General features: G+C 39.8%; 2 protein-coding genes and 1 non-coding gene across 3 annotated transcripts; 1 reads left to right on the top strand and 2 right to left on the bottom strand.

Moving 5' to 3' along the window:
- Positions 1–18,448: 18,448 nt before the first annotated feature.
- LOC141628302 (uncharacterized) lies at positions 18,449–21,151 on the bottom strand. Its single transcript, XM_074441461.1, has 3 exons — positions 20,348–21,151; positions 19,016–20,191; positions 18,449–18,892 (listed from the first exon to the last, which is right to left on the bottom strand). Exons 1-3 carry the CDS (start codon positions 21,149–21,151, stop codon positions 18,449–18,451), a joined length of 2,424 nt encoding a protein of 807 aa, XP_074297562.1.
- Positions 21,152–31,373: 10,222 nt separating this feature from the next.
- Positions 31,374–31,480, bottom strand: LOC141635119 (small nucleolar RNA R71). The gene has a single exon (XR_012539824.1). It is a non-coding gene; the product is annotated as a small nucleolar RNA R71 (small nucleolar RNA).
- Positions 31,481–67,818: 36,338 nt separating this feature from the next.
- On the top strand, positions 67,819–69,056 carry LOC141628301 (uncharacterized). The gene is made up of 3 exons (XM_074441460.1): positions 67,819–67,918; positions 68,401–68,589; positions 68,677–69,056. Exons 1-3 carry the CDS (start codon positions 67,819–67,821, stop codon positions 69,054–69,056), a joined length of 669 nt encoding a protein of 222 aa, XP_074297561.1.
- Positions 69,057–72,089: the final 3,033 nt, after the last annotated feature.

Raw genomic sequence — 72,089 nt, 5'->3', positions numbered from 1 at the left:
AGCAACTTTTTTAGGTTTTCCATGATAATCTTATTGCTGGATTCGGCTTGTCCGTTGGACTGGGGGTTCCTGGGAGTAGACTTCTGCAGTGAGATATTCCACCTAGCACAAAAAGCTTCTGTCTTATTTCCAATTAATTGGGATCCATTATGACATATAATCTCAGATGGAATGCCAAACCTGCATATAGTATCTCGTTTAATGAAAGATATAACCTGGGTTTCTGTAACCTGGGAGGATGATTCTGCTTCTATCCATTTGGAGAAGTAGTCCGTCATGGCGAGCATATAGACTTTATTTCCTGGTGCCTTGGGCAATGGCCCCACCATGTCCATTCCCTACTTCATGAAGGGCCAGGGCGAAATGATCGGATGTAGAGGCTCTGCTGGCTGGTGGCTGACGTGAGCGTGCCTCTTACAAGCATCACATTTTTTTTGCGAACTCCACGGTATCTTTGTGCATTGTGGGCCAGAAGTATCCTTGCCTCAGTGCCTTATTGGATAGGCTCCTGCTCCTGCATGATTTCCACATCCTCCACTGTGGGGAGCATGCAAAACAGCCTGAGATTCTTCCCGATCCAGGCATCTGAGGTAGGGTCCAGCGAGGGATTTCCTGAACAAGACACCATCAATTAGTATGAATCTGTATGCTTTCATTCTGAAGCTCCTTACCTCCTTCTTATCTGTTGGCAGGATGTCATTCTGCTGCCAGTCCTGGTATGGTTTCCTCCAGTCTGGAGTATCTTCTTCACTGTTGGTGCTGCACAACACTTCTGCTTCCTATTCAGATTTCAGTATTGCTGTCTCCAGCACGTGGACAATTGGTATTGTGGAGATGGCTCCTACTTTGAATGTTGCCCTCAGGGTGGCTAGCGCGTCTGCTTCTGCGTTCTGGTCCCTGGGGATTTGTTTGATGTTGAACGTGGCTAATCGGAGGGTCAACTCCTTTGCTACGTCTAGGTATGCCATCATCCTGGAGTCCCTGGCTTCATAAGAATCATTTACATGGTTAACTATAAGCTTAGAATCACCGCAAACCTTGAGGTGTCTAATTTTCAGCTCTAGAGCCAACTTCAGACCCAAGATTAAGGCCTCGTATTCTGCTTTGTTGTTTCAAGCCTTGAATTCACATCGTACCGCCTGAACTATGAGGTCTCCCTGGGGTGATTTGAGGACAAATCCTACTCCTGCGCCTCTTGCGTTGGAGGCTCCCTCCACATGTAGCTCCCACACTTGTTCTCCTTTATCTTCCTCCAGGTTCAGGATGTCTTGTTCTGCCTGGGTCTGGAGAGCCGGGCAAAAGTCAGACACAAAGTCTGCCAGAGCCTGAGACTTTATTGCTCTACGAGGCTAGAACTTCAAGTCATAACCGCTCAGGTGCACGGATCATTTAGCCATCCTTCCTGACAATTCTGGTTTTCTCATGATAGTCTTAAGAGGGTAATTAATTATCACGGAAATGGTATGAGACTCAAAATAAGGACGCAATTTATAGAAGGTTGTAACGAGTGCAAGGACGAGTTTTTCAAGTGATGTGTACCTGGTCTCTGCAGGAAGTAGACACTTACTGACGTAGTATACTGGATGGTGTGATCCCTCCTGCTCTCGTATGAGTACTGCACTTACCACTGTTTCTGTGATTGATAGATACATGAATAATGGTTCTCCTTGCTCTGGCTTTGATAGGAGTGGTGGGGTGCTAAGATAGTGCTTTAACTCCTGAAATGCTTTCTCATGCTCCTCGGTCCACTCAAACCTTTGACTTTTTCTGTGTCGTAAAACAACCTGCATCTGTCGGAGGATCTGGATATGAACCTGTTTAGGACTGCCACTCTTCCAGTCAGGCGCTGGACGTCTTTTGGTTTCTACGGTGACTCCAGCTACAGAATTGCTTTAATTTTTTCAGTGCTGGCCTCTATCCCCCTCTGGGTCACCATGTATCCCAGAAATTTTCCACTGGAGACCCCGAAGGTACACTTTGTCGGATTCAGCTTCATCTGGTCTTTTTTGAGGGTATTGAATGTATCTGCTTGGTGCTGGTGGTATTGTGAAGCCTGCTTTGATTTGACGACCATATCGTCTATGTAAACTTCCATAGTTTGACCTATTTTCTCTTTAAACATCATGTTTACCAGCCTCTTGTAGGTGGATCCTGCATTTTTAAGTCCAAAAGGCATGACGTTATAGCAATAGATACCTTGCTCGGATCTGAATGCCGTCTTTTCCTGGTCGCTAGGGTGCATCTTTATCTGGTTTTAGCCACATCAGGCATTCAAGAATGTTAGCATTTCGTGACCTGCAGTAGCATCCACCATGGCATCTATGTGTGGTAGCGGAAATTGATCTTTTGGGCAAGCTTTATTTAAATATGTAAAATCGACGCAGACCCTCCACTTGCTATTTTTCTTCGGAACCACCACCACATTGGGCAACCATTCTGGATATTTTACTTCTCGAATCTTTCCTGCAGCAAGCAGGTTATCTACTTCCTGGTTTATGACCTTGTTCCTTTCAGAAGCAAACTTCCTTCTTTTCTGTTACACAGGTTTATAGCTTGGATCCACACTTAGCTTGTGGGTTATCACACTTGGGTTTATCCCTATCATATCATTATGTGACCAAGAAAAACATTCCATGTTAGTTCTTAACAACCGAACGAGTTCTTCGCGAATGTTACCTGTACATTCTGATCCAATTAACATGGTTCGTTCTGGATGCAGCTTGTCCAGGATGACTTCGTCTAGTTCTGCCTGCTGGGGCTCAATATATTCGTCCTGGATGCGCTGGCTCTGTAATTGCTATGCAGGTGGGATGGTTGTTGACTTTAGAGCCACTTTATAGAAATCCTTAGCTTCTTCCTGGTCCCCAGTATCTCTTGCACACCCCAAGACGTCGGAAATTTCAGACACTGGTGGTATGTCGAGGTTATTGCCTTCATCTCGTGGATCCAGGGCCTTCCAAGGATCACATTGTAAGTAGAGGGTCTATCAATAGCCAGATACCTTACCTGCTTGTTAACTCCTTCGGCATAAGTTGGGATGACGATCTCTCCGAGGGAATGCTTTGTTTCACCATTGAAACCAACCAAGGGAACCGCCTTCTTTGCTAGATCCTTTTCACTGAATCCCATGACTTTGAGTGTCTCTAGTGTGATTAGGTTGACGGAGCTTCCAGTATCTATTAAGATCTTCTTCACCTCGCAATTCCCTATGGGGAGTGTGATGATTAATGCGTCGTGGCGCTGTTCTAGAGCAGACTGTGCATCTGTTTCGTCAAAGGTGACTGATGGCAGGTTATGGCGATTGATTCTGCATGAATATTCTGGTTTATCCCCCTTTGCTTCAGCGGCACGCCTCTTTGCTGCTGAGTACATCAATCCGCATAGCTCCGAGCCACCTGTGATAACATTAACAATTCTAGTACACCGAGGAGGGGGAGATGGCAGAACCTGATCTGTAGAGTTCACTCTGGTTGTGCCTCTGGGTAAGAGGTGATTCAGATTTCCTCGATCATAATGATACTTGACTTCCTTCCTGAGAGAATGGCATTCGTCTGTGTCGTGGGTGTTGCTGCCATGGAACTCACACTTTTTGCCAGTACCCTTTCAACTGCTGGAGTATCCTTCTGCCGGAGGCTTGGGCCATCTAACTCTGCGACCCAGCTCCTGCAGGGCTTTGAAAAATCCTGCAAAATTAGTGGTGAAACCATACTCACTTACCTTTTGAAGCAGGTCTGCCTCGCCCTTTCCTTCAGAGCTTCCAGAAACTTTGTTCACGCTCCTGCTGTAGGGTTTGGATCTTTCTCTCCTCTTTTCCACCGAGGCTTTTCTTGACATTGGGTCTGAATCATAAGCGCATCTTATAGGTGCAGAGTCCTCCTCCAGCCTCATGACAACAATCACCTTTGATTTACTTCCTCAAAGGTAGTACACGGATGCATGGTCAGGTTCTTGTATAGATCTGAATCCTGGTGCAATCCCCGGCGGAAGGCTTGTATAGCGGTTGCTATATCGCACCTTATAATTGCCACCTTCTCCTTGTTGAACCTGTTAAAGTAATCACGAGTAGATTCCTCAAACCCTTGCACTATTCGATAGAGGTCGCTGGTCTGCTTCTCTGGCTTTCTACTGCTGGTGAACTGCTCGTTGAACGCATTAACTAGGTCGGCAAAGTTGGTTATACTCTTATTGGGCAGGCCGACGGACCACCATCATTTTTTGCTTGTAGTGGTTGACGTGATCAAGTGGATCTGTTGTTCCGTCGTAGAGCGTCATGGCTGGTGGTACACACCCTTTAGGAACGCCGACGAGGGCTATGTCGTCCACGAAAGGTAAGTCTGCATAGGTATCTCATGCCGCTTTCTCTAATGGATGTGCGACACCTGGTATTATATACATTAGGTCCCTCAACTCCTGGTACTGCTGCTCTAGCGAACTACCTGCTCGTGCAAGGGGGTTAGAAACAGGCGGGAAGGAACCAACATGTGTACCTCCTAACCAGGGCCCTCCAGAAAATTGGCCAGACGCTGGATGACTTGTCATTGGTGTTGCACTGATTATAGATCCAGGCCGCCATCCTAGTGTTTGCTGAAAGCCTCCGACCGAGGCTCCACTGGTGAATTGGCTGAGTGATGGAACTGTTGTGTTGATGACAGCTCCAGATTGCCATCCGGATGTCTAATGCACGGGCGTCCCTGCAAAATGTGGATAGTCAGACCCTGGCAGAGTGTTAAGCAGTGCATTACCTGGTGTCTGCTGCAGGCTGGGTGAGTTGTCAAATGACAAACATCCCAATCCTCTAGGCTCAACTGGTTCACTGGGTGCTACTCCTGAAAGGTCTAGTCTGGTGACTAGTTCTGACGGAATTGATCGACTTGATCCTCCACCGCTGGTCAGGTTCAGGGCCTCAGGTGCCGACGCTGGTTTAGGCTGGACCGCTGTTACGATCTGAGAGATCAGGTTCTGGTTGTCCTTTCTCAGATCCTCAAAGGTCTGGCGCAGAGTATCCATCCCCTGGATCATCACCTGCATCGGGTCAAGTACTGGAGGTCCTCTGCTTCTGAGAACTTCTGCACCTGATCCCTCCTGGGTCGGGGCTCTGGACGTAGCTTCACCTCTGTTGGGGCTGCTCTCCTGGCTGGATCTGGATTGGCTGGGCGTGCCTGCTGTCTTGGGTATCTGCGGCGGTTTAAGAGGCAGAGGCAGAGGCATGGTACTGGGTGACATGCTGACGGGGATCATCTGACTGGATGCTGGGGGTGCACTCACTGATCCTGTAGATGCAGGAGAAGGTCCTGCTCTATAGGACAGGTCTGACATGCTCTAGATGCTGTACGAATTCTGGCTGGTTCCGGACATGGTGACGGCTGGTTCGGTCTTGCGAGATTTGGCTATAGAAAATGATCACTATGCCCCATGGTGGGCGCCAAACTGTTTTGGTAAAAAATTTACCGACTATTGATTAAATTTAGTGAGTGATAGTGAGTAATTTATGGCCACCGACGACTTGGATATAACGAATTTATTGTACGTATGAGCGACGAAATAAAAGATTGACACGCAACGTTTTGGTGACGCGGATCGAAAACCCGATATGGGAACAACCACGGGAGGAGTTGGTATCCCACCAATTTAGCACTATAATCGAAAGGATATTATGTAAGTAAGGAAATACAACGAGTAATTTGCTAGCGAAATATTGATATGTGGAGACGAGATATTGAGTGTGAGTGTACTGGGGTGTGGAATTTGATGCCCCCCCTTCTATCTTCCTTCTGCCTTTTTATACCCGCTGCTTCTTAGGGTTAGAGTTTTCAATGCCTCCTGCATCTGATCCTGTTATATTACGGCTGTTACCATAAGAATAGGGGTAGTTGTTGAAATAGTCAAAGGTCCCATTTCTCCTTTGCACATGGGTTTATCAAGTACAAATTGTGTTTGTTTAGCTTTTTATCCTACGTTCCCCACAATGTCCACCTCATCAATCTTTTTTCCTTTTTCTTCTGCCAATAATCAAGCGCCACGTCATCATGGAAAAAGGGTGATATTTTATCCCCAACAAAAAGTACAAAATTAGATATCTACAGTATAAAAGTAATTAGGTATGAAAAAATTTACATATGCATACTAAGCAAAAATACTCAGGTTCATTCAAAGGTTAATGGGTATAACATTCATCGTAGCGGCAAAATCTAGCGTCAAAATCCTGCAAATAAATCAAAAGAAACTAATTGAGAATGAACTTGATGCATGCTTTATTCTTGCTTAGTATTATCTCTACATTAACTCCCTCCGTCTCAGTCAATAGTTTACATTACTTGTATAAAAGTATCCGTGCTTATGCGTGCTTTATTCATCTTTGGGTGCAAATAAACGTACCAATTATGCCTACTACAAAAATGGATGAAACCAAAGTCATTAATTTAACACAAACTCACAAAGTTAGATCGTTATAACTTCCATCGATAATTCTTGTAGTATACTGTCTAACACACAAACAAAAAGTAAGCAGCATGTTTCGTTGACAATACCGTGCCCCATAATATTTTTGATTGGCGATTACACCTTGGTAACATCTTCATCCTATCAATGAACAAAAGATATCAGTTAGTAAAAACACCATACAACATCTGCTATATATCATAGTGTAAAACTAAAGATTGAGAAACAAATTAACAATTAACAATAATAAGTCGATATCAGGAAAGGGGAATCTATTGTGGCTTAGAACGTAATAAGCTTTTATATATACAAATAGAATTTGTATCCTACCCAAATGGACATGGTTTAGCTGTATCTTATTAAAAATACATGCTTTGCTGTTGATCAAACTCATGCATTAGGCCATTAGTCAATTGCATATATATATATATATATATATATATATATATAAGAGAGAGAGAGAGAGAGAGAGAGAGAGAGAGAGAGAGAGAGAGAGAGAGAGAGAGAGAGAGAGAGAGAGAGAGAAGGTTCTTATAAGGCCATTATATCATATAAGGCCCTAAGTTTTTATAAGAACCCTTGGATGAAGGGATTAAATGGATGAGATAAGGAGAGTGGGCGCCTTTTTTAGAGCAAAAAAAAAAAGGAAATGCTTGTTGTATGAGAGAGGGTCCACATATCACTGTTTCTGTACTTCTTCCAGTACAATCCCGCGGACAAAAGGAATAAACAAACACTACTAATTCATTTTGCATGCTTTTCCTCTTCATTCACCATTCAAAACCTCTCAACAAGCAAAACCCATAAAAATCACCATACAAACGATCCTAAATCCTGTAAAATGCATTATAAATCATCAAAAAAATAAGAGAAATTTCATTCCAACTGTAAAAATACTTCATGTTGCCGTTAAATTTCATTCGTTTTGTTGAAGATAAATAAATTGTCATTGTTCATCAGAGAAAGACGCTCAAAATGACAGTCAGTGTTTGTGAAATGGATCATATGCAGATTGAAGTTGCCGTCGATGGTGAGTTATTTGCTTTCTTATTTGTGTATTGGTTATTGTTGTAGCTTGATGTTCAAGAATAAAGTGCTATATGTAATTTTTGATTGATGTTCATTATTTTAGCTTGTTGTAGCTTGTTGTTATTTCATTTGTGTTCATTATTCTTAATGGTGTTGTACTTTCATGGTGTTCATCAGATTTGTTCTTTCATTTTGGTAGCTTGTTGTTCATGGCAAAAAATGATGGAAATTTAAAAGCTTGATAAAGAACGAATTATAACTTCAGTGGGTTTAAGTAAAACTCTTACCCGTATATGTATAACTTCAATAATACAGTTTGTGTACTCATGCAGTTCTTATATTCATCGTGTTATAACTCCACTGGTTTTTTGTATAACACTTTGACAATTTCCTGCAGCTTCAGGTAACAGAGTAAATCTAACCCTAAATTTTGCATAAAAAATATTACTAAACAACCAATTTTGATATAGTTATTCATGTTATAGCTTAAGTTATACATTCATTAAGTGAAGTTATAGGATGTGGAGGGTTATACATTCTCTACTTAGAGTTGTACATTATATGATTAGAGTTATACAGTATGTGTCTAGAGTTGTACATTATATGTTGTAGAGTTTTCATTATATGCTAAGAGTTATACATTGTATGACTGGAATTATACATTATATGCTTAGAGTTATACCGTCTGTATCTAGAGTTATACAGACCGTGTCTAGAGTTATACATTATATGCCTAGAGTTATACAGTCTGTGCCTAGAGTTATACATTGTATGACTAGAGTTATACAGACTGTGTCTAGAGTTATACATTATATGCTAAGAGTTATACATTATATGCCTAGAGTTATACAGTCTGTGCCTAGAGTTATACATTGTATGACTAGAGTTATACATTCTGAAAACTAAAGTAATACAGTCTACAATGTATAACTCTAGGCATATAATGTATAACTCTTATCATATAATGAAAATATATAAACAAATGTATAACTCTAGACACAGAGTTATACATTATATGCCTAGAGTTATACAGTCTATGTCTAGAGTTATACAGTATATGCCTAGAGTTATACGATCTGCAAATCTAGAGTTATACAAAGATATGTCTAGAGTTATAAAGTCTGTGCCTAGAGTTATACATTCTATGCTTGGAGTTACAGGGTAAATGGTAAGTAGCTTGGAGTTATATATTTCTTAATCATTTCATGGATGTTTGATTCTACTCAGATGGTCGTAAGGAAGCGGAAATTGAGTATTGTAAGCATTTGGCAGCGGAGTTTACACCTTGTGTAGGACAACAATTTTTTGAAATCGACGAGGCAGTGACATTCTATAAAATTTATGCATTGACGTCCGAGTTTGATGTTCGGAAGTATTCGACGAAAAAATGGCGCGACGGTGAAATCAAGTGAAAGTTATACATTCTACTTGAAGAATGTATAACTCTTGTTGCCATGTGTATAACTCTTCTTTCAGAATAACTTTAGAAGTTATTCAATTGTTCACTGAACTGCAGTTATTTGTAGTATAAATCTGATCACATTTTGAATAACATTAGCTTTCAGAATGTATAACTCTTGTTATTATATGTATATCTCTACTTGCAGAATGTATAACTCTTGTTGCCATATGTATAACTCTACCTTGATAATGTTTAACTCTTATTATTATATGTATAAGAGTACTATATGGATGGAGACGTTATTTAGATGACAGTAACTTCATAATTTAATTTGATTACGGGGACACCTGCTACACGGTGCAAATTGTATGTATGATGTTTGAAAGGATGGGAATTCTGTGCCGACATATAGTATGGATTTTGTCGGCTAACGGCAAGAAGACAATTCCAGATGATTACGTTTCTACAAGATGGAGAAAAGATGCATTGCAATTCAAATTATCAGAATGTGATGGTGAACAAACGGATTCAAATAGTAGCGCTGATGGAAAAGAAGTTGAGATGGGAAGTTGTGGTCAGAAGTTCATGCGACCATTGGTTTACTTCGTGGCATGAGTGTGACTGAAGTTGTGAACTTAAGCTCCTTAATTAGAGAGTTCAAAGAGAAACTTTTACTGTACAAGAAAGATTTAACTAAGCAGCAGGAATTCGAGCAAATTCTTGGTTGCCCCGCCAGTGACGAGGTAACAATACTTCCACCAAAACAATCCAAAAACAAAGGCAGCGGTAAAAGAATGGTGTCAGCTAAGGCTAAAGCCATTGCCTTGGCTTGTAAGCTAAAGCGCATGTGTAATAACTGTAAACAAATGGCACACCACGATAAACGGAACTGCCCTAACCCATTTTCTGAGCATCCACCGTCTTCACCAGCATCTGAAGGAGTAGAAGAAGAAGAAGAAGAAGAAGAAGAAGAAGAAGAAGAAGAAGAAGAAGAAGAAGACGACGAAGAAGAATAGAGAAACTTAACATGCTGTAGTAGTAGGCAGTAGAAAAATACCACCGTCTCAACAAATTATTTACAATCTTTTTTTCTTTAAAAGGTAAAAAATCTGGTGAGACGGAAGGGGTATTCAGTAGCTAGCTTTTGTCTATTTTGAATGAGGTTTGCACTTAAATGATGTAATTTGGTAACTTCACCTTCCAGATTGTATAACTTCAGTAATATGAGTGTGAAATTTCAAGCTAATGTTGTATAACTCTTTTACACAATTTGGATGACTTTTGTTCATGGCAAAAAATCCAATATTTAAAAGTTTGATAAAGAACGAATTATAACTTCAGTGGGTTTAAGTAAAACTCTTACACATATATGGATAACTGTACTTCACAGAGTGTATAACTCTTATAGTTATCTGTATAACACTTCTAATTATGTGTATCTTTTGCCCTTATTTCTATAATTGTCGATATATTTGACTAAAGTCATATGTTGTATGACTCTTGTACACAATTTGTATAACTCTTGTTATTTTTTGTATAACTCATAACTGTTTAATAAATTTTGCCTTTTTCATAACTGGAGTCATGTGTTGTATAACTCTTGTACACAATTTGTATAACTCTTGTTATTTTTTGTATAACTCATAACTGTCTAATAAATTTTGCCTTTTTCATAACTGCAGTCATGTGTTGTATAACTCCTGTACACAATTTGTATAACTTTACTTCACAGAGTGTATAACTCTAATTCTTATCTGTATAACTTGGATTTTAATTATAACAGACCAAGAAGATATAATAATAATCTATTCTAAAAAAGTTGTCTAAGTTGTTAAGGAGTTTCTTGACAACATGCTAGAGTTTCAAAAACAGAGACTACAAAAAGAATGGAAATACATTCTATTTTTTCCCAGGTTTTTTATCTGCTTTCCGCGCCATTTTTCGTCTGGGTTCTAGTTGCTTCAGGATCTGGTCTTTCTCTCCAATGAAACCGTTGACCTTGGTCAGAACTCCTTGCCCGATGATGTTCATGTCAGCTAGGACAAGCGTCACTGCCAGCTGGATTACCAAATATCGACGGTTCACCTTCCTCTCAAGATCAACATGACCAAAACTATCACCCTCGTACATTAACATGTGCATCATGGTGAACACGCCAGACTCGGTGTCGTTAATCGTTTGCTTATGCCAAGCAAACAGGATCTGACGAAACTGGAACTCCGTTAGGAATTTCCCTCTGTCCTCGTCCCTAGACTCCAGATAGTCGCTCATGAGGCTCGCCTGGCACAAACAAGAAACGTCAAAAAGTGAAATTGTAAAGCGGTGACAACACTTTTGAGTTGAACGTAATTACAATTTAATTCCACTTACAATTACGTGACACGCTTTACATATCTCCGACTGGCCCGGACTTGAGTAGTACTTATTATCAAGAAGATCAATCATACGTGAATTAAAGTTGATACACGCACATGCATAATGGGCTTCAATCTTAATGGATACGAAGATTAAATCAGCCTTCAAGCTGAAATATTTTCCACTGTCGATTCTGAAGACGTCCCACACATTATACAACCTTTCGGTGTTCTGTGTTTGTTGGACAGGGTTTCGTACAAAGTTCAAGATTATTTCCTGCTCAAATAGAAGTATATGTATGAGAATACCAGAGGAGTTATAGAGGTTGTGCAATGGAGTTGCACAGTAACTCTTATAACATATTGAAGTATGCCTAAGTTCATACTGGCTGTTAATAACTTTTCAAAACAAAATGTGTAACTCCATAGAGGGTATGTATAACTTTAGTCTTATTTTCCACTGTGAAAGTTTTAAATATCATACCCTCAAAGTATAACTCTAAAGAGGGTATATGAAACTCTTATAGAATATTAAAGGATTGATTACAACCATACCATATGACGGATACCGAAGACAGATGAACGAAAAAACGCGCACTCCTCTGCCTCCAAACGATTAAGCAACAAGGACCAACACTCAATCACTGAATTATACATTGGCGTCTCAGGGAGCATGGACAGCATTTGCAACCTATTAATTGTTGCGTGCCGGGAATAGTTCACAAGTAGTTCACTGTGGTTCGACATGACAGTGTTAGTCGGGCTATAACGTCTACTAAATGGGAAGGTAACTGCTATTAAAATGACTGCATAACTTCAGTGATGAAACATATAACTGCAGATTAGGAATGTGTAACTCCATTAACGATATGTATAACTTTTGTTGGTAAAGTTATACATTTCATAGTTGAAGTTATACAAAGCATAAAACAGTACTCAAGTGGTTCTGTTGATTTTAGCCAGCTTACCCATTTGGAAATTTGTAGTCATCAAGGAAAACGTAATCAGCCACTTGTTTGCGATACACCGGGATATCCCTAATTAATGTCTTTTTTAACTTCAGCATCTTGGCGACCACTGTAAGGTCGGCGTCTGGTTCCCCGCAATATGTGGTGCAACCAAGGCCATCGCCCTTACCCCGGGAGTGGCTATTGACCGCTGAGAGGGCCCGACTAGACGGCGTCTGGCCCAGGGCTACTTGGGAAGGTGAAGTCCGATAGGTTGAACTGACTTTGGAGCAAGGGTGTTTAGTAGAACTGTTCTCTCCAGCAACTCCGGCACCTCTTTTCCTTCCACTTGTGTTGCCGGCTAACCTCTGTGCCTCACGCAGCTCCTTCATTTCATGGTCTTTAACCTCCTTAAAAGTTGTTACCCTAGATAACACAGCTTCCTTATCCACGTTAATGTCACTGAGGACAAGGGTGGCAGCAACTTCCACTCGCATGAGGTCATTGTTGTCCTTTGTCCCTATGGTACACTCGAATGGCTCTCCATGGTACAACAACATATGAACCATGACGTAAAGACCACAGTCATTGTCAGTATACCCTGCTCCCTGCCAGTTGAATTTAATGTTTACAAAAGGAAATCCTTCAACTTTCTTCCCTTTGTCGAGCTCTTTGGAGACCATATACTTTCTCATCGCATCAGCCTGGTAGAAGTTAGGCAAGGCGTTTAAAAGGGGAAGACCAATTAACAAAACAATGGAGCTGAAAATTAATCTAGTCACCAGTTTTATAAGTCTTACAGTAATACGCGCAATCCTTCCATATGGTAATTTCAGAAGATCGTCCTCGTAAGAACGATTATCAAGGTACTCGATCTGCTCAGAGAGGAAATTTATGCAAATGCAAGAGTAGTGATCTTGATCGCCAGTGCTTACCGGGACGAAAACCTACAAACATGCACCAAAAGTCTAAGAGCTATAAAACATAATTAGAATCTTAGAGGTATACATATTGTGCATAATTGGAATTATACATTCTATAGTTAGAGTTATAAATTATATGTCTAGAGTTGTACATTCTATTTCTAGAGTTAATACATTATATGCCTAGAGTTGTACAGTATATGCTCAAGGTTTTGATGAGTGGCTAACTTCACTCCATAACTCTAGGCATAGAATGTATAACTCTAACCATAGAATGTATAACTCACTGCACATAATGTACAACTGTAAGCATATACTGTATAACTCTAGGCATATGCTTACAGTTGCACATTATGTGCAGTGAGTTATACATTCTATGCCTAGAGTTATGGAGTGAAGTTAGTCACTCATCAAAACTCTAAGCATATACTGTATAACTCTAGGCAAATAATGTATAACTCTAGCCATAGAATGTATAACTCTAGCCATTCTGAAAACTAAAGTTATATAATGTATAACTCTAGCCATAGAATGTATAACTCTAGCCATAAAATGTATAACTGTAAGCATATACAGTATAATGTATAACTCCAGGTATAACTCTAGGTATAACTCCAGGCATCTAATGTATAACTCCAAAGTATATATTGTATAACTCTAAGCATATACTGTATAACTCTAGGAAAATAATGTATAAATCCAGTATGGAAGTGTCTCTATATTGATATCTGCGCTCACCATATCAGAGTCCAGTTGGAATGGACTAGAGCACGACTCTTGCCACATGTCCCACGAGGCACAAAAGCCTTCAGAATGATCAACAACCAAGTTTTTTTTCCTGCCTTGCCAAATTGCAATTGCTAGGTCCTATAAAAATGATAGACGGGGGTTGTCAGCTTATATCACAAGTTACATACATTTTGTCACAAAATAACTTGCGGAGTTCGAGCACACTTACAGCGTGACCTAGGCCAAAGAAACATCGCGAACTTGCAACAACTACGGTGTTCGCATGCGTAAGCTGATTGAGTAGTACAAACCAGCAGTCGATGACATTGGCCATAACCTGAGACCCGGGCATCAACATCTGGAGATCAATACGCGTTATGCAATTTGGGGTGTTATATGTGACCAATTGTTCCCTACAAAGGATTAGCAAAATGAGACACGCAGCAAGTGTTGTTCATGACCTGTTTCACTGTCGTATTGAAATATAGGTAAAACTTATCTTTTACTTACTCTTTATTATGGTCGTGGAATTGATCAAAGATATAATCCATTACATCCTTCCTCACCCTGAACACCGTCCTGAAACGTATCTTGTTAAATCGCAGCAACTGTGAGCATACGTGCTGGTCAGGTTCGGGTGCCCCAAAATCCTTAGAACAACCTAGGTTCTCAGGTACAATGTCCATACACGGAAGGGCGACAATTGAATGCAGTAAGAAAGGATGGTGGATCATGTCACATCGCAGCACATAAATAGGGGGGGGGGGGAGGGGTGGTGCAGCCGGCTCAACCCTAGCACCAACGATTTCAACTACCACACCTTCTTTGGCCGAACTAATCGTTCGCTCATCAACCCCGGCAAATGCCTCATTCACATCTGCCGTGCTCATGAAAGTCAGAGGGATTTTATTTCCACTCCATTCCGTTGAAGGATCCCCCGGGGTGACCTCCGCACCATCGACAACAACTACGTTTTCACCCCCGTTGTTAGAATGTTGTTCAACATTCTCAATTACATCCTTTAGTACAGTGGCCTGAATGAAAAATAATAAAATTAAACACCATGCTTTTGTATCAAAAAAGTTACAGGTATAACTCTAAAAGTGATACAAAGAGGTCACACGATTCTGAAAACAATGAATTACAGTTATACATAGAAGGGCAAGAGTTATACACATGTGTGAAGTATTACAAATATGCTATAAGAGTTATACATATTTGAGTTAGAGTTATACACATATGGTTAAGAGTTATACCAAACGGCCATTGCAGTTGTACAGATTGAAAAATAAAGTTATACAAAGAGGCACTACAGTTACAAGGCCTCATCATAAGTTTCAACAAAGTTATACTTTATCTACTTAGAGTTATACACGACCAATTAAAAAAAAATGAATGTATAACAAGTATTTAGCGCAAATTAACAAACTTACCTCGCCACCAGGACCACTCCCGTCCGCTGGAAATCCACATAAAGCTTCCTTGATTTCAGCAGTAGAAAACATACACTCCATCAATTCTTGTGTATCCATTGGCAATGATGGGACCGTAGATTTTTCCATCTCCTTATCTGACGGTTGATTGTTTGACAATCTTTCAACATTTTCATTCAATCCCTGATACGAACTGAGCAGCGGAATTAAGGACGAATTGGACAGTACTAAGGACTGTTCGTACTAGGTACGCGCAGACCTGAAACTGTTTGATCAAGACGACAAGAACTATTAAAATAGCGGACTGTTTTTGGCGAACCGAATGTACCAGGTACGACCCGTTCTGGTTTTTGTGAATAAAAGGGATAGTGTATGAACAAGCAAGACCTATTACTTGATCAAAGTGAGTGGGACCAAGACCTATTGATCAACAACTCGAGAGTTTAATCGAAATCGCATTTCAACCAAACCAGTTTTGTTTCTAAGCAAGAAACGATTTTAACATAAGTGTTTTGATTATATTTTCTGGATGCTTTATTCATAAACTTGAAGGCATTATATAGCCTCAAGTGAGCCGTCCAAATAGCTAGGCAAGGTGAAGAGTTGAGCAATCACTCTTCACTTAATTACAACACTAAAAGCTATTAGTTCAATAAACTTAGACAACTACTAATTAAGCTTAAGATATTATTGTAATAACATAATCTGAAAAATGCTAATAAAATGTAATATTGGTCCGTCCCTTCCTTGGTAAACGTGCCACCATCAGCTCCCATACACCATACTTAGCAAAGTAACATAAGAAGGACAATTGGAGTTCATAGGCTGAAAATTACGAACCACCATCAGACCATTACCGTGAGTGTTCACAACCAACCCGTCCAGCTCATCAACTATCCCCGAGTCACTAGCTTGGTTCGCATCATCCCCTCCCCCTTGAAAAGGAATTGACCTCAATTCAGCTAGGCCATCGTCATCCAAGTAAGGAGAGAGATCACCAACATTAAAAGTGGCGTGAACACCATAATCACCGGGAAGTTCAACCTTATAAGCATTGTTGTTGACTCGACCCACAATCTTGTAAGGACCTTCCGCTCTAGGCATGAGTTTATTCTTACGCTTGCTTGGAAATCGCTCCTTCCTCAAATGCACCCAAACCAAGTCTCCAACCTCGAACACCCTTGGCTTCTTATTTTTGCTTGACTTGCGTTTATAGGCTGCATTCACGGCCTCAATTCTGGCCCGGACTTGTTCATGGAGCTTCAACATCGCTTTCAACTTGGACTCGGCATCTTTATGCACCAACTCATCTTTAGGCAACGGAATTAAATCCAAAGGAAGGTAAGGATTAATTCCGTACACAATTTCAAACGGTGAATGACCCGTAGCATAAGTAGGCGACCTGTTATAAGCAAATTCGGCATGAGTAAGCTTGAGATCCCAATCCTTTTGTGTCTTACTCACAAGCCCACACAACAAAGTACCCAAAGTCCGATTTGTGACTTCGGTTTGTCCATCCGTTTGAGGATGGTGAGATGATGCGAATTGGGCAGCGGAGTTTATATGATGTGAATGCGGAAGCAAAATTTATTGAATCGAACAGTGCTGATGACTGTCTGATTGTCAAAATTGATAAAAAGTAATGTTTATGTGTTTTTTTTATATGTAAATGAAACAAGAAATAAAGGATATTTGTTTCGAATTATGTGAATAAATCAAACCAATGGGATATTTGCTATTGTTAGACCTATAACAATAACAATGGGGACCAAACTCAAGACCTATTGAGAATGATCGTGAATTTACTCAAACGCGTTGAATAAAAACAAAGGATTGGACGCAACCATTTTCAACTGAAAACAAGTTTTTCTAAATTTCTGGTCTGATTTTATTCATAAACTTCAAGGCTTTATATAGCCTCCAAAGAACCGAAATGAGCAGCCAAAATGTGAAGAGTTGAGCAATCACTCTTCACTTGATTACAACCATTAATGCTACAAGTTCAATGTATCAAGACAAATACTAAATAAGCTTAGATTTTATTTTAACGACAATAGTCTGAAAATGCTAATAAAAACGTGAAGCTTGGACCGTCCTTCCCTTGGAATGCGTGCCACAATAAGCTCTCATGCACCATACTTAGCAAATTCACATAGGAAGGATAATAAAAGCCCATAGTCTGAAAACCACGAGCCACAATCAGACAATCACCGTGAGTGTTCACAACCAGCTCATCGACCAACTCCGAGGTACTAACTTGGATCGCATCATGAGAGGTACTAAACATCAACTTTGTACCCACTTTCCTCCACAACATATTCCAAAAGTAGCTCAAGAATTTAGAATCCCGATCCGACATAATAGTCTTCGAAATGCCATGTAACCTCACAATTTCCCGATAGTACAAATCGGCCACATTAGGAGCATCATCGGTTTTATGGCAAGCAACAAAATGAGCCATCTTAGAAAAACGATCAACCACCACCATGATAGCATCCTTACCACGTTGAGTGCATGGCAAAGCAACAATGAAGTCCATAGAAACATCGTCCCAAGGTCTGACCGGAATTGGCAAGGGAGTATATTCACCCGGTTTGAACTTGCTTTTCGAAACTTGACAAGTAACACACTTACCCACGATGTTGTGAACATCTTTTTTGCAATCGTGGCCATAAGAAATGCTCTTTCAAGATCTCCACGGTCTTATCCACCCCGAAGTGACCAGCTAGCCCTCAACCGTGTGCCTCCCTTACAAGTAGTTCCCGAATAGGATGCTTAGGAACACAAAGTCGATTTCCTTTAAAAAGAAAACCGTCTTGAATCAAATACTCTCCCTTAGCTCCTGATTTGCACTCAAGATATATTGCACCAAAGTCTCAATCTTCAACACATCTTTCAAAGTTTCAAAGCCCAAAAGACGAACATCAAGTGTGGACAGCAAGGTATACCGACGAGATAAAGCATCGGCTACAACATTACTCTTCCCATTTTTATATTTGGATGAAAAGTGAAATGATTGTAAAAATTTCACCCATTTTGCGTGCCTTTGATTCAACTTCTGCGGCCCATTAATATATTTCAAAGATTCGTGGTCGGAATGCAATATAAAATGGTTAGGACGAAGATAGTGACTCCAATGATCAAGAGCCCGAACAATGTCAGAAAATTCCTTATCATAAGTGCAATAATTCAATCAAGCCCCACCCAATTTCTCCGAGAAGTAGGCAATATGCCGTTTCCCTTGAATCAAAACAGCCCCTATTCCCACGCCACTAGCATCACACTCGACCTCGAAAGGTTGAGTAAATTCGGGTAAAGCCAAGATAGGAGCGGTACACAACCGATCCTTAATCGTTTCAAAAGCTTGCTTAGTAGCCCCGCCCCGATTAAAACCTCCTTTCTTCAAACACTCCATTATAGGACTGGTTATGGTACTGAAATCTCGAATAAATCGACGATAAAATGAAGTAAGCTCATGAAAAGATCGTACCTCACTAACAGTTTTAGGTTCTGACCATGATCGAATTGCTTCAATTTTTGATTGATCAACCGAGACACAATCCTTGGACACCACGTATCCCAAGAAAACCACGCTCTCCACAAGAAAAGAGCACTTCTCACGCTTCCCATAAAGTTTCTAATTTCGCAATGTTTCGAACACTTGCCTCAAATGTTCAAAATGATCATCTATGCTCCTGCTATACACCAATATATCATCAAGATAAACCACAACAAATCTGCCCAAGAAAGATTTAAGTACCTCGTTCATCAATCTCATGAAGGTACTTGGAGCATTGGTAAGACCGAATGGCATGACGGTCCATTCATTCAACCCATGCTTCTTTTTGAAAGCCGTCTTCCATTCATCACCTTCACGCATCCGAATCTGATGGTAACCACTTCTAAGGTCGATTTTTGAAAAAATAACCGAACCATGAAGCTCGTCAAGCATATCATCGAGCCTTAGAATTGGAAAGCGGTATTTGATTGTTATATTATTCACGGCACGACTATCAACACACATTCTCCACGACCGATCTTTCTTTGGCACAAGTAGCACTGGTACAACACAAGGACTTATACTTTCACGAACATAGCCCCTAGCCATCAATTCATCGATTTGCTTCTGGAGTTCCTTCGTTTCTTTGGGATTACAACGATAAGCAGCCTTATTCGGGAGAGATGAGCCCGGAATAAGGTCAATTTGATGTTCAATGCCCCGAACAGGAGGCAAACCAGCCGGTAATTCATCGGGAAATACATCACTAAACTCCGTAAGGAGTTTTTCAACTCGGCCATTTTCCTGCAAAACAACATTAGAACTCGAATTTTCTTTAGCAACCAGTAAAAAAACACGTTCACCACCATCAATAGCACGCTCCACATCCCGTTCTCCAATCAACAACGACATACCAGCCTTGGGGACCGTGTTTGTGGCAAAGAACACTACTTTTTGAGGTGATAAAGGCTTGAGCACAATTCGTTTTCCCTTATCCTTCAATTCATATTCATTACACCTTCCCCGATGCAACACATCCCGATCAAATTGCCAAGGTCGACCCAACAAGATATGACAAGCATCCATGGGTATAACGTCACATAAAATCTCATCAACATACGAACCCATCGTTAAATTCACACGGGCCTGTTTAGTGACATTAACACTACTACCCTTATCGAGCCAATGCAAAGCATAAGGATGAGGATGTTTTGTGGTCTTAAGACTCAATTTAGACACCATTTCAGTAGAGGCAACGTTAGTACAACTCCCTCCATCGATAATTAGACTCACCCATCTATCATTCACCTTACAATTAGTATGAAACAGTTGGTTTCGCTGTCCCAATTCAATTGGTTTAGAATCAACTTTCAAAGTTCGTAAAACCAAACTAGTATCGACATGAGGTGCCTCATAACCCTCTACTTCTTCTTCCCCCTCCTCATTATCATTAGAAATCAGAAACTCATCCAGTTGTTCCTCCTCGGCCAACAACTCATCCCGACACTCTAAGGGTTCTCTTAAGGTCACAAATCGTTGATTAGGACACACACTTTGATAATGACCGAATCTTTGAAACTTAAAGCATCAAACCTTAGCCAAACTAGTCTCTTTTCCCGGGGTTTTAGAGGACTGACCAGCGGTGTTTTTAGGGCTGCCAGTCAAGGTGTTAGACACGGCCTGGTTATTTGGAGTACCGACAAATTTAGACTCGGGTTTAGACCATGATTTAGGCTTACTCGATTCTGAATTCGACCCACTCCCATACTTAGATTTAACTTGGGATTCAACTTTCAAACAAAGACTACACAAAGTATCAAAATCAGAAAATTGGTATAACTCAACCGTGCTAGCAATATTATAATTTAAACCACGCAAAAATCGAGCAATTTTTTGTTCCTCCATTTCCTCCAATTCACCCATAATAGCAAGATTCTGAAATTCATCTAAATACTCGCTAACACTCAATTTGCCTTGTCTAAAATCAGCGATTTTGCGATAAGTAGACAGCCTATGGGTCGATGGTACATACCTTTTCCGTAGTTTGCGTTTTAGGGACACCCAAGAATCAATTTTCTCCTTGCCTTCTCGGACCCTCTTAGCCTTCCTCGCCTCATACCACAGCGATGCTCCTTTGCCCAATTTCATAATTGCAAACCTACACCTCTTATCATCATCCAAGTCTTTGAAATCGAATAAACGATCGATTTTCCGTTCCCACTCGAAATAGGCCTCGGGATCAGCCCCTCCAACGAATTCAAGAAGATCACTCGCCTTGAATGCATCAACAATTCGTTCTCCTCTCATAGGTTGCCAACGATCTTCAGTTTCACGAGCATGCTTTAAGGCTTCCCGTAATTGATGAATGAATTCCGGACTGTTGAAGTCTACCGACATGGTTAAACAAGGATCAAGAGCGGAAGCTCTGATACCACAAATGATACGAACTGAGCAGCGGAATTAAGGACGAATTGGACATTGCTAAGCACTGTTCGTACTAGGTACGCACAGACCTGAAACTGTTTGATCAAGACGACAAGAACTATTAAAATAGCGGACTGTTTTTGGCGAACCGAACGTACTAGGTACGACCCGTTCTAGTTTTTGTGAATAAAAGGGATAGTGTACGAACAAGCAAGACCTATTACTTGATCAAAATGAGTGAGACCAAGACCTATTGATCAACAACTCGAGAGTTTAATCGAAATCGCGTTTCAACCAAACCAGTTTTGTTTCTAAGCAAGAAACGATTTTAACACAAGTGTTTTGGTTATAATTTCTGGATGCTTTATTCATAAACTTGAAGGCATTATATAGCCTCAAGTGAGCCGTCCAAACAGCTAGGCAAGGTGAAGAGTTGAGCAATCACTCTTCACTTAATTACAACACTAAAAGCTATTAGTTCAATGAACTTAGACAACTACTAATTAAGCTTAAGATATTATTGTAATAACATAATCTGAAAACTGCTAATAAAATGTAATATTGGTCCGTCCCTTCCTTGGTAAACGTGCCACCATCAGCTCCCATACACCATACTTAGCAAAGTAACATATGAAGGACAATTGGAGTTCATAGGCTGAAAAGTACGAACCACCATCAGACCATTACCGTGAGTGTTCACAACCAACCCGTCCAGCTCATCAACTATCCCCGAGTCACTAGCTTGGTTAGCATCAATCCCTCCCCATGAACTTGCTCATGCACCTCATCACCTACCCCGGGCCGAGTTTCAGCATCCTCTGACCGTCCGTAAGCTTGGTCAATTTCCTCCACGGTGTACTTCGCCTCCAACAACAGCTCTCTGACAGTTTGGACGGGGGTGCACACAACTTGATCTTCTAACCCTGGGCTACCATCTGACAACGGATTAGAAACTACTGTATCACCTCCCACTTCCTCCATAATCTTTGACCATGAAACTGCAACTGATTTCGTTGGCGCGTCAGCTTTGTCCGACTCTCCACGCGGCTCAACACAAGGGTTACCACCCCTGCCACCCCCATCATTGGCGAGACTAGACAGAACTTCACTTATTTGACGCGTAGATGCATCGATTTCGTCATTTATTTTGGGGGACTCACTAAATACCTCTCCAAATGCAGGAGCGTTACCAACAGAAACCTTCAGCCTTTCTGCAATCTGTTCTGCTTCAGCGACGTACTTTTGAATCTTTTCACCCTCAAAGAATTCTTGAGTGGCCTGACTAGGATTTAGGCCCGTCGGATCACTAGTTACAGCTTTGATCCTTGCGGTTACATCTGCGTACCATGAATATAACACAATAGCGTTCCTTTGCATCTGTAGATAAAGCTCGTGAGTACGCTGCATTGAAGAAGTACAGTAAGTTAGTTATATTATAATAGATGGGTACGTTCAAAATTTGAAACAAATCAATCAAAATATATAATAGTTTGAACTTACATCAACAGCCCTAACTTTCAATTCCTGGTCATCCTCGACACCTGCTGGTAGTTCGATCTGAATGAACTTCTTCTCAGAAGTTGAGCAGGAGAGAGGGGGTGGGGGGCTGATAGCAACAGTAGTTTGGGTTCACGAGGGTCGGTGAGGCTGATAATGTCCAAACTCTTAATATAAGAGGGATCTTGAAGGTACCTCGGATACCTACTGGTCTTAGACAAAGTTAAAGTACCCAATCCCCCTTGAGCCACCTCAAATTTTACCTTATCTACATGCGAAGTTTCATCCCAATGCTTAATCAAAGGTAGATCGTGGAGGCATGGCCTACCCTTGTAATCATATCGTTGAAAGTAGCTTATCATGAGGAAGGGGATACAGCCACTCAACATCGTTAACCCCTTTTGACAGTCTGTCCCCGCTTTCACCATAATTTCCAAAATATAAGAGCACCAGTCAAAATGCGGAATGGCTTTAGGGTCTTCTACAGCCCTTAAAAGCTTCAAATCTATCCCGTTGTTTGAGGTACGTGCGAGGAATGAAGATATAGAGAACAAAACAAATAGCCGGCAAAAATGATCGTCCGCCTCCTCGTACTCCATAAGTTCCTTGTGAACTTTCCCTAAACTTATTGAACTATTTGCTTTCTCCACCCCGTAAGCTTGCCGCCATTTGTCCTTCAGCTCCTTATTTTCGGGATCGTTGGACCCCTTCTGCGAACCAGTAGGTACCAACGGGAGACGGTTGGGTCCAAAAGGTATCAAAAAACAGTCATGCACGTCATGCTTACTGATCATAAACTCCTTTTTCCAAGAAGCCCTGAACACATATGACCCATCAGAGAAGGACTCCAAGAATAGGCGAATGTGTACAAGTGGGAAGCTACTAATCTTAAGCTCCAAAAGGCCACCAAACCCAATTTTCTTAACAGCGGACACCTGATCCTCATTAAGCTTTTCAATGAGAGAGACAAGCCTTTGAGGTCGACACGAAACCATGATTTCATGCACCCTCTTTACCCTTAGCTTGGCCTCAACCATCTGGGGAAAAACAAGGACAACACACAAAATTAGACATACTGTAGTTGCAATTAGAGATATTTGCAACAAAGAAATAGACATACTGTGAATTAAAGTTATACAATAAATAGTCAGAGTTATACAAAATATAAGTAAAGTTATACATTCGATAGTAGAGTTAGTCGAAAAATATCAAGAGTTATACATTCGACAATGCAGGTTATTCAAAATGTAATCGATTTATACAACAAATGACTGCAGTTATAAAAAGTCAAACTTTGAACCTTGGAATCGTGGCCCCTTCTCGCACTTGGTACATCATCCATCTGTAGGTGACAAACAATAGGGATTCATTATGTATAACCAAAATTCTCAAAATCAAATTTCTCGTAAAATCCAAAATTCTTTTCACCATTCAAAAGAAGAGATAATCGGAGAGTTATATAGAATAACAAAGAGAGTTATACATATAATAACAAAAGTTAGACAATCTGAAACTAAAGTTATATAATGTGTAACTCTAGCCATAGAATGTATAACTCTATTAATAAAATGTATAACTCCAAGTATATACTGTATAACTCTAGGCATATACTGTATAACTCTGGGCATATATTGTATAACTCCAGGTATAAAATGTACAACTCTAGGCATATATTGTATAACTCCAGTTATACATTATGAGAGTAGAAGTTATTCAACATGTAATCAGAGTTATACAACAAATGACTGCAGTTGTAACAAAAGTCAAACTTTTAACCTTGGAATCAGCTCCCTTGTCAGTACTTAGTACATCATCCATCTTTAGGTGACAAACAATAGGGATTCAGATTATGCATATATTTAGTTGAAGTTATACATAATTCTATAAGAGTTATATAAAAAAGAATTTTGAATGGTTTGTCATCTCTTCTTTTCAACCAAAATTCTGTAAAATGCAAAATTCTTTTTACCATTCAAAAGAAGAGATAATCAGGAAAATTAGCTATACAGAATACCAGTAGAGTTATACATATAATAACAAAAGTTAGACATTCTGAAAACTAAAGTTATATAATGTATAACTCTAGCCATAGAATGTATAACTCTAGCCATAAAATGTATAACTGTAAGCATATACAGTATAATGTATAACTCCAGGAAAAACTCCAGGTATAACTAGCTCCAGGCATCTAATGTATAACTCCAAAGTATATATTGTAGAACTCTAGGCATATACTGTATAACTCTAGATATATATTGTATAACTCTAGGTATAAAATGTATAACTCTAGGCATATATTGTATAACTCTAGGCATAGAAACTAAATAGAAGTAGAGTTATACACATAACAATTAGAGTTTTACATTATGAAAGAAGAGTTGGTCACAGAATCAGAAGAGCTATACATCTAGTAACCAGAGTTATACATCTAGTAACCAGAGTTATACATATTGAGTACTAAAGTTATTCAAAACGTAGAAAGAGTTATACAACGACTGACTGCAGATAAATAAAAGTCAAAACTTTTAGCCTGGATATCAAGTCCCTTGTCAATACTTTCTAAAACATCCATCTATAGATGACAAACAATTGGGATTAAAATTATGCATATATTTAATTGAAGTTATACATCATTCTATAAGAGTTATACCAACAAGACGAGATTTTTTACCTTTGATTCAGATTTCTTGGCATTTTTCTTGGCAAAAACTATTGTTAATTATCAAATGAACTCGTATTTGATTTGCACAACCATAATTATAAATTGAACAAGTCAACATCAACAAACCCATAATTGAAAATTGAAAAATCAAATGAACTCTTTTTATGATAGTTTAACAAAGGAAATAATTAACAAAAAAACAAAGTACAAATCACTAAATAAGGAATGGAAAAAATACCTTATAAAAAAATGGAGACAGGCGAGTTTGCAAGCGAGTTGGAATTAATTGGTAGTGATGAAAATGGCGTCTGTTGAGTTGGAATTAATTGGTAGTGATGTAAATGGAGTTATCAACAATGTGAAGAAAGAAAAAGCAAGACGAAATGACAGAAAATAGATGGAAAAAAAACCGCAAGTTGTTTTGAATTATGTGGAAAATGAGGAGGGAAATGATGACAGACTGATGGACATAACAGTAGCATGCATGAGTTAGTGAGTAAAAGGAGAGAGGTAAATCTAAAATATAAGTTGAGTGGGGTTTTACTGCGCGTTTTCTGTGCAATCTTGGCCATTGGTTTGCTTGATCCAACAGCCCACATTAAGACTTATGAACTTAATATGATATAATGGCCTTAGTTGATCTCTTCTCTTTCTCTCTCTCTCTCTCTCTCTCTCTCTCTCTCTCTCTCTATATATATATATATATATATATATATATATATATATATATATATATATATATATATATATATATATATATAGAATTAGGATCACATGAGTCCACCCTATTTTTTTGAGTCCGTGAGTCCATGAAACAATATCACACGTTTTATTAAACAATATCACAGCTTATATTAAAAAAAAAAAAAATTCTTGATTTTGTTTTGTAATATAATATCACCCGTTATGCTACACAATATCACAGATTACAGTTTCACATGTTATACTAAACAATATCACAACTGAAAAAAAAAGTTTTTGAAAAAAAATCGAAAAAAAAATCGTGATATTGTTTCGTAATACAATATCACATGTTATACTAAACAATATCACAGCTTAAAAAAAAAAAAAATCTTTTTCGAAAAAAAAATTTGAAAAAAAAACGTGATATTGTTTTGTAATACAATATCACACGTTATACTAAACAATATCACAGCTTAAAAAAAAAAAAAACTTTTTCGGAAAAAAAAATTCGAAAAAAAAAATTTGAAAAAAAAAAATTCCGGAAAAAAAAAATCGAAAAAAAAAAATTGAAAAAAAAAAATCGTGATATTGTTTTGTATAGTGCGTGATATTGTGTTATGGACTCATGGACTCAAATATATAGGTAGACTCACCGGATCTTGCCTCTCTCTCTCTCTCTCTCTCTATATATATATATATATATATATATATATATACTAGATTTCATGCCTGGGCATTACGCGGATAATATCTTAACAAGTTCTGGAATAATTATTATGAGAATAACCTTAAAAATGGTCTGATCTTGGAACAACTATCTACTGATCTACAATTCTATGTGTTCAAGCCAATTTGTCGGGGATAACAAATTAAAGTTGATGCAAACTGACCCAATTTTGGTTGAGTTCTAAACTAACCCGTCATGAAACAACACATTTCAAAATTTATCTGATTCAAAATGAACCGTAACAACTTACTACATTAATTTTTAATTCTTTTTTTACGACAAATGAGCAATTGACTTTAACAATTAAACTTATAATAATCACACAAATACTATTATACAACCAGTTGTATAATAAGCATTGTATAATCTTATACATTAATCCGAGCTTATGTTTAATTTTTCTGAGTTTTGTAAGAGTTTATTTTTTTATGTTTAAATGTGTGAGTTCAAAAACTTTACAGCATAGCTCAGATTCTTTTAAACAAAACTCAAAAATTTTAGTATACAGCTCGGATTCTACATCATACAACTGCATACAAAAGGTTGTATAATCTACTCATTGTAATAATCATTCGCTCATATTATTGCCTTAGATTAATTAATCAGAGGATTTTAAATTGACCAAAGTGTGCACGTGAGCTCCAAGTTGGGTCAAAAGAGATTCTATATAGGTACTCTTCCATAACTAAGGCTCCGTTTGGCAATGTATTTCAGGTATCTGATTTGGTCAAAGTAGCTTATTTGACCAAAATTTCAGGTACCTTATTTTTTTGTAAGCGTTTGGTAAGTAACTTATTTTACCAAATAAGCTACCTGAAATGAAATGCTACCTAGAGTAGCATTTGAGATTTCAGGTACCTGATTTGATTTGATTTTCCATTTTTACCCCTTAAATTTATACTATTAAATAATTATCATATCCTTTTACGTCATTTCATCAAAATCAGTTACATTTTCACTTAGTATGCCAAACACTTTTTTATATAACCTGCTACCTTACCAGCTCCTAATTTTCAGTTTCCTTATCAGTTACCTTTTTCGATTTCAGTTAGCTTTTCAGTTTTCAGTTACCTTTTCAGGTTTCAACTACCTTTTCAGTTAGTTTTATCAACAGAACCTAATATTATATTAGAAGTGAGATACCTTACAACTAACGTTGGGGGATAAATCTTGATTCTATCAGAACTCTTTAGCCGTGGCAGTTTGGTTAAGCTTGAAATTACCCAAAGTTTTTAACTTTTAGACTTTCTAAGATATAAAATAACTATTAATAATTATACTAATAAAATTAAATTTAAAAGTAATCAATTTTTATTAAAATTATCATTATAAAAGTAGATCTAAAATGTATCAAATTAGAAATTTAAAATTTACGAAGAACCAAACTCTATCATCTTATTGTATAGTATGTTATAAACATTTAAAAATATTAAATAAGTCTCATAATCTATTTTGCCAAATTAGCTAAAAAATTAAATACAAATTAACATAGCGAACAATTAAGATTCAACGCAGAACAATTAATATTCAACGCAGACCATAGTCAAAGGATAAGCTAACAATGAGATTTTGATAAAAAAAGATGTTCAAATAAATAAGGTGTTCTTTTACATGTTCAGTTGCTCACACCACATACCCACTTTGGTAAATTTGACCAAACATGCTCCTACCTATCCTTCTTCATCTCCCCATAATATAACCCAAATATACTAATAACGTTTTAGCTAAAGTCGATGCTGCCATTGTAAGAAAAATATTAAGAGAAAGTACATCATATATGGGGCCATCATATATGTAGAACACAAAATTTTAATTTGTACCATAAATCTAATAGTTACTACTTACCTGAAAATTTCTCTTTTTAGAATCAAATGCACATATATGATTAGTGTAGACACCTCGTTTCTGCACCTCCCGCCAACTACCAAGTGATGATTGGGCCGCATGTTTAATCACGCGGAGCGATTTATGACATTTCGTAAGTTCGTCGACACGTGATAGCTCAAACAGTCGAGTCAACCTCATCGTCGTCATTTACGCGCCGATACGGTCGTTTTGACAGTAATTAGAGTTCAATTGGAGTCCGGGTAAAAAACCGCTTCTATTTTCTAAAACTGTCTTAAAACCGAGTCGGAATATTCTGGAATTTTTCGGAGTATTATTCCCAAATTTTATCTCTTTGATGTGACTCATATTTAAGCATATTTAGTCCCCGAATTAGCCTCGTTCCTATACTTTTTAGTGCATAATTGGGTCATTTACTATCTTTAGTTTCCCGTTTTGCATATTCTTTGAGGTTATGTTCCCTTGGTAGGAAAGGAGTGCAAATCTTAAATTTTCATGGCAAAATGGAGCTAAATTGATCAAATTCAATGACCAAGCATCAAAGGGAAGATGATACTAGAAGGCCTATGTAAATAATAAAGTAGATTGGGCAATGATGAAAGGATCCTTGCATCCCCAACAAGATCCCCGAGGATTGTTGAGGAAAGAAGAAAAGAGAAGTGCTGACCCAGGACGAGCGTCTCCCTGCCCACCAATCCGAGCGTCCCGATGCCAAGATGCTCGTCTTGGGGCCAACAAATCCGAGCGTCTCTCCCCTGATCCGCTCGGATTTCCTTGCAGAACCCACCGTGCCTACTGCCTAGACGCTCGGGACGAGCATAATTCCTGGAGACTACCAAAACGGAGATGAGCATCTCCTTGGAGAGGAGCACTTCCTCAATTTTTCTTAAGGGTCTTAATAGTCATTTAAGCCCTTAGTAACCCTAATCCTTGTACCTAATCTCTAGTATAAATACCCCATTGCACTACCTAGATTAACATGTCATCTTAATAGGATCTTAATCTTATCTTAATCAAGTTTTAATACTCTCTTAATCTTGTAATCAATTCTTAATTTAGCATTAATAAAAATCTCATTTCTTAATATTTCCTTAATTTCTCTATTATTCATCATTTATTTTGGGTAATTAGAAGATTATATGGGTTTATTTAGAGGATTGACAACCTTCCATCAATCATCAAGTACTTCTATTATTCTTTGCTTTATTATTTAGAATCATCTTTATAGGTATAATTCTCTCTTAATCCTTTTTAATTATATTGTTAATCATCTTCATTTGTTCATCATGTTTTGCCTTGTTAGTATGATTGACAACCTTGTTAGCATGTTAAACTTGATAATGAGTGAGTAGTTTCTTTAACTAGGGTTAATGGGGAATTAGGGGAAACCAACATGGGGATTGATTCATGCTTAATCTATTATGTTTTCATAATTAATTTGCTTGCTTGTTGTGATTCCAACTTATGCACATGTTATGTTTGATGAAATGCGAGCCTATAAATCCTTGCATTTTTTACCCATCACTTACCTTTTCAATGAGACTTGTAAGACATAAACCAACTCGAGTCTCATTAGAACATGCATGTAGTTGGATAGGGAGGATTAAGTCGACTTGTAGGTGTTGTACAATTTAATTGATTCGGCTCCGGTACCCAAACCTTCTTAGGGATTGTAAGATATACACTAACTCGATTCCATCACAACAATAATTGCTTGCATCTAGTAGAGAACATGTTTGTATGATCAAATCCCATGAATCCCCTATGAACCCATGACACCCTAGTGCTTTTAATCAATTGTTTACAACTCATTTTAATCATCTTGCTTGTTTTGAATACTTTATTTACATTTGTTGATTAGTTTAGTTGATCTCCTACCTCAACCCAAATTGTGACGCCCTTAGACACAACAATTTGCAATCGAAAATTCTACATCAATATCCGTCCCTTGGGATCCGACCTTTACTTACCTCTTTACTAAGAGTAGATTAGTTTCTGAAGTTATAAATATTGTTTTGGTCTAGGTAACTTTTGACGACGAGTAACAAAACCGATCCGACCAAAAATGGCGCCGTTGCCGGGGACGGTGTTAACTTGATTTGATTTTCTTTGATTGTTTTTAGTTGTGTCTTTCTTTACCTTGGGGAAGTCAAACTCCTCAAGGTTTGTTCTAATTGTTTTCGAGTAGTTTGATATTTTGCATGTCTAGGAGATCACAAGGTAACTTATTGCCCATTGATCTTGAAATTGAAAGAACTTTGACCAACAATAGAAGACTTGCTAGAAATACTTTGAGAGGTATTGGTGAGATTGTGGACATTCAGCCAAATAACATTGAGTTCATCAACCCTTTTGCAAGAGAAGGAGAGGATAACCCAACACAAAACCAACCACAAAATCAACCCACAATGCCTAAATTTTCATCACATTCCGTACCAACCGAGGAGAACCTACCAAATGGTACTCCTACCCCACAACACTTAACCGGTAATTTAATTGCAAAATCCGCATTTATATAATTAGTTGAGAGAAGTCAATTTGAGGGGATGCCTAGTGAAGACCCTCATTCTCATATAGAGAATTTTTGTGACTATTGTGATGCGATTTCTCAAACCGGAATGACTCAAGACCAAATTCGATGGGTCTTATTTCCTTTTTCTTTGATTGGTTCCGCGAAACAATGGTTGAAGAGCCTAGAAAAGGCTACTCTTGGTATTGACTCTCGGAAGAAATTGACACTTGCTTTCTACAAAAAGTTCTAGCCTCCGGAAAAGACTAACATGTTGAGAGCTCAAATCACCGGGTTCAAACAAAGGGACGAAGAATCTTTGTATGAAGCATGGGAGAGATTCAAGGATACTTTCCGATCTTGTCCACATCATGGACTTAGCGAGTGGTTCCTTGTACAACAATTTTGGAACGGTCTATATGAAGACACCCGAAACTATGGGATCAAATGGTATGTTTACCGAAGTTGTTGATAATCAAACATGGAACAAGATTGAGGAAATGACGGTCCATAACTCAGAATATAGTAGACCTCGGAAGGCTACTAGAGGAGGAAAGCATGAAATGGACTCTATTACTCAATTGGGTGCTCAACTTAGTGCTCATATTGACACCATTAATTTGAAGTTTGAGAAGGCTATGGCTAAACTTGAAGAGGCCTCCAAATCACCTAAGCAACATGTGAATGCCATGGTGGCATCTTCATCAATTCCAAGTGGAGTATGTGAGAGTTGTGGAACTTTGGCACATGACCAAAGTGAATGTAGGGGAACAAGTGAACAAGTGAATGCTTTCCAAACATATAAGAGTGGTACCCTTATTCCAACTATTACAATGAAAACACCAAATTCCATCCCAACCTCTCATACAAAAACCAAAATGTTCAAAACCCTCAAACAACATACACCCCACCTCCAATGAGAAACCAAGCTCAAAGACACTTTTACAATCAAAACCAAGGTTATCAAAATCAACCTCCATACAATCAAACAAATGACCAAAGTTTTGATGTTCAAAAAGCGGTCCTCCAAATGCAAAAGAACTAACAAGAGTTTTTCACTCAAATGCAAAAGGATAGTCAAGCAAAAGACACCACCATCAACAACATCCTAGCTCATACAAAGATGTTGGAGACCCAAATGTCTCAATTAGCATCTTCAAGTTCACAAAGACAAAAGGGGCAATTGCCACCTCAAGGTAATCCCCCAAGACAAGAGTCGGTGAGTTCCATCCGTTTAAGGAGTGGTATATGGTATGAAGGGCCGAAGAGGCCCGTTGATGAAGATGTTGTGAATGCTAGTGACAAGAAAAGAGTTGTTGAAGACTCTAAGAAAGAAGAAGAACCCACCACCATTCAAGAAGTTTCAAAGGAGAATGAAGAGAAGGCTAAGAAGAAAGAGCCTATTGTGATTCGGCTTCCATTTCCAAGTTGTCAAGCTAAGCCTAAGTTTGATGAACAACTTGGGAAGTTGATGGAGATTGTGAAGGACTTGGAAGTCTCAATTCCATTTACGGAATTAATCAATCATGTTCTTGCCTATGCGAAATACATGAAAAATATTCTTACAAAGAAAAAATCCATCCGAAAACTTGAGACTATTGTTTTCACTAAGGTGAGTAGTGCCATCCTACAAGGAAGTTCACCTCCAAAACTAAAGGATCCGGGAAGTTTCTCTATTCTATGCACCATTGGAGACACCACGATCAACAAAGCTCTATGTGACCTTGGGGCAAGTGTGAGTGTCATGCCATATTCGGTATGCAACAGTTTAGGAATGGGAGAGCTTAAGTGCACTAATATCACATTTTAAATGGCGGATCGATCAACGAAGACACCTTTAGGGGTATGGGAAGATGTGCCGGTAAGAATTGGCAAGTTCTTTATCCCGGTGGACTTTGTTATTGTTGATATAGAGGAAGACTCCAACATTCCTATCATTTTAGGAAGACCTTTCTTACACACCGCGGGAGCGGTGACTGACTTGAAACATGGAGAGCTCACCCTTGAAGTGGGAGATGAAACAATCACTTTTAATCTTGACAAGACAATGAGATCTCCCCGACTACATGAGCCATGTTTCATGGTTGATCATTATAGCCGAGAAAGTGATAGGAAGAAGTTGGCATCTCAATGCAAAAAACAAGATATGGGTAAAGAATCACGACCCATATGGAAGAAGAAAATGGGTAATCTCCAGGATGCTCCATCCAAAGAGCAAGAATGTTTCAACAAGAATGAGAGCTTGAATAGCTTACCACCACTCATGACAAGAGAATAAGAAGGCCTCATTGGCCATAATGACAAGAAGAAAGAGGAGTTGTTCTCATCAACTCATGATACTATTGGGGAACAAGTAGATGAAGTATGCGGTCTTTGGGATGATGAGTTTGAAGGGTTATTCAATCCTTATATCGGTAATGCTATGACCCAAGATCACAATGAAGAACAACATGTGCAAAGGTCTATTGAGGATCTTTATCATGACATTGAACAAGCTTTCGACTACTTCTTCATAGTGTTGAGCAACATCAACAACACCTTGGCTATGCCCCCTTGACATCTCATTTATGGATGAGAGTGTGGTGGAGTCCTCCTTAAACCACCATTTGTAACTATTCTAACTCCTTAACTTGCACTTTACTTGTTGTATTGCATTTTTGTCAATTTTGGATTTGTATTTTTATGCCTTGATCAAGATTTTCATCATTTCGAGAGAAAGTGAGGGAGGGACTTATATGATTATTGATGTGTAGTGTTTTGACATAGTGTGGGGATAGCAATTGCCTAGGCTATCCAAGCCTTCATAGTGCCCCCACAATGAAGACCAAAGGAATGAAGAGTAAATGACATGGGTTATGTAATACCCACGGATGGAACTGAATTCCTGAGGTAGAGGGACAATCCGAGCGGCCCGATAAGAATCCGCTCGTCCTGACAGACAATCCGAGCGTCCTGGGAAGAAGACGCTCGTCCTGAGAGAGCTGGAAAGAAAAAATTTTTTGGTATGACTGTAGATCCGAGCGTCTCCACGTAGAATCCGCCCGTCTTAATCAAGACGCTCGTCTCACAAAGGATCCGCACTGCTGGTAAAATTTGGGATTTCCTCCTGACAAGGAATCCGAGCATCCTCAAGTAAATCCACTCGTCTCCCTTCAGAAAGACGCTCGTCTTCCTTAGAAGACGCTCATCTCAGCACGGTCTTATTTTCTGAAGCAAACTGAATCAGAATCCGAGGGTCCCAACCCAGAATCCGCTCGTCTCCCCTGTGTAATTCAAATCCAACGGGATTAAAACCGCACCTTTCCCATTTCATTTTACTCATTCAAAACACAACCACATCTCCAAAACCCTCAAAACCCTCAATCCCTCCATCCACAAAAATCAAATTTCTCAACCAAATTCACCCAAATTAATTCTAAACTCCCTCAAAACTCAAACAAATCACTCCTTTGTCAACAACAAGCAATTAAAACACAAAAATCTTTAAAGTTTGAATCGATTTTTAGGATACAAGGCAAAATTCAACTATCCTAAATCGATTTGGGTCTTATTGAAACTTGAGGAAATCAAGCATACCTTTGGTGTTACTACATACAAGGAGAAGATGGCTAGGACAAAAGGTGGAAGAAAGGCACCTCCAAAGAAGAATCTCTCAAAAAGGCAACAAGATCTACAAGCTTCAAAGGCTTTGGTGGTTTAAAGTGCAAGTATGGAGATTCAAGAGACTACTCCTCCTATGGTGGAAACTACTACTTCTACTCAGGTTGTTGAGCAACTAGATGATTATCCGGAGGTAATTTTCGCATCCAATGCCCATAGGAAGAAATTTTTATTCTTGCTAAGAAATATATTTTACCCACCAAGTTCATATGCCAAGAGACTTTGACCAAATTGGGTGTCTTAGAACAAACCAAGAATTTCTTCGAGTCCATGGGATTGCTTACTTTGTTTAATATGCAAGAGTTGACCTAATCATCCCTCACCTTGGATTTTTTAAGCTCATTGAAAGTTACAAAGGTGGAGACTCGAACAAACATTGAATTCCGCATTGAGAATGTTGATAGGAAAATGTCTTATGACGAGTTTGGTAAAGTTTTTGGCCTTAACAATGACCCGACTTATATGAAGAAGCCCCCAACCAAATATGATCCTTCTCCCTTATAGAAGGCTATTACCGGGAGAAAGTTTATGACTTACCATGATTGTCGTGCCCTTTATGTCCATCATCCGGGCATAAGGGTGTGGCACAAGGTTGTTGGGCATAATTTGATTGCTAGAAAAAGAACAAACCACTTCACCGAGCTTGATTTTATTTATCTCGAGTCGACCTTGAATATTGGTAGAGAGTTCATTAAGAAGTACAACATTCTTCAACTTTTAATTGACAGGTGGCTCAATATCGATCATGGCAAGGAAGGTACGGCCTTTATTGTTAATGAAGGATTGGTAACTTATTTGGCAAAACACTTCAACCGGAACTTCAACAAGGATGGCACCTATAAACCGGTTAAGGGAGGCCATATCATTGATCTAGCTCTTGTTTGTATGGTTAGTCGTTTATATCAAACGTGTGTCGATGTATTTTGCGTGAGGCGGTTTGTATATATGTGTTTTTGGATTGTGGTTTATTTCGTGATTTTGGCTTTTTTGTGTTGTGTTTCGGAGGAGCGCTGTCGGCTGTCAATTCCCCTTTTGCTTCGCACTAGTTCCTGCATCGTTAGTGTAGAAAACAGGCAACAGGTAGCACATATGCATAAACGAAAACACGTAGAAAGTATTTCAAAGCGAAATTAATCACGGTGACTCAAAGCTAAAATTGAAATTCGAAATTTGGAATGATATTTTGAAAATTCGGCGACAATTCGTCACGCTTGGATTTCTCAAAAGGATTGATTTGAAAATTAAGTAATTAACTCGTGTCTTGAATTAAATTGCATCAAAATTGTTGAAATTGATTTGTGACTCGAAAAAAATTCAAACTCAAACCGCCAGGGGTGAATTTTAGAATATATTTTCTTTGAGTGTATTTGAATTTTGATTTTTGTGAGATCAAGACTTGGATTTGTGAGTGCTTGGATTTTAAGGAAAACTGATGTCGTCTTTTCGATTTTATTTTTGCTAAAAAAAGTGCGAAAAAGCGAAAAATTTTCGGAATTTCGATTGACATGGAAACGATCCGTCGCGGATCGGGGTGACTAGCCCTTCCCCCTTTAAAAAAAGAAAGAAAAATCCGTATGTTTAAAGCTGCGTCATGGAAACCGTGTTGCATTTCGTAAAATGCGAAAATAAGGAAATGTGAGTGTGAGAAAACACAAAATGTCCTGGACCATCCGAAGAGGCGCGAGCATTCCGGAGGGAGGTTTGAGGTGTTAGGAGAAAACACAACTTGAAAGGGACAATTCAAGGTGGGAATCCGGAGAACAGGCCCAAAGAGGCGCGAGCTACTCACGATAGGAAGCAGCTCTCTCTTTTTCTGAAAAACGCGCTCATTGTTTCGTATAAATAGTGAAATTTGTGCTTCATTGTTTCATCATCCGAAACACGAAAAACATCTCTACAAAACCTCTTCTTCTTCCACAAAAATATTTCATAGATGCCTTTGAGAATGCGTTGCGACAATAGTGCCGGGATTTGTCGCCTCCTAACAAGTATCAACTAATTTCCATGGGAGTTGGTCAATTGTTGGTGCTCCGTCAAGTCAAGGTGCAATCCTCATTTCTCGAAGCATGTTTTCGAATTTGGGATTCAAAACATCACGTTTTCATTTTCCCGAAAGGTGAAATTTGTCCTCTTGCCGAAGAAGTTGGAGCCATTGGTGGGTGGCCGGGTTGTGTTCCGGTGCTTCCTCCAACTCGATTGTGTTATAAGGAGAAATTCCGTTCCGTGTTGGGCTTGTCAACAAGCCAAGTCAACTTCCTCCTTGCCCCTCATGGTGTGGATATGTTGGCTCTTATCAACATTTTCTCAAACCGATTGGATGCCAATGTTTCGGAGGTGGCTAGGAGAAGGGCTCTTGCCTTTTGCCTTGTCCATGTATACCTCTTTGTTGATGTTTTGAAGAAGGAGGGGCCAAAATGCTATGGTAGCATGACCCTTGTGCATGTGGTTGAGCAAATGGAGCATGGTAGGGATCCATCATGGTTGGTGCTCAGCGAGATTATCCAAGCCTTGGACAAGAGGGGCTCTCGTGGAGAAGCTCCCTCGTTTGGCTCGCCAAGGATCCTCCAAGTGTGGCTATTGGAGAGGCTAAGGTATGTAGAGCTTCCGGTTGATTCTTCTTCTTATTCCTTCCGTCACCTTACTATGAGGAAGAAGTTGTACTCGGATAGTTTTGCTTCCACCGAGGCCTATTGGGCCGCAAGATTAGCGGAGGAGGGTGGTCCTCATATCCGTTGGGTGGTGCCATGGTGGCACTTGAGGTCCTTCACGGGGTTGCCGCTTCGGGTTCTAGTCCTCGTTCTTTGATGGTGGTGGGTTTGAAGCTTGCTTCCTTCATTTATCCCGAAAGGCTCACGAGGCAAATAGGGCGTCAACAGAAGGTGCCCCTTCAAGATACTCTTGTCCAAGAGAACGTTTTCCGAAACTCCGAGCTTGTGGAGGTCTTCGAAAGATGGTGGTCCGCTCTGCCAATTTGGGAGGTGCCAAACCCCGTTGCCACGATATGGGTGACTCCCGCTTATGTCAAGTGGTCAAGAGCTTCATCCTTGGAAAAGAGGTCCAAATACCATAAGGACGAGGTCGTGAACTTGAAGTATCGAGAGGCTGGCAAGGCTAACCGTGCCTTCTTTGAGGATTATATTGATGGAGTTAGCCCGGATGTGATGAGGCCACAATTGAGGAGAAGCTCGGGTTCCAAAAATGTAGTGGGCTGTGCATGGGCTCGTTTTGGGCCGAACATGGGGTCTTGAAATTGACCGGAGGCCGTCGCTATTGTAGATCCATTGAGGATCCGTTCTGAGGAGGAAGTCCATGCTAGGCGGGCCAACAGGAAGAACAAGGGGAAGATGTACCCCGAGGGATAAGGCAAGGGTAGAATGGAAGAACGAAGACCTCCATTACCCACTTTATTATTATGTTGTATTATTGCTGTGAGTTTTTTATTATGTTGTACTAGCTATATATTGTGTGTTTTGTGCTAGTTTTCTTATGTGAGGTATCTTAGTTGACACCTTAGCTTTGAAAAATTGTACACTCGTTGAGCTTTATTTGTTGTTGAAATTGTAATCCCTCCCATTATTAATTAAATAAGAGGATTGCTCGTGTCAAACTGTGAATGCTTGTTTCTTCCATCCATTTTGTAAAGGCAATTCGGTTTGAATCGTCCTAAACATTTGCACTCGGGAAGGTGGGATTTTTGTTGGAAGGGAGAAAGGCTTCTTTTTTGTATTTTGTGGGAAAGGGAATGTTATTTCCCTCTTTTTTTGACGGGGATGATATGGGTGATGTTTTTTTGATTATGGGGATGTTTTTTTTTTTTTATTATGGGGACGTTTTTTTTTTTTTTATTATGAGGATGGTTGTATCCTTCTTGTATAAGAAAGGACTGCTTTCGTATCCACCTGAAGAGGTGAAATCAAACCATGATCATAGTTCGAAATGTTTTGTAAATTTGATTGGGTTTTGTGGTTGTATCCCTCATGTATAAGAGGGACTACCTACGTATCCACCTGAAGAAGTGAAATCAAACCATTCTCGTAGTTCAGGGGATTTTTTTTGTTTTAGTGCAAATGGATGTTGCCTTTGACAGATCAAACGACATTCGAAATGGGCAAAGTGCCGCAACTTAGACTCGATAAAACATGCAATTTCAAATCAGAACACGTTAAGGAACTTGACTTGAAAGGGTTAAGGTGGTTGCTAGTTGTAAAACTTAGGGTGAGGTCGTTGGTTGCTACGGTTCAAGGGTAGAGTATTTCTTGAGTTGGTATAGGTTGGTCGGGTTTGTAAAATCCTCCCCGTCTAGGTCACTCAGTCTCACTGCGCCCCCCGAAAGTATTTTCTTGACCAGGTATAGCCCGACACAGTTGGGTTTGAATTTTCACCTCGGATCGACGAGTCGTGTTGCTCTAACCGACTTGAGGACCAAGTCGCCCTCCACCGCTCCGTTGGTTTGGGGCCAGTAGGGGGATGATCGATGTCGTTTGATCTTGTATTTGTCCAGCAACGTTTGTGTTTCCGCCCGGAAGTGAGAGCCTTGATCGCTGATGATTTCATGGGGTACCCCATATCGGCAAATGATGTTGTTCTGGATGAACTTGGCCACTTGTTTGGCGGTCAAGACTGCATATGACTGCGCTTCCACCCATTTGGTGAAGTAGTCGATGGCGACAAGGACGAAGCAATGCCCCTTGGTGCCTATCGGGTTAACTTTCCCGATGATGTCGATGCCCCAGGTTGAGAAAGACCAGGGTGATGTCATGGTGTATAAAAGGGATGGTGGCATGTGTTGTATGTTGGCGAAGATTTGGCAATTGTGGCAATGTTTGACGTAGTAACGGCAATCAGCTTCCATGGTGGTCCAGTAGTAGCCTAGCCGCATGATCTTCCGGGTAAGAATCATTGTGCTCATGTGAGGGCCACATTCTCCGTTGTGGACCTCTCCCATGACTTTTTTGGCTTTGTGATGGTCAATGTAAAGGAGGAGAATCCATTGGGGTGTTCTTTTGTATAGTTGATCTTGGTTCTTCATGAATTGTGATGCAAGTAAACGGATGGCTCTTTGTCCTCTTGGATCAGAGTTAGGAGGGAACTCGTTTTTGGTTTTGTAGTTGAGGATGGCTTGGTACCAGGGTTCATCATGGTTTTCCTCGTCGTTGTTGATGTCACTGATATGAGCTGGCTCGTTCCTTCTCTCGACACATAGGGGCATCGATGTCATGTCGCCAGGTATATTGACGAGCGCGTCAAGTTTTGCCAGGGCATCAACAAATTGATTTTCCTCTCGCGGCAGGTGGAAGTAGTCGACTTGGTCGAAGAACCCAGCCTCTTGATTGATTTTCGCTCGGTAGGGAGCTAAGCTGTCACTTCGGATTTTCCATGATCCGGACACTTGATTGATGATGAGCGAGGAATCACCGCGGACCCTCAGTCTCTTGATGCCAAGTGTTATGGATGCTTGTACGCCGATGAGGCATGCTTCATATTCAGCGGCATTGTTGGTGACGGCAAATTCTAGCTTGACCGAGATCGGAACATGTTCTCCCTATGGTGATATTAGAAGGATTCCTACCCCGAAGCCTCTCAGGTTAGATGCGCCGTCGAAGTATAGGTCTCATGCGTCGGTGTCAGCACAAAGGATGTCCTCGTCAGGAAGTGACCATATGTCGGTCGTTGGATCCTTGTTGACGGGATTCTCTGCTAGGAAATCGGCGACTGCCCTTCCCTTGATAACCTTGAGGGGTACAAACTTGAGGTTAAACTCGGACAGCATGAGTGTCCACCTAGACAGCCTTCCGTTTAGTACGGGTTTTTCGAAGATGTACTTGACCGGGTCCATCTTGGAATAGATGTGGACCGTGTAGCTGAGCATGTAATGTCGCAGCTTCTTTGTTGACCATAATAGGGCAAGGCATAACTTTTCCAGTTGGGTGTACCTTGTCTCATACTCGATGAACTTCTTGCTGATGTAGTAGATGGCTCGTTCTTCACCCTCGACTGTTTGTGCTAGCATTGCTCCCATGGCTGTGTCGGTGACAGTCAGATATAGAGATAAAGGAATCCCTTGTTGAGGTGGCATGAGGACATGAGGTTTGGATAAGATCTCCTTTATCCTGTCGAAGGCCTATTGGCAGTCGTCGTCCCAATCGGTGTGATCGGAGGCGCGAAGTTTCTTGAATATTGGTTCACAAATCATGGTTAGCTTGGCTATGAAGCGGCTGATGTATTGAACCTGACCAATAAATCCCCGAATCTCCTTCTCGTTCTTAGGCCGTGGCATTTGTTGAAGGGCTTTGATTTTGGTTGGATCAATCTCAATGCCTCTTTTACTGACGACATGTCCCATTAGTTTTACGGAGGTGACCTCGAATGCACATTTTTAAGGATTTAGCCTCATGTTATATTTCCGCAGACGAGCGAAGAATTTCCGGAGGGCGTTGATATGGCCGTCCCGTTCTCTTGACTTTACAATCATATCATCAACATATACCTCTACCTCCTTATGCATCATATCATGTAGGAGAGTGGTAGCGGTTCTTTAATAGGTAGCTCCGGCTTTGATGAGGCCGAAGGGGATGCCCGTATAGCAGTACGTACCCCACTGTGTAGTGAATGCAGTCTTGTGCATGTCTTCCTCAACCATTTTGATCTGGTTGTACCCAACATACCCGTCCATGAATGATAGGAGGGCATGCTCGGCGGTGTTATCCACCAGAATGTCAACATGTGGCAAAGGGAAGTCGTCCTTTGGACTCGTCTTATTCAGATCCCTGAAGTCGACGCAAACCCGAATTCTCCCGTCTTTCTGTGGTACGGGAATAATGTTTGCCACCCATGTAGAGTATTCCGATACTTTGATGAAACCGGCCTTGAACTGTTTATCCACTTCTTCTTTGATTTTCAGGGCCCATTAAGGAAGCATCCGGCGCAGTTTTTGCTTCACGGGTTTAGCTCCGGGCTTAATGGTTATCCGGTGCTCGGCAATTTCCCTGTCGATCCCAGGCATATCTCTGTAGGACCAGGCGAATACATCCTTGTATTTGTGTATGAGTTCAATGAACTGTTGTCTTTCCGAGGGGTCAAGGGTTGTCCCTATCCTAAGTTCTTGAGGTGTGTTGTCGGTTCCTACGCTAATAGGTTCGGTCTCTCTCAATGATGGGGGTCCTGGTTTCCCGTTTGTCAAGTTCTTTGGCTAAGTGAGGTGGGCGGTCACCCATGTCAAATTCCTCATAGTCATTCAGAATTGCATTGCAGTTAAATTGAGACGAGTCATAAGCAAACTTAGCGTTCACTAAGTTGACACGAGCGAAAAGCTCGGACAGGACAGGCATCTCATGGTCGGTCAGAGGCGACACAGCAGAGGTGGTGGCCCCTGGAACAGGCTCCAGTTTGTCACCTTCCATGGGAGTGGGGATGACCCTAGTAGACTCAGCCTCTGAAGCAGCCATAAGCTTGTGATAAAATAGCGGGAAGGGGACGTTGACTGGGACATCAGGAGTGCTAGGAGCTAAGACAGACTATGACTCCGACTCCGACTCAGATTCTTCTTCACTTCCCTTTTTGAACGTAGGGCCTTCTCCAGTTGTGATCTTGAGAATGCGGCCTTAGCGATCGGTCCACTTGACGGTTTTCCTCCAGCCCTGTGTAGTGCTCTCCGGGTCAGTGTCGGAGATCAAGGCGGTGGGGTCAAATTGGTTGTCCCTTAGAGCAATATTGATGATGTCCTTATAGTCGAGGTGTTTGATGTTATCCTCTCCGAAGAGGAGAGTGACAACTTGTCCGTCGAGGCATGGGGACGACTTAAACTCGGTTGATGCAGCTTTGGTGTTGTTGGGGATGAAGTAGCAGTCCTGGAAGACTTCCACACCCGGGTGTCTGACCTTGGCCACAGAGTCATAGATCGGCTCAGGAATGCCATGGTAGAGCTCGGACTCTCCTTCAGGGACAAAGTATCCATTGAGGGTGAAATGATAGGGACGGAGGATGACTCTGTGCTTCTTGCGCTTCCGAATCAGGAAGTTTATCTCCTGGATATCTTCATTGGTAGGTTCATAGCCCAGTCCGAAGGGGTTGTTGGGGACCTTAGCCTATTTCAAGGGAGGTAAGGTACTCTTCAGCGGATTGAGGGGTAAGCCCGGGAAGTAACCCTGGCGCATCAGGATGCGGTTGACTGCGAGGTTGGCAAACGGGTCACAACCAGAGGGTGTTGATTCATCAGTTAGGACATTCACAGCTTGAAATCCCCACATCTTGTTGTCATCCTCCTCAATGGCTTGGGAGGCCATTCCCTTTTTCTTGATGGCTTTGATCTGGGAAGCAGGAATCGTGATCGTTATAGGGGACCCTGATTTCCTGATGGAGGGTAGAAGTAACTGCCTTGACGGCGTGAATCCAGCAACGTCCCAGAAGCATGTTGAAGGAGGCCTCGATGTCGACTACCTGAAAACTGGTATGCCTTTCCAGTGGTCCGGTTACGACGGTTAGAGTGATAAGCCTTGCGACCTTACGACGAGTGCCGTCATAAGCGCATACTCCTTGATTGGTTGGGACCAAATCAGCTTCTTTGATACCCAGTTTGTGAGCCGTTTTGAGGGGAATGACATTCACCGCGGATCCGTTATCCACAAGGATCATAGGCACATTCTTTTTGAGGCGCTGTACGGTGATGTATAGTGCCAGGTTATGGTTGGTTCCGAAGGGAGGGATATCTTTGTCAGAGAAGATGACCGGATTGCTCAAATCAAGGACATCCCTTGTCATGTGTGCTACCACTTCTTCCGGGGAGGAGGTAGAGGGCACAATCCGTTTTCCTAAGGCTTGTAGTAGAGCTGGTCGATGCTCGAAGGACGTGGCAATAAGTTGCCAAATTGAAATTTCGGCTTTTGCTTTCTGCAGTTCATTGAGGATCGAATTTTCGGGAGCCTTGGGTTGAGTGTCCATGTCCGGGACAAATTGGTCATTCGTTGTTGGAGCGACCGTTGAATTGTTTGGGTTTTGGTAAGGGCGTCCGGACCGGGTAAGATAACCGATCTCTTTCGCCTACTTCACTTTCCCTGGGACAATATAGACATCTTCAACATCATCTCTCTGGATACCATTGATTTCGAGATCCTGAGAATACCTTGGAGGGGAATTCCCCGGTGGGTAGTTTTTGTGAGGGACATTTTTGTGAGGGTAGTTTTTGTGAGGTTGGTTTTTGTGAGGTTGATTATTATGGGGCTGATTATTGTTAGGGTGATTATTGTGAGGTGCGTGCCAGAATGGTCGCGGGAGCAATCCATCTCTTTGGTGAGGGTAGTTTTGGGTGTTTGGGGGACCTTCCCTTGGGCGTGGTGCTGGAGGATTGAAAATAAATCCGCGGTAAGCATCGTCAAGTCGGGTAATCCTTTCAGAGAGACCAGCTATAGCTTCCTCGACTTGTTGGAACATGGCAAGCATAGTTGCGGCGCTGAACACAAATACCCCGTCCGAGGCATCCTTCTTCAGGGCATTCACGCCGTCATCAATTTGCAGGATGAGGTGTGAGCAGTCCAAGATTGGTTCGTCATCGGAGATAGCATGGATTCTCAAAGGGTTCGTTTTGTTTTTCGGTTTAGTCGGTAGAGGCAAAGATAATTCCCCTCTCTCGATCATATCTTGGATGATGTGTTTGAGCTTGAAGCAGGTTTTCGTGTCACGCCCTTTCCCTTGGTGGTACTGACAGTAGGCACTACGGTTCCAGAGGCGGGATTTCTTAGCATCAGATGGATCCGGGGTGGGTCTGATCGGTTGTAATTTCCCTTGGTCCATAAGCCTTTTTAGGGCGCTTGCATAAGTTGACCCTATATTGGTGAACACTCTCTGGGGGCGCTCAGCGCTCTTAGTGGTTGGTTCAAGGAGGTTGACCTCGTCAATCTTGTTTGTCTGACCATAAGGGCGAGATCCGGTTGATGTGGATCCCTGGTAGCCTCTACCGGTGGTTTTGGCTAGGACGCCCTTTCATAGGTCGTCTTCAATGCGTGTCTCGAGGATTTGCTGATCCTGGAAGGTCTTAATGTTTTGGTACCTGAATAAGTTGGCATATACCTGGCGGAGATTGTTGACAAACGTTTCCACCAAAGTTGACTCACTCGCCTTGCTGAGCAACTGAGTGCTTACTCTCCTCCAACGGGTCAAGAATTCGGTGAATCCCTCCTTGTCTTTCTGGGTTAGGACTTCAAGAGTACGGGTATTGGCTTGGATTTTGACATTGTCGGCATATTGCTTAGCAAATTCAACTGCAACCTCATCCTAGGTAGTGAGGTTCTTCGGATCAAGGGAGTAGTACCATTGACGAGGGATTGGTTCCAAGGATGATGGAAAGATCCGGATGAAAAGTTCCTGTTTAGCCCCTTTAATGACCATGTAGTCTTTGAAGGCTCGAATATGATTGAGTGGGTCCTCCACTCCCTTGAATTTGGGCACATCGGTCAAGGTAAAGTTGTCAGGTAGTTGATCCCCAAGAGGTTCAAATCTTCGATTGTTCTCAAGATGGATATTGTTACCCTAGGCCAGGAGTTGTTCTTCCAAGAGCTTGAGCCTTTTCTCAGTTTTAGTCAAAGGCGGAGTGTTGTGCTCCCCAGTTTCCTTGTTTTCCAGGGTGTCGATACGGGTCTCGACACGGTCCAGAGTGACCTTAAGAGCAGTGAATAGGCTGGCTAGCTGAGCAGTTGTGACATCTTTGTTGTTATCATTGTTGTTGTTGGACGAAGTTGAAGACGGGGCCATGGTTCTGAGGCAGAGAAAATGGCTGACATTACAACTCAATCCGGCACGGTTCAAAGACTGAACGCAGACAACATAAAGGACGGGACAAAGATCAGACTTAACTAGACGAGGGTGACCGTGTGTGGTACCTCGATGCTGACTCGATTTATGACGTGACGGTTTTGACCGAACTTTTGGCACACGTCCAACGTAGTGGCGTGACGCCTTTGGACGAGTCTCGTGGTGAGACGACTCATAAGTAAAGACCCATAAGTACGTTTGCTTCGACTCGATAGATACGAGGCGGAATTGGAGTGGTGGACTGAAGTTTTCGAAAATAGAAATTTCAAAAAGATTCGTTTGTCGCTTTATGGACGGCTTCCGAAGAAAGGAATCTCCGCAAGTCGGTTAGTTGAAAGGGTTGTCTTACGTTTGCTTGCAAAAGATGGTTTGAGTTTGAGTCGGCTCGGAAAATAATGTACTGTTTCCCAAGAAGGTCTTTTGAAATTCAAAATTGTATGTTTTGAAAATCGAGTTTGAAATGTTTGAAAAGGTCTCGGGGACGGTGTATGGTTCTCGGGATTATTAAAATGTGTCTTGAGAAAAGGGTGTGTGCTTTTCTCGAGTTTTGAAAGAGCCATTGTCGGCGCAAAACGGGTTAAAATCCGTGTCTAGACTCAGCGATTATAACGGCGTAAAAAGGTGATTTGAAATGGCTGTAGAAAACCGAGTTTGAAAATCGTCATTATGACGGCCTAGGAAGGCGTGTCGGAATGGTTATAAAAACCGGATTTTAAAATCGTCATTACAACGACCTAGGAAGACGTGTTGAAAATGGTTATTAAACTGGGTTTGAATATCGTCATTACGACAGCCTAGAAAGGCGTGTTGAAATGGTTATAAAAACCAGGTTTTAAAATTGTCATTACGACGGCATAGAAAGGCGTGTTGAAATGGTTATAAAAACCGGGTTTGAAAATCGTCATTATGACGGCCTAGAAAGGCGGGTTGAAATGGTTATAAAAACCGGGTTTGAAAATCGTCATTACGACGGCCTTGAAAGGCGTGTTGAAATGGTTATAAAAACCGGGTTTAAAATCGTCATTACGACGGCCTAGACAGGCGTGTTGAAATGGTTATAAAAACCGGGTTTTGAAAATCGTCACTACGACGGCCTAGAAAGGCGTGTTGAAATGGTTATAAAAACCGGGTTTTAAAATCGTCATTTTGACGGCCTAGAAAGGCATGTCGAAATGGTTATAAAAACCGGGTTTTGAAAATCGTCATTACGACGGCCTAGAAAGGCGTGTTAAAATGCAACAGCCAGCGAAAGACCGAGGTTTGAAATGGTCATTATAAAGGCGCAAAAAAGTGTTTTTGAAAGTTTGAAAATGACACGGAAGGACTTATGATCACATAGCACATAAGCACTCACAGTTTCATTATATTATGCATTATGCTGACACGGGTTTTGGCTTAAAAGGGTGAGTTACACACCAAGCAATCAAACCTCGATTTGCGAGAGGGATACCAATCCAAACAAAATGTGTAAGGAGGGTGCCCTAGCCTCGTGCTCGAAGGTGATGAAACCTCTTTGACGAAACAAAAATGTGTATCATCAACGGCATGCTTGACTCAATCGGGATTCGAAACGCGGGGATGAGAAAACTCACGCCGACGAGAGGAGCCAATTGGTTGAAAAGGGTTAGGTTGTGGGCCCGGACAAGGAACCCGACCGTGACCGTAATATCAATTAATGCATTCCAACCAAGACCTAGTTCGAGTCTCACCATCTAGGGATCAGAAAGACATAGGTGTCCTAGTCATCCCCAGCAGACTCGCAAAACAGTGGACGTGGGCCCACCTACACGCCCAGCCGATCTGTGGACATACAACGGTCTTTTGAAAGCCACGCTCGCCGGCGTAAAAATATGCTTTCGACCAGATCGTTTTAGATAGGTCGGTTTCGTCTCGGCAAGGGTCTCTAAATGATTAGAGATGTTCGAAGTTGCCACCAAGCATTTGTGGGATGCTTGGAACCCGTTCAAATCCACTTTATACCTCGGTCAAACGAAGCACAAAGCAGTGTTAGACATAGGTACTAAAGATAAGGAATCGTCCCTCTTTAGCATCCTATCTCTAAAATGACTCTCGTACGCCCTCGATAAGGTCGTCCACTCTCCAAAGTTTCTGAGTAAGAGGTGAAGGTACGTATTGAGAAGTCCTTTAATCAGACACCCAATCCCGCCCGCGGTAGCGGCCTCTACTGATCGATCTTGGTTGGTTGAATGCAAAAGTTGATAAAACGGTTTACATGCATGAATGCGCATCCAATAGTTTAAACCTAATATGTGAGAGCTTTCTAAGTCGGTTGATTTATTCCCAGTATCAAGTATAAGATGTCGAGTTGGATTTATGATTGATTTGCATGCAAGACAGAAATTATGTGGGAAATATCGGTATACTTCCCTTAAAAATAAGGATTATAACGAAATTATAATCTATGAAAACTAGTCATAAATGAATTGCATAAACAAAATAGAATAGGGATTAAGAATCAACCTTCGGTCCTAGCAATTATGGCCTAAGAACAATATCAAATTGATATTCGCCTAATCGTTGCACCCAAGATGCTCCGCGAAATGCCCCTCAAATTGCTAGAATGAGATCCCCAAATTTTTTAATTAATTTAGGGTTTTGTGTTTTTGTTTTATGAGAGAGTGCTAGGTTAAAAATTAGGTTAGAAAATGATCTACCTCTCCACTTATAAAACCGTGTATTAGGAGAGAAATAGGGTAGATTTTTCTTTCATAATTTTCGGCCCATACAACCGAAAAATAAGAGGAATTATCTTCTTATTTTCGGTTTTTCCACCTACCAAAAATAATGAGATTAAATCTTCTTATTTTGGTAGTTTACAAAATGTATATAAAGTGTATAATTTGTAAATTGTCATTTATTTTATTCCGTATTAATAAGTCTACACACAACAGCTTGCAGTCGATTTATTAATGCCGGTCTGTAATAATTTATTATGACAATATCGTATAATATATACTTTAACTAAAAATATCGCATATTTATAATTATCTAATTAAATATAACCGATTACATTTAATTACGAATTAACATCTTAATTCGTTCAAGCTAATATTATATACATTAATTAAATATAACTGTTTATATTCAATTTACGAATTTGACAGTTAATTCGTCTCAGCTAATATTATTTAATTGTATTAAATAATCGTCTCATCAACACATTGAGTAACTGTTTAATCAAATACATGGACTAACCTTTTAGTCATATAAGGCATCAATGTGATTACATTTCCATAATCACATCTCTCAAACACATCCTTTAGGTGTGACTTTTAGGGACCAGTTGATCACCGCCATCAGTATGATAATAACGTCAAACTTTCTAGCAAGCCAACCGTTATTAGGTAATCGTTAATCAACTGATAAAATACAAAGTATACCCTTGTGAACCTATAAGAGATTTATAAATGTTATCACACTAATTGTGGAGGACACAAGCTCCAACAATCTCCCACTTGTCCTCACAAGTGTATGTGCAATAACCGATTCTCATTTCCTAAAATTCTCCCACTCAATCTAAAACAATTTGCAAAATCCGTATTCACAAAGGTCGTATTTTACAAGTGATCAATATCAAGAGTGGTTTCCCCGACTAGAGAGTAACTTAACTGATAAACGAATCATCATTCGAGCATGGCCATGCATTTCAGTTACAACTCCTCGAGTGGCCCTGAGAAATAACTAAACCTGATAAAGGTTGGATATTTTTTTTAACTCGAATCCTGCAGATATAAGCACAGTATGAAATGACCCAGAAGAAATATGCTTAGACTCCTGTTACGGCAGACCATGAGAAAGAAACCAAAGTCACCCAAAAACTGCCTTAATCTCAAGAGACAGTCGATAGTCAAAAGAATCGACTCTAGGAACACAATGGACGTCCAATCCACGACCTGGAACCAAATTTTATTAAACATTTAGGACTCCATTACGTTGTCACAATTTATTGTCCTACGAGGTATCGTTATAACTCGCATATGTGATCGATCAGCCAACTGTTTGACTTATGGCTCGTTGAACCCACCATCAATCAACTGCACAATATAATAGCCAGAGTTATCGGCTCATGTGGGCGATTACGGACCAAAACAAATATAATGTAATTCAGTTCACTTTGTGGCGTTCAATGTTGTCAGTACAATCCACATGAAAAACAAAATATGAAATAAAACGATGAAGTTATAAATAGTATATGAAAAAGATAATGTATCAAATCCATAATCAACTACTACAACTCAGGAACACATTTACTTCCCATGGAAATAACGTGCCCCTCATGCTTATCATAATTCAACGGTTTAGTGAGAGGATCCGCGATGTTATCATCCGAAGCTATCTTGTCAATCACTATCTCCTCTTGCTCCACGTAATCACGGATCATGTGAGTTTTCCGATATACATGTCTAGACTTGTTGCTAGACTTTGGCTCCTTAGCCTAGAAGATGGCACCTCTATTGTCACAATAAATGGTGATCGGGTCATTCGAACTAGGAACTATCGTAAGTCCTTGTAATAATTGACGCATCCATATAGCTTCCTTTGCTGCTTCGAAGCGGCATAGTACTCGGATTCAATAGTAGAATCTGCTACAACATCCTGTTTGGAACTCTTCCATCTGACCGCAGCACCATTAAGAGTGAAGACGAACCCGGACTGAGATTTTGAATCATCTCGATCCGTTTGGAAGCTAGCATCTGCGTAACCGATTGCGCATAGCTTAGTATCTCCTCCATAAGTCAATACCCTATCCTTAGTCCTTCGTAGGTACTTAAGGATGGTTTTAACAGCTATCCAGTGTGTTTCACCTGGATTCTTTTGGTACCGACTCGTCATACTCAACGCATATGCCACGTCTGGACGTGTGCATATCATGGCATACATGATTGATCCTATGGCTGATGCATAAGGAACACGACTCATGCGCTCAATTCCTTCAGGCGTTGTGGGTGACTGAGATTTGCTCAACTGCATCCCAGACGTCATTGGAAGGTTCCCCTTCTTGGAGTTGGTCATGCTGAATTTTTCAATAATCTTATCTAAATAAGACTCCTGACTCAGTGATAACATCCGTCGTGATCTATCTCGATAGATACGGATTCCCAATATGCGTTGTGCCTCACCCAGATCTTTCATCTGGAAATGGTTCTTCCACCATCCTTTAACCGAAGATAAGAGAGGAATTTCATTCCCAATCAAGAGTATGTCATCAACATACAATATCAAAAAAACAATCTTGCTCCCACTCGACTTGATATATAAGCATGGTTCCTCGACCGCGAGTGAAACCATACTCTTTTATCACCTGGTCGAAATGATGATTCCAACTCCGAGAAGCTTGCTTAAGTCCATAAATGGAACGCTTAAGCTTGCACACTTTCTTAGGATTTTCAGGATCTATGAAACCATCGGGTTGTACCATGTACAACTCTTCCTCCAAATAACCGTTTAAGAAGGTGGTTTTCACATCCATTTGCCAAATTTCATAGTCATGAAAAGCGGCAATCGCTAAGATAATCCGAATGGAACGCATCATAACTACGGGTGCAAAAATTTCATCATAATGCAAACCGTTCACTTGAGTGAAACCTTTTGCCACTAGTCGTGCCTTATAGGTATCTGGTTGCCCGTCTACAGAACGCTTTATTTTGTAAAGCCATTTGCACTGTAGAGGCTTTACCTTATTAGGCAAATCAACTAGATCCCATACGTCATTCTCTTACATGGAGTCCATCTCGGATTGCATGGCTTCAAGCCATAGCTTTGAGTCAGAACATATCATGGCACCTTTATAGGTAGTGGGTTCATTACTCTCTAGGATTAAAACGTCACTCTCCTCGACCATACCAATGTATATGTCCAGAGGACTAGAGACTCTACCCGACGTCCTAGGTTCCTGAGGAATATTAACCGTATCATCAGTTGGAGGAACAAATTCCTCCATCTGTTCCTCGGTTGTTGGTTCTTAAATCTCCGACAGCTCGAAGGTTCTATTACTTGACTTGTTCTCGAGAAATTCTTTCTCTAAGAATGTCGCACTAGCCGCAACAAAAACTCGATATTCGGTAGGCGAATAGAAGTAATGACCAAACATTCCTTTTGGATAACCAATAAAGTATGTCTTGACCAATCGCGGGCCGAGCTTGTCCTCGTGTCTCCACTTGACATAAGCCTCACAGCCCCAAACCCGAATAAAGGACAAGTTAGGGACCGTTCCCTTCCACATTTCATATGAAGTCTTGTCGACAGCTTTAGTCGGACTTCGGTTAAGTATAAGAGCACCTGACAATAGAGCAAAACCCCACAATGAATCAGGTACTACCGTATGACTCATCATGGATCAAACCATATCAAGTAGTGTTCGATTTCTCCGTTCGGACACACCATTTAATTGAGGTGTTCCAGGTTGAGTTAACTGTAAAACGATTCCACAGTCTTTAAGGTGTTGATCAAAATCATTTGAAAGATATTCGCCACCCCGATCTGAACGGAGTGCTTTAACCTTTCTTCCCATTTGGTTCTCAAACTTGTTCTGGTATTCCTTGAATTTTTCAAAGGACTCACTTTTATGCTTCATTAAGTAGACATATCCGTATCTACTCAAATCGTCCGTGAAAGTGATAAAATATCTATAGCCATCTCTAGCGGTAATTGACATAGGTCCACATACATCAGTATGTATGAGTCCTAATAGGTCACTAGCGCGCATTCCAACACCTTTGAAGGAAATTCGAGTCATTTTGCCGATGAGACATGATTCACACGTGCCAAATGTAGAAAAATCGAATGCGGGAATAGTCCCATTCTCGACGAGTTTCTTTACACGTTTTTCATTTATGTGTCTCATTCAACAATGCCATAGATAGGTTTGATCTTTGTCACCAACCTTTAATTTCTTATTATTCACGTGTAATATATCTGTAGTTTGATCTAAGATGTAAATTCCATTCATTGAAACCGCTTTGCCATAAATCATTTCATTGAAAGAGAAAATACAGCTATTATCCTTTATTGAAAATGCAAATCCGTCTTTATCGAGTACGGAAACAGAAATAATGTTCTTAGATAAACTAGGTACGTAGTAACAGTTATATAAATATAACTCAAACCCACTAGGGAGCTGGATTACGTATGTTCCTTTTGAGACTGCAGCAACTCATGCTCCATTCCCAACTCACAGGTCCAGATCACCCTTTGCGAGAGGTGTGATGTTCTTTAGGCCCTGCAAATGATTACACAGATGAGAACCACAACCAGTATCAAGTACCCAAGTTCCGAAACTTGCATGGTTAATCTCAATCATATGAATATAAGATGACATACCAACAGGAGTGACGCGGCCTGCTTTTATGTCCTCACGGTAAACGGGACAGTTCCTCCTCTAATGTCCAGACTTGTGACAATGGTGGCATTCAACGTTACCGTTCTTGCTCTTTGCCTTGCCTAGTGAGCCACTAGTCTCACCAGGCCCACTCTTACCGTTTCCCGACTTTTTAAACTTCGGCTTTCCTACAGTTAGGTCGCCGTGAGCCTTGCCCTTAACCTTATTCTTGTTGGAAATCATGAGAACATCTTGCTTCATGCTCCCACTCAATTTCATATCCTTCTCGGTCTGTACGAGAAGTGAGTGTAGCTCATGAGGACTTTTCTTCATGTCATTCATATAGTAATTTGCCCTAAAGAGGGCAAAACCATCATGAAGTGAATGAAGCATACGGTCAATGACTATGCTCTCACTGATTTTGCAATCAAGTGCCTCCAATTTCTCGACATTCTCAATCATGTTAAGAATGTGTGGGCTAACCGGTTGGTTCTTCTGGAGTTTCGCATCAAAGAAGCGACAGGTATGCTCATAAGTAACGATTCTCGGTGCTTTTGAGAACTCGTTAGTGAGCGTGGTGAAAATCTTGTTTGCACCTTGGGCAACGAAGCGTCTCTGCAAATTGGTTTCCATTGCAAAGATGAGTACGTTCTTTATCGCACCCGCTTCCATAATGAAGTCACTATAAGCAAGTGACTCATTGACTCCTACATTGGGACCTGGGTTTGGCGGTATTGGCTCAGTTAAGTACTTGAGCTTACCGTCAGCAATGGCAGCATTCCGCAATGATGCCTTCTAGTCCGCAAAGTTGGACCCGTCATTTTTCAGACGTGTGAACTGATTCATGTGGTCCATGAAAGCTTTAAGCCAAGACTCGCGTCCAAGTGTGGCACTTGGCATAGGGATTTCGTTATGTCCAGCCATTTGCTGTAACATTATTATCAAAATAAGACGTATTCTAAACTGCGAGAAGAAGAATAAATATAATAAGCATACTCATCGTTTATGATTTAAGTCTAATGCAATACTTTTATAACGCGAAGACTCAAGCATTTATACAATTGACCTCCCTCAAGAATTATATAAATGATCCCAAGACTCAATTTTCTGTAAATGATAAGCCAACCTCTTGGCTAATTCTACTATTAGAATTCTTGGTCGATAAATTTCTGTAAATTCTATCTTTACTCCATCATAATACGAGAAACTCTTCGGACTATTTTGTTGAGGTAAACTAAGTCAACACAAACTACTTACCCAACGTAGAAGGGGTCATATGGAGAGTAATGTCCTATATGCCTACCGACAAAGAAGGGATTCATAGTTGTTTGCCCTTATAAAGACTAGTCTCAATTTCAGTTTTAGAGGAAGATCCCATCAACTTTATTTTAATTCATTTTAAGTGAACTAATATCTAGCATGCGTGAATGAATAAACTAAGGTGATGGCTTTAAAAAGTGTGACATCTGTATGTCTATGAAAACTAACATTCAACCTATATGAGTCAATTTTACTGCATTTTAGTAATATTAGGTGGTTTGGTTTAGGCGGAATATGATGCACTAACTATCATGTGAATGAAAAGCAATAGGAATGGAAAAACGTAAACAAAATAAAGTCCTAGTGTGGCCTATCTACCAAAATGAACATTAAATACAATTTTGGAATCCATCCTTGGACCCGAGAAGCTTGTCTTGATGTTCCATCTTGGTCCATGTAGCGGGAGTGAGCAATCCAATCTCCATCTTTAGTCTTCTTTAAAATTACAAAATAAACCTATTTACATTCTAATTTCAAAACATACTACTTAAAGAAAATAAAAGGAGAATCGAGATCTCAAAATTACATTAAAAATTATGTTTCCATCATTACGAAAACATAATTTAACTAAGGCCACACTAGGTATTACAAATTACAACCGATTGCAAAAATACGTAAATAAATCCATTCAACGATTCATTCAACTAAAAATTGTATCAACTAATAAATTAAACATGCAAGACATAATTCCTTAATTATGTAGATTAATTTATCCAAACCACCTATTTAAATGATCAAATTATGTGACAATTTCTCAATTACTCACAATAATTTCAATCTTAATTCACATTAATCTTGTAATATGAATTAATCCAACATTATTTTAAACTTCTTTAAAATAATTAGGTATCTAAAAATTGTGAACTTCTTCACAATAATTAATCATACATTATTAATTTAATGTATAATCAATATTGGCCAAAAACAAAACAATTTTTTTTTTTGTTTTCATAATGCTCTCGGCAAACTTAAAAAAAACAGGTTTTTTTTTTCTTTTCAATGCTCACGGCATTGTTCAAAAATGAAAAAAAAAACAGATTTCCTTTTTTTTTAATGCACTCGGCATATCCTCAAAACCAAAAACAAAACCAGAAACCCTTTTTTTTGGTCACGACAAACAGCCAAAACAAAAAAAACAGAAACTTTTTTTTCTTTTGCGGCATAATGCCCTAATAACAAAAAACATTTAGATGAACAAATTCGTTTATAGTTGCTACTAGAACAAGATTGTCATAATCATGAACATATAAATTAATGAAACATGATTCTAAACAACGATTTAAAACCATCTATGCCAAAAACTATATAGCAAATCATCAAACAAGACGATTTCCATTTCCATTTTAATTTAATCCTCATTAAATCAAAACAACTACAAATTCATCATATTATCATTTTAACAAATTAAAACAAAAATATTAATAAGTCAAAATGGAACAAATCAACAAAAAAACAGAAAAACTTTTCGGCAATTTTTTTTTTCATACGGCAAAAATAAATTTTCTTCACAGCTGATTTTTTTTTTTCGATTCTTCAAACTTTATTGTTTAAATTCAATTATGAAATTCATATAAAATAATTTCGTGGCCTTGGCTCTGATACCACTTATGGGAAATATCGGTATACTTCCTTTAAAAATATGGATTATAACGAAATTATAATCTATGAAAACTAGTCATAAATGAATTGCATAAACAAAATAGAATAGGGATTAAGAATCAACCTTCGGTCCTAGCAATTATGGCCTAAGAACAATATCAAATTGATATTCGCCTAATCGTTGCACCCAAGATGCTTCGAGAAATGCCCCTCAAATTGCTAGAATCAGATCCCCAAATTTTTTAATTAATTTAGGGTTTTGTGTTTTTGTTTGATGAGAGAATGCTAGGTTAAAAATTAGGTTAGAAAATGATCTACCTCTCCACTTATAAAACTGTGTATTAGGAGAGAAATAGGGTAGATTTTTCTTTCATAATTTTCGGCCCATACAACCGAAAAATAAGAGGAATTATCTTCTTATCTTCGGTTTTTCCACCTACCAAAAATAATGAGATTAAATCTTCTTATTTTGGTAGTTTACAAAATGTATATAAAGTGTATAATTTATAAATTGTCATTTATTTTATTCCGTATTAATAAGTCTAGACACAACAGCTTGCAGTCGATTTATTAATGCCGGTCTGTAATAATTTATTATGACAATATCGTATAATATATACTTTAACTATAAATATCGCATATTTATAATTAGCTAATTAAATATAACCGATTACATTTAATTACGAATTAACATCTTAATTCGCTCAAGCTAATATTATATACATTAATTAAATATAACTGTTTATATTCAATTTACTTTAATTTGACAAAGAATTAATCTCACTAATATTATTTAATTGTATTAAATAATCGTCTCATCAACACATTGACTAACTGTTTAGTCAAATACATGGACTAACCTTTTAGTCATATAAGGCATCAATGTGATTACATTCCCATAATCACATCTCTCAATCACATCCTTTAGGTGTGACTTTTAAGGACCAGTTGATCACCGCCATCAGTATGATAATAACGTCAAACTTTCTAGCAAGCCAACCGTTATTAGGTAATCGTTAATCAACTGATAAAATACAAAGTATACCCTTGTGAACCTATAAGAGATTTATAAATGTTATCACACTAATTGTGGAGGACACAAGCTCCAACAAATTAAACATCCATTTACCAAATTAGGTTTATGGTGCATAACGTGATCCATTTGTCTTAGTAAGGCTTTTTGCAAATACGGTTTTTGAATGAGCAAATTAGTCGTCTGATCCGTCCTATATCCGGGTTAGCCGGAGTCGAGATCGTCCTAGACCAATGCTAGAAGGGGAACAGACCCTGCATCAGGCAGCCAAAATAGGAGCGAGCCTATTGGCGATGTAAGGGGGTCTCTCCTGGTTCGAAAATAGGAAAAGAAGTGGCCTGTTTAGGCATGGGTCAGTCAAAGGTATATGACGTGCTCTGACCATTGAAAAACGTTTATAAAACGTGTTGAAAGATGGGTATTTGAACTCGTTTTGGTTTGAAAGGACCGTTTAGGCCGTATTTGTGTTGATTTGAAGAACGAGACTTGAATAATCGTCATTGTTTTGACGGTATTCGATGTCGGGTTCGACTTTGTAAACTTGACATGAATAGTTTTGAAAATGAATATGAACTAATTGTTTTAAGTTCATTTGAATATAATTAGTCGATACTCATCATCATACTCGGGTTAAAATATGACATGGTATGTAGAACCAAGGATGACTTTGTGTTGGTGTGAGTAATATATTTGTTTTGAAAATGTAAAGAAATGATGAAAGGTTTTAAAATATCTTCCAAAATGTAAAGAACTGAAATAAAAGGCTTTAAAATACCTTTTAAATGTAATTAACCAAATATTATTACCGAAATACGGATTAAACAGTCATGGTATTAAGAACCAAGGGTGAAAAATATTTTATGGTTAAAACTTGTAGAAAATGGTTTGAAAATACTTGAAATGGTAAAAACCGATTACAAATATGAAAATGAAAATAGGGGAAAAGAAGAGACCAAACACGGTTGGACTTAAGGCTGGGCAGGGTGCTTTAGACGCGAGCCTATGTGCTACGTAAGTAGCCTCTGCCTCAAACAAAAGGTCCGGTTTTGGCTCATTATTCCCATGTTTTGGACCATGTTATGCATGATTTAGCATGTTATAGTCATGAAACAAGTAAAGACATGATAAAAAAGGATTTTTACACCCTCATACTTATATGCTTGGCTTATGGCGAGAAACCGACGTAAGTGTATCAACTCGTTTGGTCGAAAAAGACTCGGTTTAAAACCGTTTTAGTAAGTAAAAAGAGTGTTTTGTTAAGTTTAGTGATGGTGTAGTGGTTGAAATGGTCGGTCAAGTGATTTAATGCACGATGACGGTGCCAAACAATGTGTAAGGCTTGTGTTTACGATTGGTAGGTCGTAAACACGTGTCGGATTGTGCCTTAGGAAGTCGAGTCTAGAATTTTAAGGGAGAAAAGAGGGGACGGACACTCGCGTAACTCTCAAATGGTTCCATTTAAGGGGTATTTATAGGAAAATGAGTGGTTGTGTGAGTTTTGAGCAAGATGGGCACCTAGGCTGCTCAAAGAGGCGCGAGCCACGTCGCACGTCTTCGAAGTGTCTTATCACTATCACACGAATGCAATCATGATTTGTTCTATCCTAGGATTTGGATGAACATGTTTGGTACTTGACTATGTAAGATTCCGGGAAATCTTAACATAGAAGCATTTGAATGGTTTGTTTTTTGTGTTTGACTCAGTTTGACTCGTTGTTGGAGTCGGGATTTGAATTTTGAGTCGATTTTTGGTCCGGTGTCGGTTTTGACTCTAGTTAGTGTCATTGCGACCCCGTCGTCATGCATTAAATACTCCAGGTACTTTTAAAAAGTTTTGAAATGTTTTATTTTTGAAATCGTTTTAAGTTTTCCGATATAAAGTTGTACACAAACTGTCGATCAAACGCCGCGATTCCAAAGCATGTTGTAGTCCGATAATCATCGGGTGTTTGTTGGAGGCTCAGCAGATACTGGGTATCTACACGCTTTATTTTGATTGATGTGGTAAAAAGAATGTGATTATAGGATTGCATTTAGATTATTTGGCATACTAGTTGGTAGAGGCATATGCATTAGGATGTAAATATGTTAGTTGCATCATGGCATATAGTTGCATTTAAGAAAATTTTTGTGAAACCATCTAATTGGGAAGCTTGACAAGTGTATATAAGGTCCTTGTAGATACTTTTTATTCTTAAGACTTTGCTTGTTAGAATACTTGTAAAACACCCTAGGATGTGTCATGCTAGTATCCTTTGACCCATGGATTAAGGTCTAGTCAAGAGTACCTTGTGGTGTGATAACTCCTTGGCTACCGTTTATTCTAAGGTGACCCTTGAAACCATGCAACCATCATCCATGTTCTACCACATTTTGTCATCAAAGGGAATGGGCACAAAAATTGTTCAAAATTTGAGTTCAAGAAATGAAATGAAAAATCAAAAAGTTTGCAATTGCATCAGAAGAAAACAGGAGTAACAAAATGAAAACTCCTATGCTTCAAATATAAGCACCCTCCCTACAAATGGGGTGACTTTGAAAATGTTCAAAAAGAAAATGCAAGAAAAAGTTGAAGTTGTCAAGTGTTGAAAATGCCAAACATCAAAAGAAATGTTCTCAAAATGTCAAATGCCATAAATTGGGCGGAAAAACAATAACAAAGCAAACTCCCATATGAAACTCAAATTCTATTGATCCCTTTTCCATCGTATCCACTTTTGTGCATGGTAGAGAGGGGACGACCCTTCTTCTTGTCTAGGCAAGAAGGGGAATTCCGCGATTCCCCAGTGTTTCTAACACCATAGGGAGTCTACTCTTGACGAAAGCATTTAACGATTGAGGACAAAGGTACCCTAGCTTGACACAACTTGGAGGTGATTTATTGGTATCCTTCTAGGCTTAGTAGTTTGAAGAAATCATATCTATGGTGGAATGTGTACCCATAGATTGCTTCCCCTTTAGATAATTTCCGCCACTTAGATAAGGAGAGTGGCTATTCATTTTTGTAGATGCATCCATTTACTTGTTTTGTGTGCTTAATGCTGGGATGTGTCGCCATTTTGGCAAGCCCCACCTTGCCTTGCAAGAAGGCATCCTACCTCATGGTTGTCTTGTTGTGAGTTGAAGGGGCGGAGTGAGACCCGCTAATTGTCTCACATCAGCTATATTAGTAGGTTAGTTTGAATAAGGGTCCTAGTTTTTGTCACCTCTTTACTCGGGACGAGCAAAGGTTAAGTTTGGGGATATTTGATGTGACTCATATTTAAGCATATTTAGTCCCCGAATTAGCCTCGTTCCTATGCTTTTTAGTGCATAATTGGGTCATTTACTATCTTTAGTTTCCCGTTTTGCATATTCTTTGAGGTTTTGTTCCCTTGGTAGGAAAGGAGTGCAAGCCTTGAATTTTCATGGCAAAATGAAGCTAAATTGATCAAATTCAATGACCAAGCATCAAAGGGAAGACGATACTATAAGGCCTATGTAGATAATGAAGTAGATTGGGCAGTGATGAAAGGATCCTTGCATCCCCAACAAGATCCCCGAGGATTGTTGGGGAGAGAAGAAAAGAGAAGTGCTGACCCAGGATCCGAGCGTCTCCCTGCCCAGGACGAGCGTCTCCCTGCCCACCAATCTGAGCAACCGATGCCAAGACGCTCATCTTGAGGCAAAAAAATCCGAGCGTCTCTCCCCTGATCCGCTCGGATTTCCTTGCAGAACCCACCGTGCCTACTGCCTAGACGCTCGGGACGAGCATACTTCCTGGAGACTACCAAAACAGAGATGAGCATCTCCTTGGAGAGGAGCACTTCCTCAACTTTTATTAAGGGTCTTAATAGTCATTTAAGCCCTTAGTAACCCTAATCCTTGTACCTAATCTCTAGTATAAATACCCCATTGCACTACCTAGATTAGCATGTCATCTTAATAGGATCTTAATCTTATCTTAATCAAGTCTTAATATTCTCTTAATCTTGTAATCAATTCTTAATTTAACATTAATACAAATCTCATTTGTTAATCTTTCCTTAATTTCTCTATTGTTCATCATTTATTTTGGGTAATTAGAAGTTTATTCGGGTTATTTGGAGGATTGACAAACTTCCATCAATCATCAAGTACTTCTATTATTCTTTGCTTCATTATTTAGAATCATCTTTATATGTATAATTCTCTCTTAATCCTTTTTAATTATTGTTAATCATCTTCATTTGTTCATCATGTTTTGCCTTGCTAGTATGATTGACAACCTTGTTAGCATACTAAACTTGATAATGAGTGAGTAGTTTCCTTAACTAGGGTTAATGGGGAATTAGGGGAAACCAACATGGGGATTGATTCATGCTTAATCTAATATGTTTTCATAATTAATTTGCTTGTTTGTTGTGATCCAAACTTATGCACATGTTATGTTTGACGAAATGCGAGCCTATGAATCCTTGCATTTTTTACCCATCACTTACCTTTTCAAAGAGACTTGTAAGACATAAACCAACTCGAGTTTCATTAGACCCTGCATATAGTTGGACAGGGAGGATTAAGTCGACTTGTAGGTGTTGTACAATCTAATCGATTCGGCTCCGGGACCCAAACCTTCTTAGGGATTGTAAGATATACACTAACTCGATCCCATCACAATAATATTGCTTTCATCTAGTAGAGAACATGTTTGTATGATCAAATCCCATGAATCCCCTATGAACCCATGACACCCTAGTGCTTTTAATCAATTGTTTACAACTCACTTTAATCATCTTGCTTGTTTTGTTTACTTTATTTACATTTGTTGATTAGTTTACTTGATCTCCTACCTCAACCCAAATTGTGACACCCTTAGACACAACCATTTGCAATCGAAAATCCTATATCAATACCCGTCCCTTGGGATCCGACCTTTATTTACCTTTTTACTAAGAGTAGAGTAGTTTGTGAAGTTATAAATATTGTTTTCGTCTAGGTAACTTTTAATGACGAGTAACAAAACCGATCCGACCACTCTTATCACGAAAATATATACCTTGCGGAATAAGGAAGCATACATATTCCCTAATTCCTAAATAGAACCGCGAAAATCTTCCTTGCTGAGGAGGAAACTGCCCAAGAGAGAACGCAGCAGGTGCTGCGCCTCTTGGAAGGATCGCAACATTTGCTGCGCCTCTTCCCAGGCTGCCTTTTCTCCAATTTTAATATTTTTTCCAGATTTCTTTCCTAATCCTACTTTTACCTAAATTCCTTCACGTAATTAGTATAAATAGAGGCCTCCGCCTCACATATTTTTCACGCGAGTGTCCGCCCTTCTCTTCTCCCTTTGCATTCTAAGACCGCGTTCTTGCTTTTCGACACCTACATGCTTGCTCTACGCGACCACGTAAGCTTAGATCATTCTGAGTACCAGTCATGTTGCATAGACCGACTCACTTGATCACTATAGTTTAATCAACTTAATCAATTTATTGTAAATCCTCTTAAGACGGCACTTTCATATTACATCAAGTCAAGCAATCACTACAACGACAACTTAGTTAATCTCGCTTCGTCAAACATGTAAGTCTGAGGGTGTAAATCCCAGTTTTCTTTATTGTATTTTACTGTGTATTAATTAATGTATGGATTTATATCACAAGTATACTCAAAATCGATTTTAAAATAACCTTTTCAATCTATCTTTGCAAAACAGCAGCGAAAGACGACCAAGAAGTTACGCACCAGTAGATGCGCCTCCTAGAATAGTCGCAGCATTTGCTGCGCCTCTTCCAGAGGCTGATGCTCTTCTTCTTCTTCTTCTTCCTCGAGTATCTGTTTCCTTTTATCTTTCATTTTTCTACCTTTGTTTCTTCAATTCTCATATTTTCAGTTTATGAAATTTGTTTTTATTAATAATTTTCAACTTAAATCCCTTGTAACTAATATTTGCGGGTTTTTGTCATTAAATTCAAACCCGGATTTTAGAGACTCGATTCATCTATATCAAGTCCCTAGAATTCGTCTTTTGTACATATTTCTCTTTATTTTTCAGATTTTGTTTTACTTTGCTTTCAACCGTCTCTAATTCAAGTTTTGTATATATATCGTTCCGACATCATAGAATAACCATAACTTGTAATGTCTCGTTTTCATTCCCCTTTTATTGCTTTATGACGGTTCCATATGCATGTAATATGATTAAATCGCTTCTACTCGAGTTATATATCAATAATCAACATTAACTAACCAATGAACAATAACGATTAAACGAGTCTGACTTTCACAGTCAGAACTTAACTCAAGAACAGACGCACGGTATGATGCGCCTCTTCTAAGGGACGCCTGTTCTGTGGTGGTTTCTGCCTCTGAACTCACCTTGTTCAGACGCAGCTTTGGTTTAAGGCTTTAATCGACTATTATGTCATATTATTACTAATAATTCGACATATTTCTCATATTTGAATTTCTTTCTTTAATTTTAATTTTATTATTTTTCGTTTCAAAATCTTTATTGGGCATACTTATGACGTAAATTCAAATTATCCATTGTAACTCAATTGTAATCCATTTATTGTAATTTCATGTTTATCCTGTATGATTTATTTATTTGGCAATTCATATATCATCAATATAATTCGAACTTCGACCCATTTAATTGCTAAATTGCTTGTCAACTGACATAGTCTAAATCTCACATGGTAGGATTAATCCATGTTTGTTGCATCTCATGCATACAATTGACAATATATTGAGTATAAATAACTTCCCTTATAATTAATAGAGGCCGCTATCGAAGCAGGCGGGATTAGGTGTTCAAATAAACGAGCTTGCTAATACGTACTCTTACCCCTTACTCAAGATCTCTGTGAACATCCGTGTTCATTGGCATCACAAGGGTCATTCTAGACATAGATTTCAAAGGGCAACGAATTTCTTATTAGTGTTCCTGTCACTACTTTGTGTCTTGACATGACACGAGGTATTCGAACGGTTTCAATTTTCCATAAAAATTGGTTGCGACTCCATAAATGCAGGCTTGTCAAACCTTTCACCGGTTTCAATGCCTTTCAAATCGGTAACGGCCCTTGATGTGCCTCTGTCTTACGCCGGAGTTCCGTAGGAGAAGTGCCGCCGCCTCGACACCAACGCGCGGGTGCGCGCGGCGTGGTTGACTGTGTCCACAGTTAGACTTTAGATCTAAACACACTTATAATAAGGAAAATGATTTTGTGCATGCGAAATGGCTACTATACACAAATACACAATTAGTAGTAGAGACTCGGAGTATCTAATGCATAAGGGTAACAAAAAAAAAAATGTCTATTCAATGTAAAATGCTGGTCCGATTGCTTGTAATTAAGTGGTTCGAATCCTCTCCATTACTTTCTTCTCTCCATTACCTTCCATTACCTCTCAACGGTCCGGATTTTGTTCCAAAATGATTTAACGGTCAAGTTTTTTGATGAGGTGAAGACAGTATAATAAATTTATAATAGTATATTATAAGTCATGGACCATCCATTACTTTTGAGGTAATGGAGATAATCCTCACAAGTAATTAATAGTCCCGGTACCCCACTACAATTAAGTATGCTAAAAAACTCTTGATAGGCTTAAAATTTTTAAATTAATCTAAGTTTAGATAATAATAGTATTTCATTTATATTTATATCAAAACTGTAATATTGATAATTGATTGATATTGATATTTACACACATAACTTATTGAACAAAAGCGGTAGCCAATAATTTCTCTCGGAAAGTTCTTCTTTTTAAGTTACCAAGCATTTTATTAGACGCATAGACTTTATTCCTAAATCAAATGCTCTAGTAGAGTCTTAGCTTCATAAATGATTGACATTTTAATAATAATAAAAATACACAAAATGGCTATATGTAATCACAAAACAATTTGACTAAATGGTCACAATTGATACATTTAGACTAAGTCTCGGCCTCTCGACGGAGTTCCGTGGCAGAAGTGTCTCCACCTCGAAACCAACGTGCGGTTGCGCGGCGCGGGTGGTTGTGTCCACAGTTTGGCGACTCCGCTGGGGATGATACTGTTAGACTAAGTCTGGTGTTACCTATGGTAAAACTTGAATAAGGTTAGGGAATAATTTATATGAGACAGTTGTTATTTTTCATTACTCGACCTTTTCTCTTTTGAGTCGCTCCACGAGTCTCGTCTTATTTGAGTAAGTGTGCAAGATAGTCGATTGTGTCTTGATTCATCGTCGGTTCTTATCTTCAGTCCAAGATGGTCGGAACAAACGAAATTGCAGCAAGCGTCTAGGGTCAACCCGATGGTAATGGTAATAATCAAGTTTTAGCCGCGCTACTTCGTCTCCAAGCTAGTCATGACGTTGCCTATGCTCGTATCCAAAAAATCGAAGGTCGCATTGTAGCCGTGGAAGCTAGGCTTCCTCTTGTGGAGGGTCCTATTCCTAACATCCCTTTGGATGACAATACTCACCCTTCGAAAAACCTGAAAACGACTCTACACCTATCCGTACTGAAGCACAATAGCGTCTTCAGTACTTAGAAGAGCAACTGATGTAACTCAAGGGAGATGACATCTACAGGGAAAACAGCCGAAAGTATGAGGCAGTAAATGCCCAACTACCAACCAACTTCAATATGAGTGACATCCCGAAATTTAAGGGGCACGAAAACCCTCTAAACCACATTCGTGCTTTCAAAGATTACATGTCTATCAAGGGCATCAAGCCAAAGATGTTCTTAAGGATCTTTCCTTCATCTCTCCAAACCATTCCCAAACAGTGGTTCTACTCTCTAGACCACAAGAAAATTTCTACTTGGGATGATGCAGCCATCGAGTTCACTAAGCAATACGTGGATAATGCCGAGATTTAAGTCAACATGCGCATTTTAGAGGTTCTTACCCAAAATGAGTAAGAAGTGTTCACCGACCGCCTAAGTAGGTGGAGGAAGACTAGTACCCAACTTATTCAACGTCCAGATGAGGCCACTCTTGTGGAGAAGTACGTTGACAACCTAAGACCTATCTATGCAAATCACTTGAGGTATCAAAAAAATCAAGTCTTTCAAATATTTGACGGTGTTAGGTACAAGGATCGAAGATGATATTCGCAAAGGACTCTTGTCCAAAACTATGGGACGTGAATATCAAGGTTCAACATCAGCTGGAAGTCGTTCCTACGGTTCTATTAGTAAGACCGACGATGTCAACCTCGTCGAGTCATCCAAGAAAAATAATACACCAAGAAAGTTCACCGATATTGGTGACACATATACAAATGCGCTGAAAAGGCTAATGAAGCAAGGTAGAATCCAACCAATAGGATCCACATATGACCCAGAAAAGAAGTCCAAATTCTAGGATGACAATGCTTATTGTGAGTATCACAGGGGTAAAGGACACGACATGAAGAACTGTTATAGGCTGAAGCATACTCTCGAAGACATTATTGAAGATGGACGTTTGCCTATCCCTCATGCGAGTAAGCGTAACAAAACAAAGAATCCTCTTGGAATTTTGATGATCTCGGATGAGGAATCCACCCTGGATTTTTCTCACCTTATATCTCCAATCGAAGATGAGATCAAAGGCATTTGGGCAGATGACGTTGAAGATGTCTACCTCAAAGATCATCCTCTAATCAAAAGTGTAGAAAGTCTTACAGACGAGATTATTACCATGATAGTGCGGGATGACAGATGCAAATCTAGCCAATCAGCAGAAGGGATGGAGAAAATCAATCAAATGGACCAATAACCAGGGAACGCTCTTCAAGCTCACAGCCGGAGAAGGCGAGATGTTCAAAGGAGAACCAGAAGATGACGAATTCGAATTTGAGTCAGAGTCGGAGTCAGAAATTGAGTCTAAGTCTAGGGAAGTCGTTAGAGAGTCTCCTCTTGTTGTCACTCCCCATCCCATCGCTTCTCCTAGTTTAGCATCATCTAGTAACAGTAGCTTGGGGAATGCCCCAACAACTGTCCCTTTACCGCCACTGACTACTGCACAGATGGCTTCTTTGTTTCAGCTGTTTTCAAACATTAATATGAATAAATCTGATTCTACTTACTCTTTGTGTTATCTTGATTGCAATTCTATTTACGATGATACTGAGGATGATCCTGACCCAGACTCAATCAAATTACCTCCTTACATAATTAAATAAATACTAGAGGAGGGAAAAGAGGCACCAGTTATAGAGAACACTGAACCTATCAACGTAGGTACAAATTTAGAACCCTAAGAACTTAGGATAGGGACAACCCTATACCCAAATGAAAGAGCTCGCTTTATCGACATTTTTCACGAATTAAAAGACGTTTTTGCTTGGTCCTACAAATATATGCCATGGATAGACAAGGATATTGCAGAACACCGAATCCCAATTAAGCCAGGTTTCAAACCCATAAAGCAAAAACTTCACCGAATGAGAACAGAATGGGCTCTCAAGATTAAGGAGGAGGTGGACAAGCAATTCAAAGACGGGTTCATCAAAGTTTCCGAGTACTCAGAAAGGGTGGCTAACATAGTCCCCGTACCTAAAAAGGATGGTCGAATCTGGAATTGTATTGATTTCAGAGATCTAAACAAGGCCAGTCCAAAAGACAATTTTGCACTCAAGCACATCGAGATATTGGTGGATAATACATCAGATCAAGCACTCCTTCTTTTATGATGGATATGCGGGATATAATCAGATCAAAATGACTGAAGAGGATATGCATAAAACGGCGTTCGTCACTCAATGGGGTACCTATTGCTAAACCGTTATGCCGTTCGGATTGATCAATGCTGGAGCAACATATCAACGCACCGCGACTACCCTGTTGCATAACATGATGTACAAAGAAGTGGAGGTATATGTAGATGACATGATTATCAAATCCAAGTATAGGTAAAGTCACATCGCCAACCTTCGCAAGTTCTTTCTCAGATTACGCAAGTATAACATGAGACTTACTCCTCAGAAATGCGCATATAGAGTCACATTCGGCAAGCTAATGGGGTATGTAGTTAGTCAGAGGGGAATAAAGATTGATCCATCCAAGATCAAGGCTCTAATCGGGATGCCACAACCGCAGACTGAAAGGGAAGTTCGAGGTTTCTTAGTCAAGGTGCAATACATAAGTCGTTTCATTTCGAAGCTCACTATGATCTGCGAACCCATATATAAAAAGCTCAAGAAAACGGACCACACTATATGGGATGAAGATTGTCAGAAAGCATTTGTTAGAATCAAGGAGATATTAGCCAATGCGCCCATTCTAATGCCACCGCAGAAAGATCAACCTCTATCTTTGTACCTCACAATCATAGAAACGACCATGGGTGCTATGCTCATACAAGTCGTCGGGAAAGAAGAAAGAGCTATCTACTACATTACCAATAAGTTCTTGGAATATAAGACTAAGTATACACCACTTGAGAAGACATGCCTCGCTTTTGTGTGGGCAACCAAGAAGCTACGCCATTATATGCTTAGCTATTCTGTCAGGTATACTAAATATTAGACCTCGTCAAATACATTTTCGAAAAACCTGTCTTAAATGGACGTTTGGTAAGACAGACTTTGATGCTTTCAGAGTTTGATCTCAAATACGTACCTTTGAAGGTCATTAAAGAGCGAGCAGTAGCCGAATTCTTCGCGGAAAACTCCATTCACGATACCCAAGTGATAGATACATGGTCATTTCCAGATGAAGATATTCTACACTCCAATGCAGAATCACGGGACCTCTATTTTGATGGAGCTTCCAATCTAAGAGCATATGGTATAGGAGTGTTGCTCATTTCTCCTGAAGGTGAGCATACACCAATTTCTGTCAAACTTGACTTCGAGGTAACCAATAACGCGGCAGAATATGAGGCCCGCCTCATCGGTTTACAAGCAGCAGTCAGTTTAGGTTTAAAAAGACTTCGAGTCCATGGCGACTCATCTTTAATCATCAATCAAATTACTGGATCTTGGAAAATCCGGAGTGAAAGCATTGCGCCATATCAAGCCAGGATAGATCAAGTGGCTCAATTCTTCGACCAAGTGGTCTACTTGAATCTACCTCGAGAAGAAAATCAGTTTGCAGACGCTCTTGCTAAACTTACATCCTTGATCAACATGCCCGATGGCATGATAGAAATGCCACTATACATCGAACGACGGTCCGAACCAGCTTATGTGCATTTTCTTACCGATGAAAACAAAAATCAGGAGAAGCCATGGTATCAAGCCATTCTGAATTAAGAGAACGCCATAAGGCGTCATTTTGCTTTGCCTTGATGATTCAAAAGCAAAGAAAGTTATGAAAGAAGTCCATGATCGAGAATGCGGTCCTCAGATGAGTGGACCAATGATGGCAAATAAAATCATGCATCTAGGATACTATTAGACAACGATGGAGACAGATTGCATCAAATACGTAAGACATTGCCACAATTGGCAGATCATCGAGAATGTACAACACGTCCCACCATCCCTACTATACACAATGACATCACCTTGGTCGTTTTCTACTTTGGGAATTGACATCATTGGGAAGATCACTCCAGCCGGGACGGGTGGTCATTGTTTCATTCTAGTAGCCATCGATTACTTCCCAAAATGGGTACAAGCAGCATCCTATACTGCTCTGCCATCCAAACAAGTGGCTAAGTTCATACAAACCAATATCATCTGTAAATATGGGTGCCCACATGAGATAATCAGTGATAACGGGTCCAACTTTCAAGCCAAAACCGAATTGTTGTTAGCCAAGTACAAAATCAAGCATCATTATTCTTCGCCTTATCGACCTCAGACTAATGGTGCAGTGGAGGCAGCAAATAAAAATGTCATCATGATCCTCAATAAAATCATCGACAACTATCGAGACTGGCCCAACAAGATACCCTTTGCATTATAGGGATATCGAACCTCAGTCAGAACGCCCACTGGGACTACTCCTTTCTATCTAACATATGGCATGGAAGCCATACAACCAGTAGAACTAGAGATCCCATCTCTACAAATTCTACTTAAAAGTCAAATCCCGGAAGTGGAATGGACTAGGGACAGGTATGAAGAACTCGTCCTCCTATACAAACGAAGATTACGTGCCTTACATAATGTTCAAACATATCAAGCATGAATTAGGAGAGGCTTAAAAAAGAAAGTCAAACCCCGAAACATTAAGGAGGGAGATCTAGTGCTCAAATATGTCTGAGCTCTTCTACTAGTCGACCCAAGGGGAAATTTCAAGCCTAACTGGGCCGGTCCTTATCTAGTCAAATCTATACTCTAATGGGGTCAGGTTAAAATTACAGACTTAGATGAGCATGAGTTTTCAAATCCAACTAATCTAGACCAACTCAAGCGATATTACCCTTAGAGTAAGCCTAAAAAATGCGCCAAGCGGGATCCACGTGCCGCTCTTGCGACACGTAATACACGACACTAGCCAACCTCGAGATTCGTGCCACCTCGCTCTTGCATTTTGGTATTTTCTTTTTTTATCCTTGGTATCATCAACATAACTTAATTGCATTCTTAAGAGTAAGTAAACCACCATGCTTATTCCCTATGTTCATTACATTTTCTATTTTCGAAATACGTTCTGGGTTTGATTTCATTTCAATGAATACGTAGGAAATCCTTCATGGGATACATCCCAATCAATTTCTAATCAAAAATGTAAATAGAAGGACATTTGCTATGGCACTTGGAATTCGAAAGAATAAATAAAGGGAATTGATTCTACGTTCCTAACTGAAAATGACCAGTTTATCCATCTATTAATAATACGGAAAATAATAATATAAAAATGCTGAAATAAAATGTTAGGCTAGGATTCTAAAAATCCCGCCATTTAAAAGAACAATAATTAATAATTAATAAAGACTTAGGCTGTTTCTATTCTTCCATCTTTCCCTTGCCTTTGTCATTTTTGTCATACTTTTTGTCTCGACCTCGAGGGGGACATTCTTGCGTTATCTCTGACCTAATGGCCAATGGTCTTTCTCGAGGCCCAGTCTTCCCATTTCGATCCACAATCATCTTCTCAACAGGGGCATTCTTTGCCTTCTTCTTCAGGCGGACGACTCGGAATCCAGCTTCATCTTCTTCTTCTTCGGTCAAATATTTCTTTTTCTCTTTCACCACTTCACGGATCTTGTAATCAATCGACTCATGCTTTCTCAGCTTCTTGCGTTCCTCCGAGGTGCTAGCTTTGACCCACTGCAAATATGAATCCGACACCCATAACGAACCAACTGGGATAGGCATAAACCACATGTTCCTTTGGGCCCAACGTAATGCCAACTCACGGCAGGTCTCATAAGTGTGTGCCAAAGCAGTCTGCGGAATGATGTCAAGCTTAGGGATTTTCTGTTTCATGCCAACTTGCCTCATCAACCTCTCCGAGAAAATGTTTACCATGAACTCCAAACCTGGGATGCGAATAGATCGAGTAGGATCAAGAGATGATACTCCTGCCAATGCCCTGAGGTGCCACCAAGGGATAATCCATCTAATCAATGAACCTCCTTCATTTTTTAGTTTGTTCTCCCAGTAGTTGCAAACTCGAGTAAAATCTACCATGTATAGCCTTATCCTCATCATGATTGATCATAGTCGATATCAAGGCACATCAACTGGGGGCTCGATCAATCGCAACCTTTCCATTAGCCAAATATACAAAAGGAAGACTAGTATTAATGTTCCCCGTCTCACGTCCAAAAAAAAAATCGAAAAAAAAGAAAAGAAAAAAGGACGAAAAGAAAAAAAGATGGAGCATTTTACCTGTAAAATGATAGAACTTACAAGATACGGGAGTTCACGATTTGCCTTTCGGTTATCCAACCCTAAGATAGTCTCTCCTAATACCAAGCAAGCTGGGTTTTTGCGCAGTTCCATTTCCTCAATGATAACCAAAAACCACGGGTCACCCCTCATTTCCGCGTTAACATGGCCCTTCAAGAGAAAGCAATGAAAAGGCCAAATCCAAAAGATCTGCGCCTCCCAGCATAAGAAATAGAAGGCCCCCCCCTTATCTTTGAAACGGTCTATAAAGTCAAACATTCACGGTCTACAAAGTCAAACATTCGTACACCCTTAGAGGTTAAAAGACAGTCCACCTCAACTTTGGTCAATCATAGAAGGTCCCTAAATTTATTTTTATATCCTTGGGAACTAGGCGGTAAGGCCGGAAGATTTTCTATATTCCACCCTGCAATTGCTGCAAATTCTTCGTGAAAAGGACAAATTTCACCTCCAGGAAAGGCGAAAACATGATAATCGGGT

Source organism: Silene latifolia, chromosome Y (genome assembly GCF_048544455.1).
Source record: "Silene latifolia isolate original U9 population chromosome Y, ASM4854445v1, whole genome shotgun sequence".
Taxonomy (NCBI): Eukaryota; Viridiplantae; Streptophyta; class Magnoliopsida; order Caryophyllales; family Caryophyllaceae; genus Silene; species Silene latifolia.
Note: the sequence above shows the minus strand (reverse complement) of the source record. Positions and strands in the feature narration are given on the sequence as shown.

Bases quoted from the DNA above. Each gene is read 5' to 3' on its own strand.
- LOC141628301 (XM_074441460.1), top strand. From the start codon at position 67,819: ATGGGGTATGTAGTTAGTCAGAGGGGAATAAAGATTGATCCATCCAAG. The intron at 67,919-68,400 runs GTTTCTTAGTCA...TGATGCTTTCAG, and splicing joins GACTGAAAGGGAAGTTCGAG to AGTTTGATCTCAAATACGTA. The intron at 68,590-68,676 runs GTATAGGAGTGT...ATAACGCGGCAG, and splicing joins TTCCAATCTAAGAGCATATG to AATATGAGGCCCGCCTCATC.
- LOC141628302 (XM_074441461.1), bottom strand. From the start codon at position 21,151: ATGTCGGTAGACTTCAACAGTCCGGAATTCATTCATCAATTACGGGAA. The intron at 20,192-20,347 runs GTTTGATGCTTT...GATAATGAGGAG, and splicing joins AAGAGACTAGTTTGGCTAAG to GGGGAAGAAGAAGTAGAGGG. The intron at 18,893-19,015 runs GTACTTAAATCT...TTGCGAAATTAG, and splicing joins TCATGAGATTGATGAACGAG to AAACTTTATGGGAAGCGTGA.